Source organism: Quercus lobata, chromosome 1, assembly GCF_001633185.2.
Source record: "Quercus lobata isolate SW786 chromosome 1, ValleyOak3.0 Primary Assembly, whole genome shotgun sequence".
Lineage (NCBI taxonomy): Eukaryota > Viridiplantae > Streptophyta > Magnoliopsida > Fagales > Fagaceae > Quercus > Quercus lobata.
Window position 1 is genome coordinate 38,397,895 of NC_044904.1, and position 60,948 is coordinate 38,458,842.

The 60,948-nt window shown below is 37.5% G+C and overlaps 3 protein-coding genes and 2 long non-coding RNA genes across 5 annotated transcripts; 3 read left to right on the plus strand and 2 right to left on the minus strand.

Moving 5' to 3' along the window:
• Positions 1-8,885: 8,885 nt before the first annotated feature.
• Positions 8,886-10,275, plus strand: LOC115989616 (probable pyridoxal 5'-phosphate synthase subunit PDX1). Its single transcript, XM_031113401.1, has one exon. It carries the CDS (start codon positions 9,018-9,020, stop codon positions 9,951-9,953), a length of 936 nt encoding a protein of 311 aa, XP_030969261.1. The 5' UTR covers positions 8,886-9,017; the 3' UTR covers positions 9,954-10,275.
• Positions 10,276-18,867: 8,592 nt separating this feature from the next.
• On the minus strand, positions 18,868-19,419 carry LOC115953551. Its single transcript, XM_031071283.1, has one exon. It carries the CDS (start codon positions 19,417-19,419, stop codon positions 18,868-18,870), a length of 552 nt encoding a protein of 183 aa, XP_030927143.1.
• A 10,235-nt stretch (positions 19,420-29,654) lies between these two features.
• LOC115953560 lies at positions 29,655-30,065 on the plus strand. The gene has a single exon (XM_031071295.1). The coding sequence runs from the start codon at positions 29,655-29,657 to the stop codon at positions 30,063-30,065; it is 411 nt and encodes a 136-aa protein (XP_030927155.1).
• A 26,901-nt stretch (positions 30,066-56,966) lies between these two features.
• On the plus strand, positions 56,967-58,750 carry LOC115953254. Its single transcript, XR_004083668.1, has 2 exons — positions 56,967-57,166; positions 58,339-58,750. It is a non-coding gene; the product is annotated as an uncharacterized LOC115953254 (long non-coding RNA).
• Positions 58,751-59,229: 479 nt separating this feature from the next.
• On the minus strand, positions 59,230-60,633 carry LOC115989642. The gene is made up of 2 exons (XR_004092024.1): positions 60,437-60,633; positions 59,230-59,673 (listed from the first exon to the last, which is right to left on the minus strand). It is a non-coding gene; the product is annotated as an uncharacterized LOC115989642 (long non-coding RNA).
• Between the last annotated feature and the right edge of the window lie 315 nt (positions 60,634-60,948).

The following is a 60,948-nucleotide window of genomic DNA, read 5'->3' on the forward strand; positions in this document are numbered from 1 at the left end:
AAACACAGACCATTTTATAACATTTTTATAAACGGTTGATATTGTTTTAGCATTTTTCAAATGGTTATTAGTAAGTAAAAATTTGATGTTAGTTGTAAGCCTATATTAGAACTAGTAAGAATTTATCACATCAGCAATTTATAAAAATATTGTAAAATAATTTGTGGTTGTAACAATACCCATACTATAAAAACAAAAACTGGTGAGCCCACTAAAACCATTTAATCAGCACTCATATTTGGCTCAACGTATTTTTAGTCAAATTTAGTCTAAAAATATCACTTTTGTTACTTTAATTAATCTACTATTTCCTTCTTTAAAAAAGTTATTTTACTATTTATAGACAACTATATTAATTCTATACTTTATTACTATTCTATTTAAATCATAGAGAGAGAAAATGAATAAAAACATTTTTATTTTATATATTGAGTAAAGGGCAAGACTTAGATACAGTACTTAGGTACTATTCCTTAGGTTCCCCTCTTAAAATTATGCTATGTGAAATTTTTTTTTTTTCATGGAATGAAAGTGTATTTTTTAGTTAAGTAACCACATGGTTAAATTTGAAGAGGGAAATCAAGAAACAGCACCTACGGTATTGTACCTAAGTTTTGTCATTGAGTAAATAGTGCTCAATAAATGTATTGAGCCTACTCTTCATTATTAAAATTTTTTAAAAATTTATTAAAATCGGGCTTTTGAATGAGGAGTAATGCTATAAATAAAAACTATTTTACAATATTTTTACAAAATGTTAATGTAACCAACCTCCTATTGGTTTTCTTTAAACCCATCATTAATATCACTTTTTTATTTACTAATAATAACTCATCACATCAGTAATTTGTAAAAAAAATTGTAAAATAGTTTGTATCTCTAGCATTGTTTTTAAAAGAGATATACACACATACATATATATAATAAAAACATTTTTTTCTTTAATAAGTTATGGAAAATACTAACAGATGCCTTTAGGGTAATAGTTAACAATTCATTTAAAGAAAGTTTTTATGGAGAAAAAAAATAATATTTTAACAACTTTTTACATTTTTCATAAAAGTGATGTTAAAACTTTTTTAAAATAAATTGTTAACTATTACTTTAAAAACACTCGTTAATATGACTCATAAGGTATAATACGAATCTAGCTCCCCTTCCCTTTTTAAACAGATTTATGACACCTGAAGATAATAAATACAAAGGTCAAGAAAGAACCACGCCAAATCTAATCTCTTTTTAACGGTGCTTATCCAACATGGAAAGTTACCACTGCCATGTAAATTCTTATCCTATGCGTTAGAAATTCTTTATCTCATTAAAATCCAATACTTTCTCAAAAAAATACCACATGCTGCTTCTCTCATTCTCTGCTTCCCTCTATCCCTCAATTTCTCCTAAAAGCTTCAACATATATGGAAAAGGAAAAGAGAACGGTAGAGTCTTGGATAAAATTCAGCATAAAAATACAAAATGTTTAAACCAACTAGATTTAAAAATGAACACAAATAAACAGGAATTCTAAAAAAGTAATGAAAACTAAAATGCAAAATTGAAATGCTAAGCTCGTTTGGTATATGTGTTTAAAAATTGAAAATTGTTGTTTAAAAATATTTGTAGAAATACATGTGGGTGAAAAAGTGTGTGAAAATACGTGTAATGTTGTTTAAAAACTGAAAACTATTATTTGAAAACACGAACCAAACACCAAGTAATAGAAAAAGAATTGGAGGTTCGTTTTCCTTAGGTAAGTTTTGATCTTGTTGCTCGAATTTGAAAAGACAAAGTGGGTGAGAGAGAAAGAAGAAAAGAAGGTGACATGGAGAGGATGAAATAGAATTTATGAAAGAATTGCTTCCTAGCTTCTTCTTCTTCTTCTTTTTTTCTTTTTTTTTTTTCATCTTTGAATTTCTTTTCTTAAACATGTCTTTCATCAGTTTAAAAATGGAAAAATCTCTCATGCGCCAAGCACATGAAGTACCAGCTCGTCTAAAAATGAGAGAATTGGAGGGTTTTTCAATGGGAATGGAGCCAAACCTATATTATATAAATATATAAAGTTAATATTTAAATAAATACCTAGATAATAAGTTATAAAAAAATATTAATAAGTTTAACTTATTAAGGAAATATATAATCAAAATATAAGAATTGTGAGAAAAGTTAAACATATATTAGAAAAATCTCTCATGCGCTTGGTGCATGAGATACCAGCTCGTTTAAAAATGGGAGAATTGGAGGATTTTTCAATAGGAATGGAGCCAGACCTATATTATATAAATATATAATGTTAATATTTAAATAAATACCTAGATAATAAGTTATAAAAAAAATATTAATAAGTTTAACTTATTAAGGAAATATATAATCAAAATATATGAATTGTGAGAAAAGTTAAACATATATTAATAAAGTTTTAAGCTCAAATATTATTGTGGGTCCGAGAGTTCTGCAGTCCGGCCCAAACTCTATCTGGGCCCAGGGCCCGTGCCGAGGAGGTACCTTGCCGAAGACAAATGCTCAGTGGCCGAGGTAGCAAGGGGAACGGCTGAGAACTTACCCTGTCCTCGGCATTCCATAGCTTCAACAGGAAGACCAAAACCTTGGTGTAGGCAATCCCCAAACAGCCCCCTCAAAGGGATGTGAACGGAATGAGGCCCATAGGGAAGCAGGGTGTGAACTCGGACCAGGGAAAGTGCGGCCGACCCCCTTCAGTAAATGCACCTGCCAATACCCAGAGCTGGTTAATGAGAAAAGACGTTTGGGCGGTGCGAACGTCGGTCCATGCAACTAATAGAAAGTTAGACAGGACAGCTGATGGGATGGATACAGAAACAAGCTCCTGCCTGACCTACAAGTGGAGGGTTAGGATCAGCCAAGACGGACTATATAATAAAAAGGAAGGTGCGCCAAGAGGGGGGGTTGGGAAAAATGGCCAGAAACCTGAGCCTCCCAGCCCACCTCCAGGAGAAAGACTCCAGGGGTGTAGGAAAACTTAAACTAGTACGAACACCGTGAAAAACCCACCGCCTATCAACCAAGGCCTAGCCTTCCAAACCCACGCTCTACAAATGATATTGTTAGGGGCCTTTTCACGTGCGAACCCGACACTGTTACGGTCCGCCACGAAACGCGTCCTTACAATTGGCGCCGTCTGTGGGAAGGGCTTGTGTGTTGGTATAGGAAGTGGGTCGATAGAGTTTCTCCGATATGTCTAGCCGTTGGTTACAGAGTTCTAAGTATAAAGTTCTGTTAGGAACTACGTTTCTTGATTAGGGGCTTGGTTGAGGAGCCAACTCCCTTAAAGCCAAGGTCCCCTGTAAAGAGTAAACTAGGTACCTTGCAACGTTAACCGTATGGATAAACTCTAGGGGCTTGGCTGAGGAGCTAACTCCCCTAAAGCCAAGATCCCGCACAAGGAGAAAACTAGGTTTTGGACAGAACCAAGGCATTGCATGGTCCTCGGACCCAAGCCTCAGGAGAAACCAACTACCTGGATGTGGAAAACTAGGTTTTGGACAGAACCAAGGCATTGCATGGTCCTCGGACCCAAGCCTCAGGGGAAACCAACTACCTGGATGTAATGAAAACTAGGTTTTGGACAGAACCAAGGCATTGCATGGTCCTCGGACCCAAGCCTCAGGGGAAACCAACTACCTGGATGTAATGAAAACTAGGTTTTGGACAGAACCAAGGCATTGCATGGTCCTCGGACCCAAGCCTCAGGGGAAACCAACTACCTGGATGTAATGAAAACTAGGTTTTGGACAGAACCAAGGCATTGCATGGTCCTCGGACCCAAGCCTCAGGGGAAACCAACTACCTGGATGTAATGAAAACTAGGTTTTGGACAGAACCAAGGCATTGCATGGTCCTCGGACCCAAGCCTCAGGGGAAACCAACTACCTGGATGTGGAAAACTAGGTTTTGGACAGAACCAAGGCATTGCATGGTCCTCGGACTCAAGCCTATGGGGAAACCAACTACTTGAATGAAGGAAACCAGGCATTAAGCAGGTTTTAGCTATTATGCGTAACGTCAAAAAAGGTGCTTATATCTTCGTGAGACGAAGGTTAGGAGTAAATCTAAGGCCTCTGTGGGCGCAAGTAAATTAGGGTTCGGGGAACATGATGATAACTGTATTACATACATAGCTATCTGTACATAGTAAAATAAATCAGCGCAGAGTTCGTAGGCAAATAGTGCGCATCAACGAGGGCGGTTAACAACGTAATCCGAGGGAACAAGGAAAAACAAAATTTCATATATACATGTTCAAATGCTTGTAAACCGTCAATAAATTAGGAAGTTGGTGAAAGGAAAAGGAACAAGTTAATCGTTCAAATAGAAGTGAATGCAAAAAGCCCAACGAAGGTTTCTACTTCTCTGCTTTTTTGTCGGTAACATTTTTGGAGATAGGAGCGGATTCAGCTTCGGTGCCTGGAAGGATGGTCCCTTCCGGGGAAGGCTGAACAGGAGCAGCACTGGTACCCTGGGGAACCACAGCAAGGGAAGTGGCCTGTGGCGGCTCTGCAAGTGTGGTGGGTTCCTCTGTATTAGGCACCTGAATGCCAACCACGGGCTCAGCAACCTCTTTAGGTACCTCAGAATCTGTGTGCTGGGATATCACTGTCACGTCCTGAAGTTCTCCTTCTTTGGGTGCCTTGCTAGAAGAACAGCTGGCTCCTGCGAGATCAAGAACCCCTTCTCTACCACTGTAATCTTTGGAAGCCAAGGACGGCGGGCACTGATCACGTGCTTCGCGTCCCCGAATGATTTCTGAACCGGAGGGTACCCTAGTATTTTGTGAGCTGCACGAACTTGGCCATCACTGTCATTCACAAAAACTGCCGCTTGTAAAACGGTCTCCAAATCTGCCCGATTGACTAAATGGAAATGCCGTTTATAGGCGTGTTCATCTACAAAAACAACAAACATATACGCATAGTTAGCTATCGAAGGAAGTTAGTTTAGAATGGTTTAAAGGGTTATCCCTCTTCCATTCCTAATACCCCACCTGGTTCTCCTTCTACTACGGGGCATGGATCGCCATCATGCCACTCCCCGGAGACGATAAGAAAATCCTTGCTCAGTCCCTTGTTGGAATCAGGGAGGCACTGGATCAACCGAATCCTGTCATCCCTCGACCTCATGTAGTAGGTCTTTCCTTTCAATTTTTGGAGGTTATAGCACCAGTTTACATCATGGTGGGTCAGTTTTAAACCCATCTTCTCGTTTAAAGCGTCCACACAACCCAAAATTCTAAGAACATTGTCGGCACACTGGGTAGGGGCTAAACGGAAATGCCTGAGGTAACCCCTTGTCACTGGTCCCATGGGGATTCTCATACCTCCCTCTACAAAGGCGAGGACGGGAATTACAACCTCGCCCGTCCCCCTCTTAATGTGCCATTCCCCCATCTTACAGTGTTCCAGCCTTACGTTGGGGGGAATCCTATAATCAACAATGAACTTATTCATCGCCTCTTCAGTATCAACCAACTTCCTCAATCTCAATTTAGCCGCCTTCGCCATTTACTAAAACAAACCTAACCCGCGACGGAAAAGAAAGGGAGTTAACGAGAAATAAATCCAGAAAAGAAAAAAACGTGAGTTAAATAGAGGTAGGGAACTTACATAAAAAGAGAATTACGCTTCGGATGGGCTATATGTGCTTGAGATAGACTTGAATTTGGGCGGAAGTTCGGATGAACCCTGGATACACGCACTAAAACTCTTAAGTATAGAACTGGAGAGACGGATCCATCTCCAAAAAATCTTTTATACTTTCTAAGGTAAACAGCACCCCCTTTTTCCCGCCCAAAGAGGCCAGGAGATCACCACCGTTCGATTCCCATCACACCGTTGAACGTGGGAAGCACCAAGCCGCCCGTATTTAATGAGGCCACGTTTCGCCTTCCAACGGCTCTAGGAACGTGCCTTGGGCAGGTGAAAAACCTCGGGAATCGCTAGATGACAAGGATTGATGGGCATTGGCACATCCATGATGTCATCAAAACCCTCCTATCCATCCGAGGGGACGGATAGCAGGATTTTGAGGGGCTATTGTGGGTCCGAGAGTTCTGCAGTCCGGCCCAAACTCTATCTGGGCCCAGGGCCCGTGCCGAGGAGGTACCTTGCCGAAGACAAATGCTCAGTGGCCGAGGTAGCAAGGGGAACGGCTGAGAACTTACCCTGTCCTCGGCATTCCATAGCTTCAACAGGAAGACCAACACCTTGGTGTAGGCAATCCCCAAACAGCCCCCTCAAAGGGATGTGAACGGAATGAGGCCCATAGGGAAGCAGGGTGTGAACTCGGACCAGGGAAAGTGCGGCCGACCCCCTTCAGTAAATGCACCTGCCAATACCCAGAGCTGGTTAATGAGAAAAGACGTTTGGGCGGTGCGAACGTCGGTCCATGCAACTAATAGAAAGTTAGACAGGACAGCTGATGGGATGGATACAGAAACAAGCTCCTGCCTGACCTACAAGTGGAGGGTTAGGATCAGCCAAGACGGACTATATAATAAAAAGGAAGGTGCGCCAAGAGGGGGGGTTGGGAAAAATGGCCAGAAACCTGAGCCTCCCAGCCCACCTCCAGGAGAAAGACTCCAGGGGTGTAGGAAAACTTAAACTGGTACGAACACCGTGAAAAACCCACCGCCTATCAACCAAGGCCTAGCCTTCCAAACCCACGCTCTACAAATGATATTGTTAGGGGTCTTTTCACGTGCGAACCCGACACTGTTACGGTCCGCCACGAAACGCGTCCTTACAATTATGAAAAGAGGTAAAAATTTTGAAATGAAAATTTTAAAATTTCATAATTACTCTATGTAAATTGCCTGATAATAAAAACTACTATCAGGAGTGGACGTTATAGATTAAAACTCTCTAAAAAAAATATTTTATGTAAATTAAAAGATACAACTATTAAAATAATCGAAAATAAATTATTAAAGATATTGTATTCATTAATTTCTTTTTAAAGATACAACTATTAAAATAACCAAAATTCCAGTCTTACTTCCTACTTGTTGTAATAAGTAAACTAAATTATACGCTCTATTTGTTTTGATAGAAAACCTTATGTGAAGATAGTGTTCCAAGTTTTACAATATTTAATTGCATCAAAAAATATAAGTTAAAAGAAAACTATTTTTGGTCAACAGAAAAAGTATAGCTTATTTTTAGAGATTGTTTTCCATCTCATAGCAATCTAAATAAGGGAAGTTATGAGACTATTTTTTAACTCATTTAAAATTGCTACCAAACATAAGAAAATGAGATAGTTTTATAGAAAATATTTTTTGAAAAATGACTCATATTCTAGAAAGCATTTTTGTCGAAACGATCAGAGCTATATATGCTCATCAAGTGTGACTTCCCATCTCACCCTTTTTGACAATTCGTGCCTGTGTCTTGCTGTAATTGTCAAGTTACCACATCTTCATCTGCAAATATTTTATCGGCTAACTCCCTTCGATTATTTTATATAGATAATTTGGTAGTCACAACGAGAAATTAGGAATATTTTTTCAAAAATATACTCCACTCTATTCCTGTTAGACCGTAATGACAATTCACACATATCAGATATGGAAACTTATAAAATATTTTAGCTATATATTAAATGGTGAATCCAATATGAATTTAATTAATGAGACCCTTTATTATGTGAGAGGAGGAAATAAATATTTATTTTACTATTGAAAATTTGGAATATTCTATTATCATACACCCTTAGTATAATGATCACTCCATAAGTACAAAATTCTTATGAGGGGGGAAAGAAATACACATTTATTTTACTATTGAAAATTTGAAATATTCTATCACCGTATACCTTTAGCATGATGGTCTCTCCACAAGTACAAAATTCTTGTGAGAGGAGGGGGGGCAAAGGTTAGGGTTCAAGTTTTCAAGAGGAAATTTCACACACATATACACTTAAATTAGGCTAAAAACATCAAACTCATTTTTTGTTTGCTTTGTTATGTTTTTTGTTTTTATTTTTTATTTTTAATTTAAGGTATGTTTGTGTACCCTGAAACTTTTGGTACCTTATTTGCATAGTATATATATAAATATATATATATATATAAAAGCTTTTTAAAAAAAAAAAAATTAAATTACTTGGGAAAAAGAGTGAAGGAAAAATTATGTTTTATCATCCTAAACTGTATCATATTTAACACTTTGCCCTTTAAACTATCAAATCACACAATTGACCCTTCAAATCAAAAAATTTGTAACACTTGACCTATTGTTGTCTATTTTGTTGTTAAATCTAAATGAATTTAGTATTAAAAGACTAATTTAACATATCTATTATATGTTTTTGAGATAGGGGCAAATTGATATTTCAATACTTAATTCTATCATTCTTTTTTTTTTTTTTTGAGCATATAATTCCGTTATACTTAACACCAAAACAATTGGTAAAGAACATTGGAAAAGGGTTACAATTTTGAAGGGTTAATCGTGCATTTCAATAGTTTTTAAGATAAAATGTAAAATGAGATATAATTTAGAGTTAAAAAATGTACAAATTTCCCAAAAAAATAAAGACAAAAAGCTTTTTTCCTTCTTCTAAACACACTCAAGCCCAACTACAACCTTTTCAAATGTTTATTTTTTTATTTTTTATTTTATATTTATTTATTTATCATCTTTTTCAAATGCTATAAACAAAAATAAAAAATAAAAAAATATTGTGGACAAAAAATCCACTGATTTACCAAAAACGAAGAAAAAATTATGGTAGTATCAGTGTGCACGGGGGTGCACAAGATGGAAATATTATCTGAGATGGTGACAAAAATCTGGGAACTATATTTGACAGACACGTCTCTAGTTCCATACCATAAATAAATAGTGAAAATCTCAAAATTCGACAACCCCAAAACCCCTAAATAAAACAAAAACAAATCCCTAACCTCTCATATTATATAACCATATACCATCCATTCTCTCCGCACCGCCTACTCTCAAATCTCATTCTCTCTCTCTCTCTTAATGGCTGACACCGGAGTTGTCACCGTGTATGGCAATGGCGCTTTATACGAGACCAGCACAAAGAAATCCCCATTCTCAGTGAAGGTGGGTCTGGCCCAGATGCTCCGCGGCGGCGTCATTATGGACGTGGTGAACGCCGAGCAAGCCCGGATCGCTGAGGAGGCTGGCGCGTGCGCCGTAATGGCGCTTGAGCGCGTGCCGGCTGACATCAGAGCCCAAGGTGGTGTGGCTCGCATGAGCGACCCTCAGCTCATCAAGGAGATCAAACAAGCTGTGACTATTCCAGTCATGGCTAAAGCTCGCATCGGCCACTTTGTGGAGGCCCAAATCCTTGAAGCCATTGGAATCGACTACGTCGACGAGTCCGAGGTTCTAACCGTGGCGGACGAGGACAACCACATCAACAAGCATAACTTTCGTATCCCTTTTGTTTGTGGCTGCCGAAACCTCGGCGAAGCCTTACGTAGGATTCGCGAAGGCGCGGCGATGATTCGGACCAAAGGCGAAGCCGGAACCGGGAATATCATCGAGGCCGTGAGGCACGTGCGCTCCGTTATGGGAGATATCAGGGTGTTGAGGAACATGGATGATGATGAGGTGTTCTCCTTCTCAAAAAAGATCGCTGCTCCTTATGATTTGGTGATGCAGACCAAGCAGCTCGGGAGGCTTCCGGTGGTTCATTTCGCCGCCGGTGGGGTGGCGACGCCGGCTGACGCGGCGCTCATGATGCAGCTCGGTTGTGATGGGGTGTTTGTTGGCTCTGGGGTTTTCAAGAGCGGTGACCCGGCTCGGAGGGCTCGGGCGATTGTGCAGGCTGTGACCCATTACAGTGACCCGGATGTGCTTGCTGATGTGAGCTGTGGGTTGGGTGAGGCCATGGTGGGGATTAATCTTAATGATGATAAGGTTGAGAGGTACGCCAACAGGTCCGAGTGAAAATTGACAAAATGAAATAATGGCTTCTCTGGTTCTGGTGGGCATATTGTAATTTTCATTTAAGAAAAAAAAAAAAAAAATCAAACAGAAAAAAAAAAAAGGAAGAATTATGCTGGATTTTTATTAGTTTTGCTGTGTTTTTGGATTGGAAGACGGTTAGGGGCTTTTATGGATTAGAAATTGTGGGTCTTCCTTTTCGTTCTTTGTTATTAGATAGCAGTTTTACTTTTATTATGTGATTCTGGAAATTTGTTGTATTTGGATTCTGGAATATGAAGTTGTCCTTGGTAGCTGATTTGGAAGAATATATTTATTTCGTCTTTGAATTTATTTTTGGTTGGAATTTTTGAACTTATTTTGTGGATGTCACACCGAATAAGCAAGAAGCAAAGCGCATTTACACATTAGAAATAGGTAAGGAAAATTTTAATTTATTTTAATTTTACTATATGACAGACAGTAGATGATATTTGGCTGGAAGTTGTGTAATGTTTTAGTATTTAGACTGCTTTTGTGTTCTAATAGCTTTAGTTTGGGACTCTGACTTGGATGTTATTGTGAATCAAGGATGTTGTTCCTCTAGTCTAGTGGAATCTTTATATCCCTTTGAATAAATTGTTAATGTTGTTTTTGAGCAGTTCACATGAAAGGTGCCAACATAGATTTAGTGTTATGTAGGCATTTTCAGGCTGTGCCCTAGTTGTCTTTGACTACTTCGGAAGTGGGAGAAGAGTAATCAATCATAGTCTTATCTGTGCCCGTATAAGGGACTATTGTGGTAGGCAGAGATCTCCCTTTTTGTTTACTTTTTGACTATAAGTTCAGGCAATATGAGTATATGAGAAGAATGTTTTTTTTTTTTTAGATAGAATGAGAAAAATCTTTTGGTTTAGGTCATCATGCTTTTACCTTTTTATTATTATTATTTTATTTATTTATATGAATAAATATGATTATATTAAGAAGAAACATAGGATGGTCCCAATCTATCTCCAGATTCAGGAAAGAGAGAGGAGATGAAATGGGCCTATTCCTCTTACAAAGAGCAGCCTAACGGGGCCCAGTTATGAACAAAAGGGTTACATTTCTAGTTTTCTACAAACAAAAGAGAAATTCCAGCAAGATATGGAATTTAGAGTAGACTTCAATTCAGCATAGGAGGCTTGGAAAGGTTTTTTGGGGTGGTGTTGGGAGGAATGAAGCTGATGGCCTTACTTCTCAAAAAAAAAAAAAAGCTGATGGCCTTACTGCCAGTTTGATGGCCAGGTTAAGGTGGAAAGCCATTTCAAGTCCATGATCAGATCAGCATCTTTGAAAGGGTCAGGCTTATAATCATCAAAGATTGAATTCCTGTAATTTGATTGATTTGAAGTTTGTCTCTTGCGATTGCTTCTTGCCAGGTGAAACAAGATGTGAGTGAATCAAGTAAATGGGCTTCTTTGAGAAAGATGTGCAATAGTGAAGTTTAAAAAATATTTGTTTTGAAAGAGTGCGGCTTGGAAATACGTTTTATCAAACGGGCACAGAATCGGCCTGCAGTTTACTTGGTTAAACATACGAATTCTATGTTTCAATTTGAATTAAAATTGATTTAGTCCTTTCATTTTATAATATCTTCCCTCTAGTGTTACTTGGCCCATGGACACAATGGGCTGGGTATAATGGGTTATTAACTAGTTAACGGGCTGGGTTGGGTTGGGCCGAAAGAGAAAACTCTGGCCCATGACCCTGTCCATGGGCCATGCCCATTTTGTCTTTAGCGAGTTAGGTTATTGGGTTGGGTCTAATGGACTACCCATGGGCTTATGTTAGTATATTATTTTATTATTTTTATAAGGAAATTATCATTTTTTTATAAAGAAATAATTAATCTACACACCAAAAAAAAAAAAAAATTAATCTATTTTTTTAAAGGAAAGAATTAAAAAATTTAATACTTAATTACAAATTTTTTTATAGTCAAATCTATTTAATTTTTTGTTTTGGTGATAGAAACCTATTTAATTTTTTTTATTAAGGCTTTAAATAGTTTTTTATTTTTGTTTTTATCTTTAATAAAAATAAAATGTCAAATGGTTAATTCAAATTTGTTAGACTACTAGAAAATATATATTTAGTAAACTAAGTTTAGCACAATTACTTTGAGTATCTTAGTGGTTGAGGGAGTTCTCTTAAGAAATTCCTCTATAATATCTCAAGATCAATCTTTCATACACTTCCTATATATATTTGTTACGAATTATGAGTTATTGGGCTGGGCCAACGGGTTAGGCCAACAGGCTGGGCAACGGGTTGGACTACTAGGCTAGCCTATCGGGTATCCATGGGCATAAAAACTAGCCCACGGCCTAACCTACTGGGCTAGTGGGCTACCCATGAGCCTCAAAAACAACGGGTCGGGCCGCCCATTAGCCCGTGGGTCGTGGGCTATTTGATAACCCTTACCTATTAAGTTAAAGAGGGAAAATAATATCGAAATAAGGATATCCGCTTAAAGATAGTAATAATCCCTACTGATAAACAGATGAGGGAGAGTTGCTTGAGATAACTTAGTCTTGTTCAAAGGAGAGCGATTGATGCATAGCAAAGAAAGAGTGAGGCGAACCAAGTTAAATGAATGAAAAAAAAAAAGTAAAGGAATACCAAAAATAATATTAGTAGAGGAAATAAAAAATGGCATTTGAAGTAAGGAAGTAATAAAGAGTATGATTTTAAGAAGGGACAGAGCTAGGATTTGGAGTTAGGGGGGGCAACTTTGCTGCTGTCCTTTGGCTCTATTTCTGCATAGCCGTTGAGTGTTTTTTTTTTTGGTCTTTAATGGGTAAAATTGGTTTATTGGGCTTAATTTTTGTTTAACTCTGTTATTGGTAATTTTTATTATTAAGATAATTTTTTTGGGCTTGTATATTTTGTTATAGATTTTATATGTATAAACTTTTTATGGCCTTTAAAGGAGGAAAAATATCAGAGCTACAAATTTTTTTTTACAAATTACTGATATAATGAATGATTGGTGATAAGTAAAAAAGTGATGAAAATGGCGGGCCTTGATGCGAACTAGGAATAGTTTGTACCTCAAAAATTTGTAAAAATGTTGTAGAAAAGTTAGGGTATGTTTGGTAACTGTTTTTTTTTTCCCTTATTTTTTGTTTTTAAAAATAGTTTTCTATTTTTGAAACTAAAAAACTTGTTTGACAATAAAAAATGGACAGAAAATAAAAACTATTCTCAAAACTTAATTTATGAAAGAAACTGAAAACATGCAAAATGTTGTTTTCAGTTTCCAATTTTCAAAAATCAATGAAAATACACATTTAATTTAATGAATTTGTCTTATTTAATTGGTTAGCATTAGAGTTTAAATCCTAATAACAACATATTTTTTTTATTATTTTTTTATTTTTTTCTTCAAAAAACTAATTTTTTAATTTCAACTAACCAAACATGTTTTTTATTTCAAAAATACAAGAAAATTGTTTTTTCTTTATATTTCCAAAAACAAGTTTTTGAAAATAGAAAACAAAAATTGTTACCAAACATAACCTTAGTAGTTGTAACGTTACTCTTAAAAGAATCAATCATATTGTTTAGGGGACAAAGTGTAATTTTATAGAACAAAATTGTTAAAAGTAGTATATATACACACACACACACACACATATACAAACACACTAGTAATTAAATTAAAAAAAAAAAAATGGGGTGGGGGGGATTGCCCCCAAAGCCCAAGTGTGCCTCCATCCCTAACTTTAAGAGTAAAATATAATTATGGAAAAGAAGATATGTGACAGATCAAAACTAATCAGTTGAGAATCGATAGGCCATAGCCAACTCCAAAATTTTGAAACTAGTATTTTGTTATTGTTGTTGTTGTTGGTGTAGTTTGCTCACTCTCGTATATGATAATTTCTTTTGGGGTTTGTATGTGAGCTTTGGTTAATATGGAAAGCACAAAGAAAAGTTTAGAGCATGTTTGGATGCAGTGAGTTTTGAGTGATATGATCCTGTTTTCATCATTCATGATCCAAAACTGATGGGCCCACAGAAGAGCAGTTGTTTGGATGATATCACTCATCATCCATGACTCAATTTTGGTGATTCTGTGACTCAAAAAAATGAGTGATCAAGAGGGAAAGTGAAAACACATTTCACCTGTTTCAATAACTCATTTTCCGTTACTCAGTGGCAAGTTTGTAATATTGCTGAGATTGTGGCCCCTTTGTGGGACCCATGTCAGGGACATGTCTACATCAAGCCCCCAGCACCAACGACTTTCTCTTTCTCTCTTTCCCCTTTCTCCTTCTCCCAGCAACAAACCAATATTTCTTCAAAAACCCAGCAACTGTGAAGAATGAAACCCAGCAACCAAAGACTACACTCCACCAGATTTGCAAAGTTCTCTGTATCTCCTTGGCAAGATCAAAATTTTTTGAAGGTGAAGAAGTTGAAGAAGCTGCCGATGACTTCACCCGCCACTAGTCCACTGCTCCCTAAATTTTATTTTACAAAACCTTAAAAAACAAAAACCAAAAAAACCAACCCCACAATAGACCAAGAACCCAGATTCCAAAAACCCATATGCACACAACCCAGATTGGATATCTTTCTAACCCACATGTACAAAATTATGAAAATCAAAACAGTAACTTACAGAGGTCAGTGGGTTCGGGAAAAAGAAGCGGTAGAGCTTGTTGAAGACGTGAAGCGCAGTGACAAAGCCGATGAAGTAGAGGCTCATGACGAGCACGACGGTTGGCGAGATCTTTAGGAAGGAGGATGAACGAATTCTGTGTTGGATTTTGGTGGTATCTCCAGAGGTTTTGGGTGGCGTCTCCGACGGCTGGGCTGAGTCCTAGCCGGTTTGGAGGTTTAGGTATTTGTGGGTTTTGAAATGAACATCTGTTGGTACTGAAGGGGAAGAAAATGAAATGAAGAGAGTGAGGGTGAGGCGGGTAGGCTAACCGAATTTATGACAGGTGCTCAGGCATGGGTCCCCAAAAAGTAAAAAAAATTGAGTGAAGGGAAACTGAAAATATGTGCCAAACAAGTGGGTGTAAGAAATTGGAGTATTTTAAGTGATGAGTGACGAAAATTGAGTAATGGATGATGAGTGACCATTTTTTTAAACCAAACAAACCCTTAGCTTTCTGATGAAAATCAAGGGGTAGTAGTCAATATCAGCCCATAGTTTAAAGTATTTTATTTCTAGTTCTGGCCGGTTGAATGATTGTCAGTCCTGGTGTATATATCTAACACACCAGGCGATTTTTTCTCTTTTCATCTAGGATAAGAGAAGAGAAACGAGTACTTAACTAATGTCCTATAGTTAAAAAACCTATATTAAGAGCATTGCCATTAAGTACCAAAGGATGCACATCATGTGATTTGGAGGAACGGGCTAACCACATGCTTGGCTTTTATACTCGTAAAGTCAGGATTTTGGAGTTTGGATTGCTATTTAACGAATTAGACATTGACCTTATTGTCATGTTTATTTTCATGCTGTTCAACCTTGCTTTAACAAGTCCAAAAGGTTTAGCGGTAGATGAAGTGATTTTTTTCATCCTTATATCATCATGTACATATAAGACTATAGGTTGGCCTATTACTAATTTTTTGTTTTATTAATATTTTGAAAATCTCACAGTTAAATAGCTTATTACATTTTATTAACATGTATATCAAGTTTTGTATCAATTATATATTATTTATTATTTGATAATTTAATAATATAAAAAACTTTTTTTTTTTTTTGCTGAAAAAGAAAAACTTTAAATTTAAACTTTTTATAGATAAAATAATTATTGATCTATGATGATTTTGATATTTTACTTGCATGGATGGTAGGAGACTAGGATTTTTTTTTTTTTTTTTAATCACCAAATAAAAAATTGTGAAGAAATTCGACAAAAGCTATATTAATTGTAATTTGAACATAATGCTTTGTAAATGATTATTCATTTCATTGATGGGTTAAGGAGAAGGGAAGCAATATTTAGATAAAAGTAAGAAAAAATTATATAAAAACGTTGGAATCTTATACCATATTTTAGATTAGATACTACGTATTTGGTTTTGTCAATTATATTCCCAAAATTTTCAATTTGAAATTTCCGTCCATCTTCGTTATTAATTTCATAGAAGGCACGAATGTGGAAAAACAAATCTTTGTTTATTTGTGTTAGACAGAGACACATTAGGGAAAACAAATTTATGGACACATTTTTTTTTTTTTTGCAGTAAATTTTGCCACAAATCCTAATTTGGCTAACTATGAACAGTGGAGAAAAAGATAATGGTTTTATATGAAAGTGATAGGTAATCATTCCCAGTCTACCACATCAAAATTGTAGCACAAAAACTGTGGTCTTAGAAGGACTCGCGATGACATGATTGCATGCATATCTATGGGGTGTCCTGATAGTAGCTACTTAAAAGGGGGGGAAATCTATGAATAGTAGAGAAAAATGTAATGAGTTTATGTGAAAGTGATAGATAACTATTCATAATCTGCAACATTAAAATTGTAGCATAAAAATTGTGGTCTTAAAAGAACTCACGATGAAATGGTTGCATGCATATCTATGGGGTGTCTCGACGGTAGCTACCTAAAGGAGAAAAAAAAAAAAAGAGATAAAAGAGAGAGAGAAAGTCATTTGCGTTATACCTTAAAAGAACTAGTCATAATTAATTCTTTTTGTAGTTATTAATAAAGCCTAAATCTACTTAGTATATGTCCGATATGGGACTCAACACACACCCATACAACACAAATTTAAACAAGGGCTAATTACAACTTACCCACTTGTAGTTTTGATCATCCAATATATATGCGAACTAGCTTTCAAATTTTAGACTAAATCATGAAGTTGCTTTACAGGCTTGTCATGAATTCCAAGTTGGGACCATGTGACAACTTCCAATAACTCTTCCAAAGTTTCATACGGAACATACACTGATACCCACCTAATCATATGCATAAAAATCAGTAATTCAATTGTCTACAATTTCAGAGTCTGAGAGAAAACGAAAGAGAGACCTAGAAGAGCAATAAAATGGTCAGAATAGCAAGCCATCTCAGCTTTCCTCTGATGCATGTCTGATACTAGCTTGACCTCCCTAACTGTTCCCTAGTTATTTGCTCAACAAAGAACAAACCAATATAAATCATCAAAGAAGAACTTGTGGACTAAAAATATAGAATATACATACAAATCATCATTTGTTTTAAATGTTTAAACTATTATGAAATCCATGAATCTAAACTTCACTTAAAATATCATCCATGTTTCAAAGATGTGAAAAATGCTAAATCCTAATTTTAGCTCTCATCCCCTTAAAATATCATTCACATCAAGCATGCAATTCTTAAAATTTTTGACATCTTTGCTACAGTGGAGTGTCATCTTTGACACCCTATTGTAGCAAGTAGCTAGAGTTTTTTATTATTTTTTTTTCTTTTTCTCTCTCTCACTCTCTCTTGTACTGTGCGCCTGTGCCTCTCTCCACTACTTTCTCACTCTCACTTGATTAAAATAAATAATATTTTAATGAAGTGGTAAAAAAATAAAACCTTTGATGTTGGGTGTATTATAAAGTGAAGTATTAAAATAAATAAAGTAATATTTTGAGATGTTAAATGTTATATTTTTTGACATGTTTGATGAGAATGCTCTAAGCTAACCTGGCCAAGTAAATCATCATGGAAATTCCTTTAGAAAAAGTCCCCAAATTGTGACTCATCATTTTATTTATTTATTTATTTTAATGGAACATCATTATCGTGCTTGGTCATGAGACTAGCTTCTTCTTTTCTATTTTTGGTTTGGAGAGATCCAAATTTTAGTGTTGCAAGGTTTTTTTTATTTATTTTATTTTTATAAATTTTAATACCTGGAAAAGCCTTGAAGTTAGGGGTATCATCATGACAAATTCCAATGTTAATGGAGAACCTCTAAGCCCACTTACCACAGTTACCCCTAAATGAACCATTGGCCCAGCGTTAGCTAAGCCAGGGTTCCCCTTAATCATATTCTTGAATTTTTTTTTTTTTTTTGAGCCTGGAAGAATAGGATATGAAATCCATTTCAGTAGGAACAAGTTCCAAATTCCTTTTAAAATGGGTTAGCCCATTGGATAACTACAGCACTCTGTATGCCAGACATTTTACTCCAAACGTACCAGCATGTTTAAGCCCAAAGAAAAATGGGAGCAGGTTAGAGCAGTGGAAAAGCCCATTCAACCTCATATTTTCCCGTCCTTATTTTGAACTCTGGTCACATCACACCCTTTCCACACCGTAACAAACTAACAATCCCTGATACATATATGGTACGGTGGATCCTCGGATAGACACCGTCTGCCGACATAGTTAAAGGATAAACCGTTCGATTCTTTTTTTTTTTGATCCCGAACTCTTGAAGCACGCACAAACTTGTAAGGGTATATAGTTCATAGAAGCACAATACTTGAGGCCTATATAGCTCATTGGAATTTAGAAAATGCTAATTCTTTAATCTATAAAACAAATAGATTTATGGGAGAGTTTGGGGAATCAATGTTTATTAGGGAAAAAAAAAAAAAAAACATCAATCCTCCTTATCAGCCTCTAGCTCCTCAATTAGTCTTGGTGGGCCTTCAATCGCTGCATTTGGATTTGGCTGCTTTTGCATTGGGTGCATCATGCCCCTGACAAATTGGTATGCTGATGTCAAAATCTCCAAAGAAATTGCCTTTGCAAATTGGATTTTTTCTTGGTGTGCACTGGCAAATTTACTCAATTGACTGTATATAAAATCCACAATTTGATCAAGTATAGCTTGGTGCTTAATTAGGAATGGACGAAGATGGCTCATATACAAATCTTTTGCTCCATGGGCAGATGGAAGCTGTAGCCAGACAAGAAATGCAAACTTCACATGGTAGTAGAGTGGAAACCAAGAAGATCAGCTACAATATCTGGTGTTGTACCAGTCCAACTCTTCAACTCTCCACCTCTCTTAGCCTGTTGAGCCAGTTCATGGGCTATCTTGTTTCCATTCCTACTTATGTGCCTAACTTCTGCCATCCTAAAATTGGACATTTCAAGGATTATACCAGAAATGATGTTGCCAGCCAAACCTTTACAATCTTTGTCTTTTACTGCTTGGACTGTTTGCATAGAATCCCCTTCCAAAATGACATTCTCCAAGCCCAACTCCACAGCTAGGATAGCATCCTTTTCCATAGCCAATGCTTCTGTTTCTTCCACTGCAAATTTCCCGGAAAGAGGCATACTAACAGCTGCAACAATCTGACTCTCCCAGTCCCAAATGACAATGCCAATTCCAGAATGACCATTCACAGCTGGGATTGCTCCATCCACATTTATAAGGAAAGAACCTTCTGGTGGAGGCCTCCAAGCTCTAGGCTGCTTCTCTTTCCTTGTTGCAAAGGAATTATTTGCAGTCTTAAAATCTTCCACCATACTAGTTGCTGTCCCCCACACCTAATCTGCTGTAGTTGTGCTAGCTTCAAAGATCAATTGGTTTCTATGGTACGAGATTGTCCAGGCTACACCAAAAAAGATTTCCAGGTCACGTTGGGTTCCCTGGCTTATTATTGTGAGAGCCAGATCAGAAATATCACTCTTGCTCTCCAAAATATTTCCTAGGCCATCACTCCACTTTGACCAAACTGCCTTTGCTAACTCACACTTTAGAATGACATGCTCTACAGCTTCTTCTTCCTTCTTGCATATGGGGCATAGGACATCAACTTGGATTCCTCTTCTGTTTAAGTTCACCATGGTGGGTATAGCATTCATCGAAAATACGTATTTTTTCTGGAATATTCAGTTGCCATATTCTTTTCCATAGAGGGGCACGTACATCTCCCCTTGAAGTCTCACCTTGAATGTCTGAATCCAGCAGTTTCTTGGCCACATAATAAGCACTCTTCACAGAAAAAATTCCTTTTTTATTACCTACCCAAATTATGGAGTGCTCCGGAAGATGATGGCATAAGGGAATGTTAAGAATGGTAGTCACCTCAAAGGGTAAGAAGATCTCAACCAGCCTATCCCTTCTCCACATTTTTGTGTCTTCATCTATAAGGGATGATACCATTGGAAAAGCCCCAAAGTCTTTTGGAGGAGAAATGATCTTATAAGTCGTAGGAGTTGGCAACCATTTATCATCCCAAATGTGAATTAGTTTACCATTCCCCACTCTCCACCTAGTGCCTTGCTTGAGAACCTCCAAGCTTTTGTGGATACTTCTCCAAGCATAAGATGGGTTGCTTCCAATACTCGCCCTAAGAACATCGCCGTTTGGAAAGTATTTTGCTTTATACAAGCGGGCCATTAATGATGATGGTTCTTCTAGCATCCGCCACCCCTGCTTTGCAAGCATAGCCAAGTTAAAAGCTTGGAGATCTCTGAAACCCATGCCTCCTTCCCTCTTTGCTCTGCACATTTTTGACCAACTAACCCAAGCAATCTTGGATTCTTGATACTTTTGTCCCCACCAAAATTTCCTCATCATTCCTTCCATTTCATCACAAAGACTCTTAGGAAGCAAAAAACACCCCATTGCATATGTTGGCATAGCCTGAGCCACCGCTTTTATAAGAATTTCCCTACCTCCAATGGATAATAGTTTCTCCTTCCATCCCATCAGCTTCTTCCCAACCCTCTCTTCAATTTCGTTAAAAACTTGTTTCTTGGATTTGCCAATCATGGAAGGCAACCCCAAGTATTTCTTTGGTTGGGTATCTTGCATTGATCCAAGAATATCCTTCACTTCTTCTCTTTTCTCCTTCTTAGTGTTTCGGCTAAAAAACACAGATGATTTATCCGTGTTAATCTTTTGTCCTGAGGCTTCTTCATACTTTTGAAGGATACTTAGTACTTCCCTGCTTTCTTGCCCATTTGCTTTGCAATATATGATGCTATCATCGGCAAAAAGGAGATGTGTAACAGTAGGGCAATTTCTGCAAATTGAGATTCCAGAGAGTCTATTATTTCTAGTTGCTTCCAAAATTATACCTGTAAAACCCTCTGAACAAAGAAGGAATAAATATGGAGATATTGGGTCTCCTTGGCGTAGGCCCCTTGTGGGGATGATACAGCTATGAGCAACCCCATTAATAAGTACAGAGTAAGACACGGTAGTTATGCAATTCATAATCAAGCTAATCCATTTTTCATTAAAGCCCATTCTCTCCATGATTTTCTTTAAAAAACACCATTCTACCCTGTCATAGGCCTTACTCATATCAAGTTTAATGGCCATATAGCTTTCTTTTCCTTCCTTCTTTTTTAAGTAATGCATAATTTCAAAAGCAACTAGAACATTATCTGTTATTAGGCGGCTAGGGACAAATGCACTTTGATTTTCTGAAATGATGGTGGACAGGATTGGTTTCAATCTATTCGCTAGGACTTTGGATATAATTTTGTAAGACACATTGCACAGACTGATAGGCCAGAATTTAGTCATTTTGGTTAGGCTATTTGTTTTTGGTATGAGAGCAATATTTGTTTGGTTTAGGGGTGCTACTAAAGCATTTGAGCTTAGGACATTCAAAACAGTATTAATAATATCATTGCCAATAACATCCCAATATTTTTGGTAAAAAATTGCAGACATACCGTCAGGGCCCGGGGCTTTTGTTGGGTGCATAGAGTGGACAGCTTGAACAACCTCTTCCCTTTGGAATTCCTTTGTGAGCTACTCATTCATTTCTGGGGTAACACTTCTTGGAATCAAATTGGACACTTCCTCACTTCCGGATGGGCAGGAGGTTGAGAACAACTCATTAAAGTACTCTGTTGCTATGCTTACTATGCCTTCCACATCTTCACACCATTTCACATCCTTGTTTCATAAACCTCTAATCTCATTTATGGTGGAAATATTGGGTGTTTCTATCGCCCTGTTGGTACCATTGAACTCTTGATCTTTGGTGCCATCTCATTTCTTCCTCTTCCAGAAGCTCATTAATTTCTTTCCGGAGTTCATTTATTTCTGCTCCTCTGCTGCCCTCTCTGTCCTCTTGAACAAGAGCTTGGAGCGATTTCCTTTTTTCTTGGATTTTCCTAGGAAAGTAACCAAAATAAGTTCGGTTCCATCTGGTTAACTCAGCTGTACACTCCTTTAGACCTTCAACCCGCCCAATCGTTGATTGTATACCTGAGAAGTTTGTCCACGCTTCTTGAATAACTTCCTTACACTTCTCATATTTAGTCCATGCCTTTTCAAAGTGGAATATTCTCCCCCTTTGAGTTAGTGGATGTTTCTGGTCTGTCAATAGAATAGCACAGTGATCAGAGGTTGGTTCTACAATATGGAAAACTCTAGCATTTTGGTAATACTCTGCCCACTCTATTGTAGCAAGCACTCTATCCAGCCTTAATTGAATTCTTCCTTCATTTGGTCTTTGATTGCACCAGGTAAACTTCGGTCCTTCATACCCCATATCTTGGAACCCACAAAAATCTATTGCCTCTCTGAAACCTTCCATTTCCTGTTGGGCTCTATTCGGGCCTCCCGATTTCTCTGTTGCCGACACAATTTCATTGAAATCTCCCAGGCACATCCATGTCATCTGATACTGAGATTTGAGAAACTGGAGAAGACTCCAAGATTCCTTTCTCAAACTTGTTTCCGAGTTTCCGTAAAAACCCGTCATTCTCCATTTAAATCCCGCCTTAGGATCTATTACAATTGCATCAATATGGTGTCTTGAAAAGCTTTTAATTTCAACATCTAAATCCCCTGACCCATAGAAGGGCCACTCCCCCACTTTTACCTTCACTTGGGATTATTAGACCATTTGGCAGACCAATTCTTTCCTTTACCTTCACCATTTTTTTAGCACCTACCTTGTCTCCATTAAGAAGATTATATTGGGATTATATTGCTGCACAAGGTTATGTAGTGCTCGAACTGTCCGGGAGTTCCCAATTCCCCGACAGTTCCAACTTAAGCAATTCATAATAAGATTCAGGGGTACAAACAAAGAAGCAAGCAAACCAGATAAAAAGAAAATAGACCCAAATTCTAAACCCCAATTATCAAAATATGGAAAACTAAATCAAATAAACTACTCACTTCTGGGTTCCTTAGATTCTCAACTGAGGTGCTGTTATTTAACAACAACAACTAATATCGGTTTGGAAAAGCCCACCTTTGGCCGAATCACACCTGATCAAGAGGAGCCCTCACTTGCCAGGAAATCTTCCCACAAAATGAACTTCTGGCGGCTTCAAAACAGTACCAGAACAAGACCCACGAAGGGGTGAATTTGGATCTCACCCAAAAAATCTCCACAGATGCTAAAAAAGGCTGAGAATAGCCACTTGGAATCCAACCAGTACTAGAACTAGACCCACAAAGGGGTATTGATGGGCTGACAGTGGAGTCGGAACTCACCCACAAGACTCGAGCTCTTGCTAGCGATCTGGCCAAGACTTGCTCCAAGAGGGAAAACTGGAACTTCAACAGTCCAGAGAGAAAAGAGAGATAGAACTCTCTAGAGAAAAGTTGGAGCCCCAGGGTCTAGAGAGAGAAACTCCTACTTGGGAGAGTATTATAAACCGTTCGATTCTATGCATGGACGGAGGTTGTCTTTGAATTACCTCTTGGGTCCGCCAAATTTTTTATTTTTTATTTTTATTTTTATAAATATTAGTATATATAGAGGTACTAATTTTAGAAATTTTATTCTATAAAATTAAATTTTGCCCCATAATAATATCATTAATTTTTTTAAGAGTAATGTTATAACCACAAAATTTTCTACACATTTTTACAAACTATGAGGTAACAAATTATTATTGGTTTATATACGTGCTTACCATTTATATCATTTTTTTTTTTACTTTCTAATAACTACTCACAATATAAGCAATTTATAAAAAAGTTTGTAATTATGACATTTTGCTATTTTTAAAGGGTATAAACAAATCAATAGATCTAAAATCTAAAACAAAATATACAAGCCCCCAAAAATTAGGCCAACAAAATTTAGCAATGGTAAAGCTAAAAATAATTAAACTCAATCAACTAATTTTACCCAAAACAAACAACCTGACCCTTTAAAAAAATTTAAATAAAATAATTTCATTAGACGCATGCATCAAAGACACACCAAAAAAAAAAAAAAAACCTCGGCTAGGCCGCCACACAACCAACATCAATGCTACCCCCCTTAACTCTAAATCCTGACTCCATCCCTGATTCTATGAGTTAAATAAACTAAAATAGATGTGAAAAAAGGAGCATAGAATAGAGGCTATTAATATATAAGTGTAGTACAAATTATGTGTTACAATGAACTCAACATAAGTATATATAATAAGCTAAACCCTAAACTAACCTTACACTAACTATGGTTAATAAGCTTATAGTACAAGTATATAATTTGGCTTGTACAAAAAGTAAAATTGGGCTTAAGTCTGTACTATTAAGCTAATATTTCTCTAACACTAAATTTTCATATTTCTTTTCCTTATAGTTGGGATAAAATGTGAATGTGTTTGGTTCAGTTTATTTTCATTTTAAAAAAGAATGTACAATTTTTCATCATGTTTTTTAAGATGCAGTTACACTTTCACACAATCAACAAAATAAGTTTGAAAATAATCTGAACCAAATAAGTTAATACTTTTGCACATTGAACAAAATAAGTTGATGCCGATAAACTAATATAGAAATAATCGTTGTTTAACACGAGGAAGGCTTCCAAATAGAAATAGTCGTTGTTTAGAGATAATTGTTGGTTGCAAATCAAAGATCATAATAAATTGTTAGGTTTTTCCATATAACACTCACTTAGTAATGCATATTGAATCATTTTTCTTGTTTAATTTGAGGTTGGTTCTGCATCACGTAGTTGTCACATCTTTCAGTTAGACTTTTGGGCCACAATTCTTCTGCTGCTTTTACAAGCTTCAGATGGATATTCGAGGCTAACTCAAAATTCTTTTGAGCTTTTAAATTTTGTGTTTATACAACAAAACTTTGCTCAATTTTGGTTCCTATGTCGAGTCCAAACTTAGCCTTTTGAGATATCTTGAGTGACCAAGTGACGACGGGATTGGGACTTTGTCGTTTCTTGAAACTCTTATTAAATGTGCAAGTGGCATGAGTGACCATGTATATCTACCTAACTGAGTAAGTATTGTATGAGATCTATGTCTCAATGCTATCTCAATGACATGTGGGTCCCACGTGTGATATTCACATATCATTGAGACATAGGTCTCATAATACCGTTTCATACAAGAATTTTTCCTTACCTAAATAATGGTTTGCCGATTTTATTTAGATTCTAGAATGACGCATGTTATGACTAGGGGTGTGCCCGGTCAGATTAGGTGGGTAAAGGCCAATTTTTATATCCAATCTGCTACTGACCTACCGAAGTCTAAATCCATCGGATTGGTTACAAATTTTGGCTGTTTCAACTCGACGGGTTAGGCGGGTTGACATTGTTCTTTTGATAAACTACGAAGTATATATACTTACATACAAGGATAACCAACATTGGTGCCTATACTAACCATATTACCAAACTATAAGAAGTTAAGAACCACTAAGAGTATTACACGTGCACAATAGTAAAACTAACTCTATTATTAGAAACTAAATGACCTTTAACTTTTCAATCTAATGATACATGTTGTTTTGTATTTGATTGCATCTTCAGTGGATTGATTTGAGTTTGTAGGTATAACTGGCTTTACATGTAATAGCATAACATTTTTTTATAATAAATAAAATGGATCAAAAGACAAAACATTTTGTAGATTTACAAGAATATATGGAGCCCAAATCAAAAAGACAAACAACATACTCAATAAAAATATAGATACAAAAATTAAACAATACAAGACCAAAAAAAAATAAAAAAATAAAAAAATTACCTTGGTGGTTGTCTAGGAGAGTACGCAGCTAATGGAAGGTGAAGAATTGAAGGGATTAAAAGAGAGAGAGAGAGAGAGAGAGAGAGAGAGGGTTTAATTTTGGCTAAAGATGAAGGCTAAATACAAAATGTACGTAGTATATGGCTGAAGTCAATTTATGGTTTCAATGTTGACTTTTTATATTTTGTTTAAGGAATTGTTATTGATTAACTGTAAAAATTGATTAGGTGAATTGATTAACTTTAAATACAAAATATACGGTTAAATTTTTTTAACTAATATATATTTTTCTATTTATTTATAATTTAAAAGGCGGGTCGGGTTGTAGCAGGTTGGCAATGTTTCAATCCGTTACCCAACCCAATCCGCTATTTTGGGGGGTCTAACCCACCCAACCCAAACCGTCTAACTTAATAACCCACATGGGGCGGGCGAGTCAACTGCAGGTCAGGCGGGTTGGTGGGACAAGTAGATATTCTACACAACCCTAGTTATGACATAAATGCCATCTAGCTAAAATAACGGTTTGATTATTTAGAAGGATAAAGTTTCACTCCAAACATAGTTAGTAACACAATGTATATGGAACAAAAATTTAGAGGAAAGAAAATACAATTATATGATGCATGGTACGTATAATTCGTTTATGTTTTAAAATTTTGCAACAAAAATATGGAAATATTTTTCATATAATTTTTTGAAGATAAATACAATAATTCAACAAATTACAATTATATGAAAATTCCTCAACAATTTAACTTGAAATAATTCACTTAATAAAGAAAATTATTTTCATAATTTTATAGAAATTTCTCAATAATTTAACAATTTACAAGCACATGCAAATATATTGTATAAATAAATCCAATAGATTCAATAAAATAAAATAATATTAAATGACATGCAAATATATCATATATGATAAGGGATGTATCTATAGTATATTAGGTAAAAGAGATTCATAGGGAAAAAAAAAATGGTAGAGAACGGCGAGGCAAAGCCTTAGAAACAAGAGAATGGTAGGGCATTAGGCCATTAAGGGTGCGGATGTAATTGACAAAGAATAATAGAGTACAAGCCTACTAGGGTGCAGCCGTGTTTTGACATTTAAGAATAGTAGGGTGCAGTGAAACAATGCAAAGTGGATATGTTTTTGACTGTTTTGAAGTAGGACAAAGTTTAACGACAAAATTAGTTATAGTTTAAGACTACAATTTTACTCAATAATTTTTTATGGAAGTGAATTTTGAGAATTTCACTATTGAATTACATCTTCTTCTTATATCCTCCATGGTTGTAAAATTTCTAAAAAATTAAAGATCAATAGTTATGCCATCAATAAATTATTTAAATTGCTAATTTTTGTTATGGGGATGCAAGCCTAAATATATATTGGGCCTTGGGCCTTGTCCGAGAAAGCACAATGGTCCGAGAACAGGTCAATAGCAAGAGAGATGTAATACTTCGAACTTCATGAGCAAACTATGATCGTAATGGTGGGAGATGTTGTCCGAGGAGGAATATACCCTCGAATAAATGCAACGAGGGTTGAGATGTGCCTCTTGTCATCCAGGGTGACGTTCCGGGAGGTTCTACTGATAAAGACATGCTCTACAAACGTACTAGAAGAATGGGAGCTAAGAAATATCTAAGAAAAAGCTACTGCCACCGCATTGAATGCTTTGCAGCTAACTTTTTGGCCGCATTTATGTGGAGAAGACCCTTGAACAGTGTTGCCTTGGCTACCCCAACTCATAGAGGGTCAGAAGGGGTGTCCAATGGGACAAGCACTCAAGCATATAAGAACAAATGGAGGGCCAAGATTATTCAAAGAGAGGTATATAATGTAAGAAACCCTTGAGGAAGTGGAGATGGAGAAATAAAAGGAGAAACACGATAGCAATCAGGAAAGAAACTTGTAATCAAACTTAAGAGAAATATATAAGAATTGATCTCCTCGAACTGTGTTGAGGACGATTTTCTTTAGTTAAATCAATCCATCTTTTGTTCTTATCATTGGAGCCCACTTTATTTGTCATCAAACTCATTTTAGCCCAGTTCTCCAATCCACTCTCTACAAATTCATTGTTTTGGGCTTGTTGGGCCTGAGTTCATCCATTATTTGGGTTAAGAACCAAATCCGGTCCTTACAATTGGCGCCGTCTGTGGGAAGTTCTGGTGTTATAGTGAGTCTAACGTGCAACTATGGTAGGTTCAAGTCCAAACCAGGCATAATCTATGGGGTCCCAGCGCGAAGACCACTTTGTCAATCTCGAACGAAGAAGGGATCGTGAGGTTAGCATGCATACCACCCACACTAGCAAGAGCTAGTCTTGAAATACGAGCCACCTTTCTCATGGGGAAGATACTAGGGCCCTGCAGTTAGAAATTGATTATCTGAAGAGAAAGTTATGCCACAAATAGCGAAAGCGAACTCCCTCCAATTCTGACTCCTTTATTGACAATGAAGAGGATCGTAGTTACAGACGCAGGTCAAGGACTTCACCTAGTGAGTCTTTCTCGTATGATAAGGACATCCATTATAAGCATTGAGACAGAAATTCATCTTCCAAATGCTCGGGGAATGATGCAATGAGTAGAACATTGAACCAAATTTCCAGATCACCCTTCACTCACAAAATCGAGGGGAGGAGACTTCCTCAGCGGTTCACTTAGCCAACGTTCACCATATACAATGGTCAAATAGACCCTGTAAAGCACGTAAGCCACTTCAACCAAAGAATGGATGTGCACTCTAAGAATGAGGCCTTAATGTGCAAGGTGTTTCCTTCCAGTTTGGGACCTATGGCAATGAGGGGGTTTGATGGCCTAGGTGCAAGTTCCGTTGGTTCCTTTAAGGAACTCACTCAGGCCTTCGAGTCCTGCTTCATCACATGCAGTAGTGTTTCTCGGCCCTTAGACTCCCTACTGTTTATGGCCATGCGAGAAGGAGAGACCCTGAAAAAATACTCAGACAGATACTAGGAGATGTTCAACGAGATAGATGACGACTTTAACGACGTGGCCATCAAGACCTTCAAGGTCAGCCTACCTGCCGAGCACAGCTTAAGAAAATATCTGATCGGGAAACCTGCTACCAGCGTACACTAGCTTATGAATCGGATAGATAAGTATAAGCAGGTCGAGGAGGACCAACAACAAGGCAAGGGGAAAGGTAAGGTTATCCCTCAGGAAATGAAGGATTTCAGGTCTAACCGCTACAATAATAACAGACCCCGAAGGGATTTTGCTAGGCAATTTGGGCCTACGGCTTCTCAAATGGTTAGTACGGTGTTCCGAGAACCAGTACACCAGGTCTTGGAGAAGATCAAGAATGAGTCATACTTCAAATGACCGAACAAAATGGGAGGAGACCCCATGAGGCTCAACTAAAGCCTTCATTGCCAGTACCATCAGGAATAAGGACATACCACCGAGGACTGTAGAACCCTGTGGGCTGATACGGAAGGCTACAATAGTTTCTGTATTGGCCCAACGGGCAAGGAGACCAAGCAAGGCCGAGGGCTCAGAGGAACACTTTTTTAAGGCCCCTTTTGGGCACAATTAATGTTATCTTTGCGGCCTCGGGGAGAACCAACTCTCACCCCTCCAAGGTGATGTCTGTAGCTCGACTACCCGCCGAGGACTCAAAACTTGAGCTGAAGAGGACCAGAGTAAAGAACCAGTTAGCGATGAGTTTCTCTTAGGAGGACAAGGTAGAAACCATATAGCCACATGATGATGCCTTGGTGGTCACCCTTAGGATAGGGGGATATAATGTTAAGAGAGTGATGGTGGATCAAGGTAGTGGGGCTGAGATTATGTACCCCAATTTGTACAACGGGCTAGGCTTGAAACCTGAAGACTTGACGGCATATGATTCGCCTCTGGTAAGCTTTGACGGGAAAGTTGTTATTCCTAAAGGCCAGATTCGACTGCCCATACAAGCAGGATCGGAGGTGGTGGAGGTGAATTTTATTGTAGTGGATGCCTACTCCCCTTACACGGCCATTGTAGCAAGGTCCTGGCTTCACGCCCTAGGGGCCGTTTCCTCCACCCTGCATTTGAAAGTAAAATATCCATCTGGGGACCGGATTGAGGAGCTGGTTGGGAGCCAATTCGTGGCGAGGCAGTGCCTGATCGCTGCAATAACACATCAACCAAGAGTGGAACCCTCGACCTCTGCTAAGAGGAGCTTATAGCAGTCAAAGACTCTGGTGTTACTTGTGGAGGGGACATCCGAAGGGGCGAAATGTGAGGACCTAGAAAATATTACTATAGGCGATGATCCGGAGAAGTCTCTCTAGGTCGGGGCTCGGCTACCTCCTCATGAGAAGGAAGAGCTGATAGTGTTTCTCAGAAAGGACCTTGACGTGTTTGCATGGAGTGCTTATGAGGCTCCTAGGGTGGATCCGAACTTCATCTATCATCATTTGAACGTCAATCCATCTATCACCCCAAAAAGCAACCACCTCGGCGCTCATCTAAGGACCACTCCGATGCTATCAAAGACGAGGTGATGAAACTTAAGCAGAATGGGGCTATTAAGGAGATGTTTTACCTCGAGTGGTTGGCCAATATAGTGGTGGTGAAAAAGAAGAATGGGAAATGGCGAGTGTGTGTGGACTTCACCAATTTAAACAAGGCCTATCCAAAAGACCTTTTCCCTATGCCTCGGATAGACCAGCTGGTAGATGCAACTATAGGCTATCCTCGAATGACCTTTTTGGATACTTTTCAAGGGTACCATCAAATAGCTCTGGCCTTGGGTGATCAGGAGAAGACTGCTCTTGTCACCCCAACTAGGAATTACCACTACATGGTGGTGCTTTTTGGTTTGAAGAATGCAGGATCCACCTATCAGCGGATGATGACTAGGATATTTGAGTCGCGATTGGGCAAGAACATTGAAATGTATATAGATGACATGGTGGTAAAGAGTAAGGTGGTATCTGAGCATGTGGGAGACCTCGAGGATATTTTTGAAATACTGAGGAAACACAAGCTACGCCTCAACACTTCCAAATGCTTTTTTCGAGTGGGATCGAGCAAGTTTATAGGTTATATGGTCACCCACCGTGGAATTGAGGTCAATCCTGATCAGGTAAAGGCAATCAATAGTCTATAGCCACCTCGGAATCCCAAAGAGGTCCAAAAGCTGACTGGGATGATTGCTGCCCTAAACCGATTTATCTCTTGATCGGCAGACAGATGCAGACCCTTCTTCCAATCGTTGAATAAGTGGAAGGGGTTCGAGTGGACCGAGGAGTGTGCCTCAGCCTTTCAGCAGCTTAAGGAGTACCTTCTCGACCACCTGTCATGTCCAGACCTAAGGTGGAAAAAGTCTTGTTTGCTTATATCGTTGTGGCATCTTATGCCATAAGCTTGGTGCTGATCCGAGTTGATAATGGTGTGCAGATGCCAGTTTACTACGTGAGCAAGTCATTACATGAGGCAGAAATTCGTTACCTACCAGTAGAAAATACTATTTTAGCAGTGGTACATGCTACACGCAAACTCTCCTGCTACTTCCAATCCCACACAGTCGTTGTTTTAACCCAACTTCCACTTCAATTACTACTTCGCAGTGCTGACTTCACAAGGAGGATTTCCAAATGGGGTACAATCCTAGGGGCTTTTGACATCAAGTACATGCCTCGTACCTCTGTCAAATGTCAGATCCTCGCGGATTTGGTGGCCGAGTTCACTAAGTCCCCAGCAGAAGAAAAGGGGAAAAAGTCGGGTTTTGATGGAAAATTAGTTGGCATGGTCTCCTCGCGGGAGCATTTATCCTGGAGGGTATACGTTAATGGCACCACAAATCAAAGGGGCTTCAGACTGGGACTAGTTTTGGTATCTCCTGAGAAGGTCACTATTGAGAAATCCTTGAGACTGAGCTTCTCAGCCATAAACAACGAGGTTGAGTATAAGGCTCTATTGGCAGGGATGGCCATGGTGCAGAAAATGGGTGGAAAGGTAGTAGAAATGTTCTCGAATTCAAGATTAATCGTAGGCCAAGTTCAGGGGGAGTTGGAGGCCAGGGACGTGAAAATGCAAGAATATTTGAATCAAGTTAGGCACTTGCAGTCAGGGTTTAGTCTTTCAGCTTGTTACATATCTCTAGGAATGGAAACACATATGCTGACTCTCTAACCACTCTTGCAACCTCCTCAGCACAGGGTTTACCTCGGGCCATCTTTGTTAAAAACTTATACAAGCCCCCTGAGGGGAAGGGAGAAATGGTCCAGGTCCATCAAATCAGGGTGGGACCTAGCTGGATGGACTGTATAGTGCTATTCCTTAAGGAAGATATCTTGCCCGAGGATAAGTTAAAAGTTGACAAGGTGCGAAGGAAGGCTCCTTGGTTTTGGTTGTCCGATGATCAAAAATTGTACAAATGCTCTTTCTCTGGGCCGTACTTGTTATGCATTCACCCCAAGGCATCGGAGCTACTTTTGGAGGAGTTGCATGAAGGGATTTGTGGAAACCACATAAGAGGCAGATCCTTATCTCATAGAGCCCTTACACAGGGATACTGGTGGCCGAACATGCAGAAGGAAGCACAAGAATATGTGAAGAAGTGTGACCAGTGCCAAAAATTTTCCCCAAACATCCATCAATCAGGAGGGGTTCTTAATCCTCTGTCCAACCCTTGGCCTTTTGCTCAGTAAGGCTTAGATATTGTTGGACCCTTTCCTAAGGTAGTAAGGAACAAAAGATATTTACTAGTGCATGAATTACTTCACCAAGTAGGTTGAAACTGAACCATTGGCAAATATCAGAGACGTGGATGCCAAAAGATTTGTTTGGAAGAACATTGTCACTCGGTTTGGGATCCCTCATACACTCATCCTGACAATGGACTTCAGTTTGATAGCAAAGCCTTCAGGAGGTATTGTTGTGACTTGGGAATTACAAATAGGTATTCCACCCCGGTTTACCCATAGGGGAGTGGACAGGCCGAGACTGTAAATAAGGTCATAATGGGTGGACTCAAGAAGAGGTTGGATGATGCAAAGGGGAAATGGGTGGAAGAACTCCCACACGTCCTCTAGACGTATCAGACCACACCTCGCAGATCAACAAGAGAGACACCCTTTTCAATGACTTATGGAGCCGAGACTGTTATTCCGCTAGAGACTGGATTCCCAACACTGAGAACAAGTTTTTTCACTCCGAGCATCAATGAAGGGTTATTGGAGAAGAGCTTGGACTTAATTGAAGAACGAAGAGAAAATGTCATGGTCCAATTGGCCTATTACTAGCACAAGCTCAAGTAAGAGTATGATGCCAACGTGAAGCTGAGGCCATTGGCATTAGAAAACTTAATGTTGAGAAAGGTTTTGGGTACTGCAAAGAACCCGACATAGGGAAAGTTGGGACCTAACTAGGAAGGGCCATATCATATCACGTCTGTGGCTGGAATAGGTGAATATTACCTTGAAGATTTAGAGGAAAAGGTCGTACCATGCCCCTGGAATGTAAACAACCTGAGAATATATTATTATTAATAAAAGCTTTGTTTAACACATTTAGGTTTGTGATATTGTGCGTCATGTGTTTTATTATTTATTTAAGTATCGAACAAAACCTTGGTCATGCCTGGTCCCTCGAACCACATACCTTGGGTAAATTGATACTTAAGTTATTTCACTAAATATTAAACATAACCTCGATCATACCTGGTTTCTCGGACCACATACTTTGGGTAAATTAATACTTCAGTTCATTTCAATAAGTATTAAACAGAACTTCAGTCATGCTTGGTCTCTCGGACCACATACTTTGGATAAATTAATACTTCAGTTCATTTCAATAAGTATTAAACAGAACTTTAGTCATGCCTGGTCTCTCAAATCACATACTTTAGGTAATTTAATACTTCAGTTCATTTTACTAAGTATTAAATAGAACCTCAGTCATGCCTGGTCTCTCAGACCATATACTTTGGGTAAATTAATACTTCAGTTCATTTCAATAAGTATTAAACAAAACCTCAGTCATGTCTTGTCTCTCGAACCACATACTTTGGGTAAATTAATACTTTAGTTCATTTTCATTAAGTATTAAACAGAACCTCAATCATATCTGGCCTCTCGGACCACATACTTTAGGTAAATTAATACTTCAGTTCATTTCAATATGTATTAAACAGAACCTCAGTCATGCCTGGTCTTTCGGACCACATACTTTGGGTAAATTAATACTTCAGTTCATTTCACTAAGTGTTAAGCAGAACCTTAGTCATGTCTGGTCTCTCGGACCACATGCTTTTAGTAGATTAGCACTTCCTATTTATTTTTCTAAGCGTTGGACAGGTCCCAGGTTAAACTTAGCTTCTCGGATCACTTGCCTTGGTCAAGTTAAGGTTCTTGAATATTTGCTTAGGTGTTGGGAAGAATAAGGGTTGTTTGCCCTTCTTACTTTCTGTGCTAACTATATTGTTCATCTCCCTGAGGTCTAGTTCCCACTACAAATTGGAAACCATCTTACTTATTGTTTTTACTTGTTCAATTTATCTGAACTAACAGCAATGCATTACTAGTAGCCCTTATTAAGGAAAGAGTAGCAGCAGTCTAGCACTGTTTGCAACATCATTAATCTTAGATCTTATCAAAGGGCAGAATAATGACTACACCCACCAGAGAATAAATATCACAAGAAAGAAAAATAAAGATGCATAAAGTGAAAAATAAAGTCTTTTTATTAACTGAAAAGAAAAGTACACCATACACGATGGCAGAATGCCACTACAAAAAAAAAAAAAAGAATATATATATATATATATATACAAGGAAAGCTACAAGAGAAAAAAGAAAGAAAAAACAAAATCCTAATACTAAGCCTTGGCCTTCGGAGGAGGAGGGTCTTCTTTCTTGCTTGATTGATGGGCAAGAGCATCTATGGCCTTAGGATCAGCCTCCCTAGATCTAGCCTCGGCTTCTTTAGCTTTGATTGCAATGTCCTTGGCCTAAGCGGCATCCTTGGCTTTGGCAGCATCTTTAGCCTCTAAGGGGGGCTTGACTTCATTACCTTTGCCTTTATCCTTGGCCACCTCGGCTCCTTGGCCTTGATCACCAGCTTGGTTGGATCCTTTGGAGGCCTCAAAGGGGGGAAGAATGTCCTAAACAGTCGGGACTCTGGGCAAGGGTAAAGGGAGATGGGAGGGCAGCTGGGGCCTCACGAATGTTAGGTTAGAAGTATACCTTCCCAGGCTGCCTCCAATTTGAGGTGGCACGGACCCCTGCAAGGCTCAGAGCCTCTTTCTTCTACCCCGAGATTGTAAGATGCTTGCCTCGAGGCCTCAGCAACTTCCTTGGCTGCCCGGGCAGTTGCTCTGGCCTTCTCCAGCTCGACTTTGAGGTCCAGGACTAGCTTCCTATGTGTAGCCAGCTCTATGTCAGTGAGATAGAGCTTTTTGCATTGGTCTTCAGCCTGGTCCTAGGCACTCTTCAGCCCAGCCTAAGCACTCCTCCTAGCTCACTCCTCGGCAGTTAGCTGAGAGTTCAACTCCTAGTTTTCTTGCTTCAAGGCTCCTAGGAACTTATCAGCCTCAGCGCGGGAGTGGGCCTCAGCCCTAGCCTCGTTATGAGCATCCCTAACCCACTTATCGGCCACAAAAACCTGCTAGGTAACCTGCACAAAGACAACAAAGGAATCCCATGTAAAAAAAAAAAAAAAGAAAAACAAAAAGAAGAAGATTGAAACGGGGCAACTTAGCATTTATCTAAAGGATTTGACAGTGAACTTACCATGGTAAGATCCCTCTTCAAGGACATGAAGAGATCCGACTGCCTCATACGCCTGAAAGCCTCCATGTCTTTGGGGAGGAGAAAAGATTGCTCTAGGGCTTCAGCAATGTAGGCCGAATGCCCTCTCTGGAACTCTCAAACTAAAGCATCCCATGGGATGGCAGCACCATCCAACTCCAGCCAAGGAGCCCAAGTGCGCTACTGTCGGCGCACCTCGGCCCTAGTGGGGTCCTCCCTGCTTTCCACGGAGGAGGCCCATTTATCTTTAGCAATTTTCTGCTGCTTAGCCCCCTTTTAAGGGGCCACTTCGCCTCCTCCAATTCCTGCGCCTTCCTTTTCTTCTTCAGATTGGGGAGAGGGATCAAGTCGACTGAGGTTGTGGGAGGAAGAGGGAGAGAGGGGAGATTGTCAGCAACCTGAGACTTAGGAATCTCTTTGGATGATGACCCTTTGTTCCTCCTGGCCATAAAGTCCCTCAAGCCTTTTCTTTGGTTCAAGGCCATCTCCTCTTCTTCGTCCTTCAAGCTGTTGTCTGGTGCACGACTACAAGTCCGAAGAGACGTACACCAGAAACTCTGTCAAGCTTGTCTTCAAAGTCTGGAACTTTGACCACCTGCTCTCCCGACTTCTCTTCCTTGTCCTTGAGATAGAATTGATCTATCTCGGCCTCAAGTGACAAGTGGGATGAGGCCGTTTCTTCTCTCAGGAGAGCTACCTTGCGGGGAAAACGCTAGAGGGGTGGTTCGATCGAAGAAAGGTCTTCTCGGGCTAAGAAGCTGGGCGCCGAAACATCTATTTGGGCTAGTCTGGGGTCACTGGCTCTTATTACTTGACCTGAGTCTTGAAACTGATTTGACAAGGGTCATAGTCAAGTATCAGGTGGGCGGCTCGTAGTTGTCGGTCTTCACTCACAAAAATCTCAGACCTCAGCACCTTGTTGAGACCCGCAACATTGACAAGGCTGAGTTTGGGAGCAACATGCCTTTTATCTGCAAGAACATCCGAGGAGCAAAATTGTGGTCAGTATAATGAAATCACCATCAAAGTAAAACGAAATGCAAACAAAAAGCATGGCAAAACTAAAGGGACTAAATATCATGCCGAGGGATCTAACCCTAGGGTACTCCACCTGGCTCTCCCTCCCAAGTTAGGTAGTGAAGATCGTCGTGTCATTCCCCAGAGGCGATTAAGTAGTCGTCCTTCATGTCCTTGTTGGACTTGGGAAGACACAATATAAGCCTAACAACTGGGGACCGGGACTTAAGGTAATATCCCGCGTCAGCCAGTGAATGGCATTTGTACAGGTGAATGACGAAGTGCCATGTGAGCTTCAAGCCCATCTGCTCATTAAGAGCGTTTATGCTACCCAGGACTCTAAATAGGTTGGGAGTGCACTGGTGAGGACACAACCTATGGTTGATTAGATAGTCTCTGGTCACCCTACTCATGAGAAGAGTCATTCCTCCTATGAAAATGATCATTGGAATGACAACTTCCTCCTCTTTCCTATCTATGACTATCTTATCTAGGCACAATACTACAGGGCTACTCCCTGCGGAATGTGGTACTTAGCCCTGAAACCCTCCATACCGGCATCAGAGTCTATGAGGTATTTAAATCTACCCATCTAGGCAAGCTAAAGGGAAAACAGGTGAAGTTTTTAAGGAAAAGGAACAAAAAATGGAAGGCCGAGGAGACCAGTCGAGGAGAAAGAACCTAGAAAAATGAAAACTTACGGAAAAGAGAACAAGTGATACTGAGGGAAGTCTTTGAAAGCTTAAGAGTTTGAGAGTATTGGAGAGTTTGAGAGTTCTTGAGAGTTTGAAGATTTTGTAAAGTGAAAAAAAAAAAAATGTGCCCTTCAGGCGTCTTATATAAGAGACGAAATTGAGTGGGAGTTATCCTGCTCAAAATTCTAGGGGAAATGTCAGCTATAGGATCTACTTCTCACCATAGGATACGGGGAATAAAGTGCCGCTTGGAGTATTTAATGAGGTATCGTAGGCAACGAAGCGTCAGGAACAGTTATAGGACACGCGAAACGACGCTCTCACGTGTAGAAATTAGGGGAACGTGTGAGATTTGTTTTTTCAACATCAAAACCCCACTTTTCTCGTTGGATAGGAAGGGAAAACCGGAGTTTTGAGGGGCTATTTTGGGGACGCAGGCCCAAATATATAATGGCCTTGGGCCTTGTCTGAGGAGGCACAATGGTCCGAAAATAGGTCAATAGCAAGAGAGACGTAATACTTCGAACTTCATGAGCAAACTATGACCGTAATGGCTGGGAGATGTTGTCCAAGGAGGAATATCCCTTAGAATAAATGCAACAAGGGTCGAGATGTGCCTCTTGTCATCCAGGGTGACGTTCCAAGAGGTTCTATTGATAAAGACATGCTCTACGAACATACTGGAAGAATAGGAACTAGGAAATATCTATGGAAAAGCTACTGCCACTGCATTGAATGCTCTGTAGCTAAATTTCCGGCCACATTTATGTGTAGAAGACTCCTAAATAGTGTTGTCTTGACTACCCCAACTCATAAAGGGCTAAAAGGGGTGTCCGATGGGACAAAAAATCAAGTAGTAGCCTGGATGATCAACAAATAGAGGGCCAAGATCATTCAAAGAGAGGTATATAATGTAAGAAACTCCTGAGGAAGTAGAGATGGAGAAATAAAAGGAGAAACACAATAGCAATCAGGAAAGAAACTTGTAATCAAACTTACGAGAAATATATAAGAACTGATCTCCTCAGACTATTCCGAGGATGATTTTCTTTAGTTAAATCAATCCATCATTTTGTTCTTGTCATTGGAGCCCACTTTATTTGTCATCAAACTCATTTTAGCCCAGTTCTCCAACCCACTCTCTACAAATTCATTATTTTAGGCTTGTTGGGTCTAAGTCCATCCATCATTTGGGCTAAGAACCAAATCCAGTCCTTACATTTGTAATTTAAAATTATGCATAAAATATAAGTTTATAGATTTTATAGTATATAATATCCGATTGACATAAAATTTGACATGTGTATTAAGAGTGTAAAGAACATGCAATTCAATGGTTAGATTTTCAAAATATGTAGTAATGTTTATTTTATTGAGTAAGGTTGTAGACTTAGACTATAACCAATTTTGTAACTAAACTTTATCCTTTGAAGTATATCTTCTCTGTTTTATTGTTGTGTTTGATTGATGGCAAGATATTTCTTTAGAATTTTTTTTGAACGCGGTTGTTTCTTAAACAATTATAACTTCTTCCATCCCAAATTATGAATGTTAGTCTTAAGTGTTTATTTGGAAATAATTTATTTAGCTTTTTGTTGAAAGTGTACTAAAATATATTTGTATCATGAAAAAAATTTGAAAAATAAAAAAATATGAAAAAAAAAGTGAAGTTTTAAAAAACTATACATAAAAACTAAAAGTTAAAAGCTAAAGTGGACACTAAACATGCTCTTAGTTCCAAAAAGTTGCATACATATCTGTACCATTAAAAACCAAACGAAAAGCTTGAGTTTTCTTAAATCTTTTGCATTTACTAAAAACTAACTAGGGCTGTTGTTAAATATTAGAAGAAGAAGTATAGAATAGAAACACAAGGATGATATCCATGAAGGAAATCCAAAAGGGCTATATCTTTAATATATAAGAATGTAATACAAAACATGTGTTATAATGAAACATAATATGAGTATATATAAGAGACTAAACTCTAGACTTCTAGTACAAATAGGAGACTTGCTTTGCACACAAAATAAGATGGGTTTGAGCCTATACTACAGGCTAATATGTTTGATATATCTTTAATAGCTCCAAATATATTTAAAGTTTTTTTTTTCTTCAACCTCAAATGATAAAACTATTCATAAGTATTATTTAAACTATTCATGAGTATTATTTAAACAAGTCACGTAACTCATTATAAAAAATAATGCAACTAAAATTGCATGTGAATATCTCTTCAATTGTCACATAATAAATTAGATCAAAATAGCTCTAAACATGTTTTTTGCTATTTAGAATGGCACGGGATGTTGGAAGACTAGTGAACATGATATGATAGTTGCATAAGAAAAACTAAAAACGTTAAGCTTTTGTTTTACAAAATGATTTGCCTTTATTGGTTTGGAATATTATTATTATCTTTTAGAGAGATAATAAAAGAGGGGGAAGGTGGGGTTTTGGAGTAGCATGTTAATTGTAATTATTGTATTATGGAAGTAGGTAACACTTTTTCATAAATAAATAAATAAAAAGTAGCTAATACTTTTCCTGAAAAAAATAATATTATTTTTATTTTATAAACAAAATTACTACTCTAAAAAATTCAATATGTGATTTGCATGTAATATTCCTCCTACGTGTGAGTGGAACGCCATGTTGCCTCATTTCTTAACGGAGGAGATCCTGCAGGATTTGTAAATCTTTAAAACTGGTTTTTTACTACAGTAAATGAAAGCTTTCTATATGTGATCTTTCGCCTACCACTGTGAGAAACAAACTTTTCATTATTAAATGGACCTACCATTAATTGGCACGGGCCGACTTCTACTCTTATTTTACTTTAAAACATTTTGTTTGCTAATTAACGTGTTCAAATCTTACGTGTGATTGCACCCAAAAAAAAATCTTATGTGTGAAACCATTTTAAGTTGAAAGTGAATGGTTTCTTTAGAACTGACCTAGGTGCATGAAAATAACCCGTGGGTTATGCGTGTTCATTTCAACTGCTGTTTCTGTCACCCTTTTAATCATTTATGTAGTTATAACGGAAAAGTAGAATTTAAAAGCTAGATGTTATAGGCATACCAAAAAGTACTAACTTTAAAGAATTATAAAAGTCTTGGCATTTATTGGTTATTACATTTTAAACTCATGCGAACTTTATGAATATTTTATGTTTGGGTTAACAAATTTTTAATATCAGAAACAACTTGTACCAGATGGATATTCAATTAGTTGTACCTTTGGTACACGTTGAGATAGACCTACCCTAACTATGCCTCACTCGCATCATATGTTCACCAAAAACGGACTTATTAGCCACTTTAATTAATTGTGCGTTTTTTTCTCAAAAAAATAAAAATAAAATAATTGTGTGTTTATTTTTATGGGAATTAATTGTTGTTTTGAATTTACATGATGGGAAAAACGAGTCGGTTGGAATCCAACCTTTGGCTCAGTCACTTTGACCCCAAATGAATAGTTAGTAATTTAATTTATTTGGGAGAGAAGGCTGATTACAATCACTTTCAATTAGGGCTGTCCAACCCACCCGGCCACCCGCCCAACCCGCCTAACCCGCCCGAGTTCGACCCGCCGCCACCCGATCCGACGTCTCCGGCGGTCTGACGCGGGTCCGAAATCTCTAACCCGATCCCACGCGGGTCGGTTGCCGGTTTTACATTTCAAAACCCGTGACACCCGACCCGAACCGAAACAATCATCCTCTCCGGCGAATATTACGAATTTTGGACCAAATCCAACGAGATCCTTCGAGATCCGGTGACGTTCTGGTGTTCCTCAGCTCCGATCCGGCCATCCTTGGTCTTCCTTCGCTCAGATCCGGTGTTATTTGCTCAGATTCACTCAAATCTGGCAAGATCTACTCTAATCTTTAGCTCCGATTTGCTCAAATCCGGTGGTATTGGGTTAGATCTGACTTAGATCTACACAAATCCGGCTATTCCTAGTTAGATTGGGCTCCGATTTACTCAAATCCGGCGATAATCCTTTAGATCCGGTCGGCTTCAACTCAGATTGACGAAGAGAGATCTTCTCCTCCGCTCGCCGTCGCTCATCATCAAACTCGACCGACCCGACCATTCGCTCCCTTGAGCCCGACCGACTCGACCCGTGGTGGTCGGCGGTCGGTTGCGGGTCTGTTTTTGTTCCACCCGACCTGAGCGGGTCGAGTCCGGGTTGAGGCCAAAACCGACCCAGACCGACCCGTGGACAGCCCTACTTCCAATATCAAGTTGCTTAAACAAAGGCTGATTATGTAATGTATTATAAACCTATTTAAAAAACTCTATATATTACTTTCATATTTGTGTGTCCTAGTAAGTATTACTGTTTTCTTAAAAAAAAAAAAAAAAAAAAAGTCGAATTGGTGTACATTGTAATACCTTTATAATTGATTCAAAGTTTTTCTTTTGAGTAAATTATATTGACTTCCTTTAAATTTAGCAAAACAAACTTAAATCTATTCCTATTTTTCAAAATGACACTTATGACTGAGGTTATTATTTTTAATTTTTCTATGATATAACCAATCTCATTAATAAACATTATTTTGAAATTATTCTGGATGAAATTTTAATTTAAAAAATAGTCATTTTGACTCAATTTGTAATAGACATAAATAATCACAAGAGTTTGTGTATCATATAAATCAAAACCTTGAAGTATACAGTGTCTTTTATAAAAATAAAAGCAGTTATCTGACATTTCTCCAAACCTTTTAGATAAGTTCTGTAAATTAATAGACTTAGAGCATTCTCGTCAGCTCTCTCATAAAAAATGTCATTTTGACACACTAAAAACCTACTTTATCATTTTAGCACATACCATTTATCAGATGTTCTATATATTAAAATAATATTTACTACACATTAAAATAATGGAGAGAGACATCTGATAGGAAGAGAGAGAAAAAACAAATTAAATAAGCCAAATAGTGTTTTGGCATGGCTGTCCGTACCGTCTCATATTTGAGACGGTACTGTAGCTATGTCTCAAATTTTTTGAGATTTGGAAGAGCTGATGAGGGATAGTTTTTGTTGTTTGGTGTGCCAAATGCCAAATATTTGGCATTTGGCACACCTAATGAGAGTGCTCTTACGAGTGTAAAACAAAGCCGCACCAATTCTTTTACTATCGGTTCAAAACAGTTGAGTGTTGGGTTTATTTTCTATGATTTTCTTTCGCACTCTTTCTTAAGTTCAGAATTCATTCTGCTTCAAACAATATTTTTCAAAAACTGATTGATGTCTTGGTCTGATGATAAAGAGCATCATCAGGAGCGGACGTCATAAGTTTTTCTCTCTAAAAAAAAAAAAAAAAATCCTTTTAAAAATAAACAAAAAATAAAAAATCATTGTTTAATATTTAATAATGAAGAGATCAAAATTTCAGTGACCAAAATTTATCTAATTGTATAAGTATCGTCAATATATCCTGTAAAGTTGTGATTTCTAACTAGCCTTTGTTAGTTTTAATTCCGTGCCAAATTTGATTGTAATTTCTTCAATCATTTCCCTATATTTATGTGGGTTTATTTGTAAGGGATGAGTGTGAGAGATTAGTAAAAAATCAAGCGTCAAAGAAGAATCAGTGCAATTCGCGACTAGCTAGCGAGAAGCTCGCGAGAAAGCAACTCGCTGAAAGGCCACGTGTGAAGCACAAGAATAGAAGCTAAAGAGTCATGCCAGCCTGTCATTTCACGAGTACTTTGTGAGAAAGGCCATCTCGCAAGATACCAGCGAAACATTCTATTTGGCAAAAAGTTAAGTTGCTTCACCAAATTCTTTACCCACACTATATATACCCTCATTATCCACGAATTGTAAGAAGTGCTTTTCAAATAGAAAACCCTAGGAAATAAACTGGGGAGTTAGAGATTGTTATACCCATAATCCTCTACACATTTCCTCCTAGTTTTCCTCTACTCTTACCTCTCCATCTCTACATCCTTGAGAGGTTCTTAGCTCAAACACTTACCACACCCAATCTAAGTGTTAAGTGAAGTTTTGGTGCTGTTGGGAAATATTGGAAGGAGTCATTTAGTGGCGGATGCAATCGGGTTGAATTGCAAGATCCGGAAAGTTAGAGAAAACAAGACTCCCAGAAGTCCATTGGTAGCAAGAGCTTGGAGGGGTCAAGTACATGGGGTAGACTAAGCTTGGAGGGTCTTTTGTTATTCGTGTACTCCAACTTTATTCTCTAGTGGATCGATTTTGACTTGGAGGGTCGCGAAGAGGTTTTTCGCCGAATTCTTCGGTTTCCTCTTTGATAACACATCTTGGTGTTATCTTGTGTTTTCATATCTCTTTCCTACTCTTTAAGCTTTCATTTTACTATTCATTGTGGTTGGATTTGGTTTAGAGTAGTGTTATTGGCATATTGCGCTTATTTACTCTTATTTCGCTGTGAGAAACCAGGAAAATTTTAGGGTGCTCTCAAAAAAGAGATTTTGGTACTTTTTTAGGGCACCTCTCTTTTTGGGTAAGTGGTGTGGAGTCGCCACTTATTTTTTATACAAAAAAAAAAAGAAAAGAAATTAAATACAACTTTACATGACTAAATTGTTCCATTCTCATTGATTGAGTAAAAAAGTACAAATTTGATAAATCAAATATTACATAATTTTGGGTCCTAGTTACAATCTACCAAAGATACATGACTTTTTGTCCTAGTTACAATCTATCCAAATAAATAAATAAATAAATAAAGATAAAGCCTAGGTCTACCTACCCAAAGACACTAAATTCGGATGCTAGGTTACGGAATGTGAAGGTGTTATGCACCCATTCTGCCCAAACAGAGTCTGGTCTTCTAGACTCTCATGACCAATGTACCCCTTCTATGCATGACATGAATGATATGTTGCACACATGAAAAACTAAATCACATAAGTCTATTTATGAATGCATCCTCTTCTTTGTTAAAAAATTCATATCTATGTTGTGATAATAAAAAATTGATTTGGTTTAGAAAAATTAGATCTATTTTTGTACATGTAAAAAAAATAGTTTTGGCATAGAAAAGTCAGATATGTGTTTATTAAATAAAACAAAGTCTTTTGGTTTTTTTTTTTAAAAAAAAAATATCAAATCTGTTTTTAAGAACTAGAAAAATTGGTTTTTGGTTTGTATTAAAAAAAAAAAATCAAATCTGTTTTATAACCAAAAAAAAAAAAAGATTTGTATATAAGAATAATCAAATCTATTTTTCTTTTATGAAAAAATAAAATAGATTTTTTAGAAGATGACTATATTCATGAAATAAACCTACACTGTATGCATCAAACAAAACAAACAAAACTACTCATGACTCTTTTTTCATTTCAAAATCTGCTATGTTAAAAAAAATTCAGACTTGTATCTAAGGAAGATACAAATCTGTCTTTGTTTTGAAAAAAATTCAAATTTGCATCTAATGAAGATGCAAATCAGTTTTTTTTTTTTTTTTAATATTTAAAAAGATATGATAACAAGCAGATTTTTGAAATAAAAAATAGATCTTAACAATAAAAACATCATAAACACATTCTAATAAAGAAAATATCAACAACATATGAGATGAGCATTGCAAAATCAAAACTAAACACATATTTATTCATGCATCATAAAATTAAAAGAGATAGAAGAAGAAGAAGAAGTAAAGAAAAGCTACCTCTTGCATGGACATACTCTTTTTCTTGAGAGAATATTTTAGGGTTCAAAGAAATTTATGCAATTGTCTTTGAAACCTAAAAATCCTTGCTTACAAAAAGAAATTCTTAAGACTAAAGCCTCCAGAACCTCTTTAACGTAAGAGAGAGAATATCAGAAAGGGGAGTTAGCAAGAGAGGAAATCTGAGAGCGTGAAAAAGTGCGCTAAATTTTGAGATCCAATCTCTATTTATAGAGGCTGGGAGACTTGAAAAAATAACTTAAATGATCAGAAAATGAACCGAGACACATCCTTATTGCTAAAAAATTGAAAAGGATGTGTTTTAACGTCACTCAAATGCCGTCGGGCCAAAACCCTAATGTGTGCCATTTGGCACTTTGAAAGTGCCGAATGGCACTTTTGGGTGCCAATCCCGCTTTCGAGTTCGAGTGCGTTTTGAACTCATTTTTTAGGTTTTCTTGAGCTAGGACTTGCACTTAGACACGCTTTTAATCTGTATTCTAAAATTTAAACTCTTTTCTAGATAATTCAGATCTTTTCAGCAACAATTATCTTGTAGATAAATACTCTAAAATAGATCTTGATAAAGTCTAGATTATCTACAATTTTATTGTTATCCAATTACCCCTTTATTCCTATGCATGCAATCCTGTTTTTGACACTAACTATCAACTAATCACAAAATTATTTAATTAATTTTAATTGTTTAACCAATCAGAATTAATTTAAGTTAATCATGCATGGTTGACTCTACCTAAACACAATGCATGCTGACCGTGCAAACTTGTTCATGCAATATCTTTCGATCCGATGGTCCAATTTGGAAACCTGGCATACCGTTGCGACCGTTAGAACCTTAAGATCATTTTTATGATATGCAATGAATGAATTAATGCATGTAATGCAATCATGAATTTTGGGTATATGATTGGTCACTCCAATCATCTTCCTTGATTAAATCATGGGTGCAAAATCGAGTGTCTACATCCGCACTCTAATAAGTTTGGGTAAAAGCAATCTAGCCGTAATTTTTATTTTGGGGTCTAAACAAGCTCTAGTGTTTCACACTAATTTGAGCTTTCATATCCCTTTTATTTATTTTTATCTTTTTCATTTTGTCCCAAGGTGGAGCTTTGGTTTCTTTCTTGAGTCTACTTTGTAAGAGCATCAACATTAGTTGTGCTAAAAAAATGTCATTTTCACATACCAAAAAGTTACTTTATCTATTTTAACATATTATTTTACAATACATCTTTCATCAGATGTTCTATTTTAATATCACAAAACATTAAAATATTATAAATAACACTTCTACATAATTTTTTTTTAAAAAAAGCAAATAAATTATAAAGCCAACACCACCATACACAGGCATAACCTACCACCACTAATAGGTACAACCAGCCACCACCACTCATAACCCATCAACTACCAACACTACAAACCCACCACCACCCAATACTACTTAACACCCCCCCCCCCCAATGAACACAAAAATCCCAAAAAAAAAAATTGAAGAGATGAATATAAAATCAACTAACCGAAATTAACCCAAAACCACCAAAACAAACGCCGACCCACTAGAAAATCTAACGACCCACAAAACCCAGCAACCCACAACCCACCAAATGACTCACAAAACCCATCACTACCACCAATAAAGCCAATATACATGGCCCAGTAATCAAAAACCAATGCCAACCTACCTATATCATTGCCATCAGAGAGAAATGAGAAAGAATTGAGAACGAAGAGAATCAATGAGAACAAAGCCACCATCACGATGAATGGCTTTAGGTGAAGCAGAAACCATGGCAAGATCAGCTGTGGGCAGAGATTGGTGGCTTATAAGAGAGGAAGAGAGTGAGAGAGAGAGAGAGAGGCTGATATAGGGAGAGGGAAGAGAGAAGGGCTGAGAGAAAGAGAGGCAGACAAAGAGAAAGATAAGCGAGAGGAGAGTGAAAAAGAATAAAAAACTAATTTATTTTAGCATAGGTGTCCATACCATTTCAGATTTGGAACGGTATTGTTCATTCATGCTAAGTGTTTTAGCATTTAGAACAATTGATAGGAAATAAACCTTTAACAGTATATATATACACACATACAACTAACAATGTTAGTTATAGAAAAATTTTTGATAAAATGATTTAACCGAACAAAGTTGTTAGTGTTTAAAGTATATGACAAACTATAGCAATAATGGGTTTTGAAGTTGTAACTTTTGTTTTAACCAAATTAATAAAGAACTTTAATATGTGAGAACTGAGAAGGGCTACAGATAACCGAATAAAGTGTTTTCTAAAGAATGATATTATTATTATTGTTGTTGTTGTTGTTGTTGTGCAGTGGCCCAATAAGCCCAAAACAATAAATTTGTTAGAGAGTGGGCTTGTTAATGAACGTTCATTAAGTTAAAGTATAGATCACAGTAGGCTAGTTGATATAAGAATGAATAAGAGAAGCAGTTTAAAAAGAAAAGTACTCCTCGGTCAGGTCCGAGGATGGTATGTTCCTATATATTTCTCTTAAACTTATACAAATATTCAAGTTCTTGATTACACGGTAATTTCTTTTCTGGTTTTCTGATGATCCCTCCTGTAATGGAATCCTCCTCATTTTATACCCCATTTCCTTCTTTCATCTTAGCCATCTACGTGTAGATCAGATTACTAATCTCTTTGATACTTGTCCCATCAGGTATCACCTTTACATTAATGCAGCCAGTTGGTTAGGTGTAAAGCATTCAATACGGTGGTAGCAGCTTTCTTTCCAGATATTTCTCAATTCTATGTTGACTCACTTCTCTCTGAAACTTATCCTCCCAAGCACGGTTGCCCATTGTCCAATACTTGATGAGTGGTCGGATTTTAGGCTGCCGCTTTGTTGGGCAAGGAAGGGTGGCTCCTCGGACAATATAACTTGTTTATTATGACCAAACCTCTTCCGCAGCCCAATAACTTACTTACCTTCACTAAAACTTATTTGTCCTCGAGTTCTTTGACGTCCTCGAGTGCGGCCCACAATATCCTTATCTGGGCTTTTCATTCCTACAATAATAATAATAATAATAATTATTATTATTATTATTATTATTATTATTATCTTTTTCTTAAAATGAATATGTCATTTTGAAAAAAAAAAAAGTATGGATATTTTAATATTTAATGCACTCATTTTGAAAAAAAAGTATGGATATTTAAAATTTTAATGCACTAAAGAATTTTAGTGTGTTAAAATAAACAAACAGAGAAAGAACAAGAATTATTCTCAATAGAATATAAATTTTTGTGTATTTCTATAATTTTCTATACGGTAATTACAAGACTATATAAGATGTGGCTTCTAGTCAACTTTATTGGTAAAGTCTATTGTTGTTGAATAAGATATTTGGGTAGAAATTTGAGTTTGAACTTCGCTTACACTAAAAACTAATTTGTGTATTTTTTTTATAAGAAGACGGTAACCTTTATTAAGACGAAGATAACAACATTACATCATGAGTAAAAAAGCAGACTCAACCATATAAGTAGTTTCCTCTATCCAAGTTACATAACCAACAACATATTTAGCATATTGTGCTAATAAATGAGCAGGACGATTACCTTGTCTAAGAACAAGTGTTACCTGTGCCCTCCGAAAGTCTTGTAGTTTCTGTCTAATCCCCTCAATTAAAGAACTTATTGCCAATGGAGGTTCACTACACCCAGTTATTGCATCACAGACAATCTTGGAGTCACACTCAAAAATAACATCCCAAACACCCACATTCCAGGAAAATAAAATGCCCTCCTTTAATGCCTTTGTCTCGGAAAAAATTGCCAAATAGACTATTTGTGGGAAAAAATTAGACGCGTGGCATGTGTTCAAAGTTATTTAGTAAGTTAGACTGTTTTTGAAAGTCGAGTTTGGCAAACTCGACTTTGGGCTGAAAAACGAACACTATAGTGGCGTTTTTTTAGTGGCTATAGCAGCGTTTATAGAAAAGGCCACTATATGGAACCTATAGTGGCGTTTTTGACAAACGCCACTAAAAAAAACGCCACTATTGCATCTGTATTCCAGCCCAAAGTTGAGTTTGCCAAACTCGACTTTCAAAAACAGTCTAACCAACTAAATAAGTTTGAACGCGTGCTGTCCGGCTAAAATTTTTCAGAATTTTCACTGTTTGGCAAATTTTGCCCTTTGTCTCAGCCTCTAGCGGTCCCAAATGTACCATAAGTGCCTTACTAAGAGCTGCTTTGACTTGTCCACCATGGTCTCGAATGATTGCTCCTACTTCGATTGAACTGGTACTTTCAAAAATAGCAACATCACTTTTAATTTTGTACCACAAATCATCTAGGGCCTCTCATCTTACCTCTTCCTTAAGACCAGTTTGGGACACCTTCAGATTTGCAGTCTAGAACTAATTGGTGTATTAGTCTAATAATAAGTCATATATTAAAAATAAAAATAAAAATAAAATATAGTACTAACTTGTTACCAAACAAGTTCCACGCGTGATGGCAATTAACCAATAAAAAATTACATGCGATAATTTCTTTCCTTTTTCCTTTTGCTTGGAATTCATTTTGGAAAAAAAAACAAAAAAAAATTTTGCTCATAAAATTAGAAAAAAATTGGTGCAAATTATGCAAGGGATTTTTTTTTTTTTTTTAAGATAGTTTTAACCTATGAAGTTTGCTCTTTATGATAGCTTTTTATCATTAGATCAAGATATCAATCGGTTTTTGATATTGGTAGAGATTGAACCCCAGATTTCTTATTCAATTATCAAATATTTTATCAATTGAGTTAACTAAAACTCAATAATTTGTTTGTTTGTTTTTATTTTTTATTATTCCACTTGATGTTAGAGTCAATGAGCTATAAAAGGGAGTTCCCAGGTGAAGCTCTAAAATCAAGATATTATTCTCCTTTTATTCTTTTTTTATACATAACGAATTAGAATATTATACTTCTTACGGTCTTTCTTTTATTTGCTTATCCGACTTCTACGGCCATTTTTTTTGGGTTAGAATCTTCTATCAGTCCTATGGACTAAATATGTTATACCCACGTGGCAATCACAAAATGTCACTTTGGCTATTATTCGGTGGAACGCAAATTCTTTGGCTATTATTATATTCGGGTCACTTTGATTATCTATAGATTCTACAGCCCATCTGTAAACAAAGACACCGTAGGGAGAGTTGCTATGGGATTTATTTAAAAAAAAAAAAAAAAAAAAATTGTTGAGTAATTTACATATTACACAATATATGTAAAAAGTTACAGATAATTAAGCCAATCCCTTGTAAGCCGACTAATCCACGTAATCATGAAGATTTATTGTGCTAGTATTTGTTTTTATTTTTGTATTTTGTAATTTTTTTTTTTTTTATTTTGGAGAGATTGTTATTGGTTTTTAGTTAGAACAAAGAACTTAGAATGTATTTGTGTGACCAGTTTAGAACAATAATTACGAAAAATGTTATATCTACACAATATATTCTAATTGTGGGGCCCAAATGATTTATGGGCCAGGTGCATCTACCCGGGGAGAATCCAAAGGCCCAAGCCGAGGAAGGCTATGGCCCAAGCTCGACAAAATAGCCTATGGATACCGTCGAGGACAGCTCAGTCCTCGGCAGACCCAAAGTCCCCCCTGAAAGAGGGGTAAAAACGGTATAGGACTGAAACTTGGAAGAAAGATCTAAAATATCCGGGGAAAGTTGCCCTTACTGCCATTCAATGCTCTGAACCTGACAGAGCCGCATTCTTTGGCTTTTACAACCACCTCCAACGACTTTGAATATGGGCTGATGGGACAAGTATCAATCTTGGAAAGGTTGACCCTATACGTGGACGAAGGACAATGAACGCAGACAAATATAAAAGGAAAAATAAGTAACCTAAAGAGGGGGTTGGGAAAAATGGCCAAAAACCAGAGCCTCCCAGCCCACCTCCAGGAGAAAGACTCCAGGGGTGAAGGAAAATTTAAACTTGTACGAACACCATGAAAAACCCACCGCCTGTCGATCAAGGCCTAGCCTTCCAAACCCACACTCTACAAATGATATTGTTAGAGCCTTTTCACGTGCGAACCCAACACCGTTACGGTCTGCCACGAATCGTGTCCTTACAATTGGCGCCGTCTGTGGGAAAGGCTTGTGTGTTGGCATAGGCGGTAAGTCGAAATAGTTTCTTTTTTATTCCTAACAATTGGTTATAGAGTTTCAGCGCAAAGTTCCGTTAGGGGCTATGCTTCTTGATTAGGGGCTACGTTTGTCGGCATTAATCGCGCGAATAATTCTAGGGGCTTGGCCGAGGAGCTAACTCCCGTAAAACCAAGTTCCAGTGCCAAAGAAAACTAGGTTTTGGACAGAACCAAGGCATTGCATAGTCCACGGACTCAAGCCTATGGGGAAACCAACTACTTGGATGAGGAAAACTAGGTTTTGGACAGAACCAAGGCATTGCATAGTCCACGGACTCAAGCCTATGGGGAAACCAACTGCCTGGATGAGGAAAACTAGACTTTGGACAGAACCAAGGCATTGCATAGTCCACGGACTCAAGCCTATGGGGAAACCAACTGCCTGGATGAGGAAAACTAGGCTTTGGACAGAACCAAGGTATTGCATAGTCCACGGACTCAAGCCTATGGGGAAACCAACTGCCTGGATGAGGAAAACTAGGTTTTGGACAGAACCAAGGCATTGCATAGTCCTCGGACTCAAGCCTATGGGGAAACCAACTACTTGGATGAGGAAAACTAGGTTTTGGACAGAATCAAGGCATTGCATAGTCCTCGGACTCAAGCCTATGGGGAAACCAACTACCTGGATGAGGAACCAACTATTTAAAAAAAAAAAAAACTATGGCACATAAACCTCAAAATCCATCCGAAAAGAATTCCGCGTTAACAGATGGGTTAATACCTTGATTGCGCGGATTCCTCGGTCTACCCTCTGATCCCCAGTATCAAAGGGGTTGATGCGACACGGCGCAACATATTACCCAAAAGCACAACCAAAGTCCCTCGCTACTCGGCTACCCTCTCGGACGAATTACTTAGAGTTTATCGTTCTCGGACATCGCTCTAGCATGCATCGCGCAGCACTCAGCGGTTATCCCGGTTAGTTCCAAGAGTTTAATTTATTGATGATTAACCCTGTTATGCTTGATAATATTTGTAAGTTTAAACTAGTAGGAATCTGTGTTAAGGCATTTTTCTGCCTGGGATATCATTAAGGGCAAGCTTATATTTAATATTCATGCATAAAGTAGTTGTTACGGAGAAGAAAGATATGTATAGAGAAATAGACACATATTTTATTAAAACAAAGGAACAGTACAGTGTACAATGAAAAACTGAAACAAAGCCTACATTGAAACTAACTACGTAAGTAACGAAAAATACAAGAGAGTGAAGATAAAGCCGAGGAGGTAGCACAGAGGAGAAGTTGGCTACTGCCTCGAGACCTTATTCCTCCTCAATGCTTTTGCACGCCCATAACTCAGGTAGCAAAAGAACCCAACTTGGGGCCTGCACCGGTGAAGAAAAGGTGCAGGGAACCTGACCTCAGGCTAACACCATCTACAGAAAAGGTGCAGGGAGCCGGAAGTTGGGGAGCCCCCGCAAAAATTTGCCTGCTACAAGGCAGACGGCGCTGATGGCAGAAATTCCTTCTTCTGACATACCAAAAATCTGGCATGACCAGAACCTGCTTTGGATTTTGACTAAAAGAAGGAGGAGTACCATCTTCCTCCTGTCAAGACGGAGGACTGGCTTGAATCTGTGCCATCCTTGTCCATACCATATCACCTTGAGGATTCGGTGCCTCTGAAGCATGCGGAGACCTTTTATCCCCATCCACACCTCAAACATCTTGCTTTGAGGCAGTGGCACTAGAAAGAGAGATCGCGGATATGGAAGAAATATGGTTTTGAAGGGAACAGGAGAGTTTATGTGCAAGTGAAGTGATCCCCTATCCCATTTATACCCAGAAGTAAACCGGTGGCATTTAATTCACGCAGCGTCCCAAGGAACGCTACAGACAAAACGTCTCTAGCTCGATTTCCAACGTCGTCTGCAACCTTGAGGTTAAAGGAGTCTCGAGAAGGCGCACCTCGAACACTGGGACGCCAAAAAGTACCGCGTGATCAAAGACTATGGAAATACCTCTTAATTTGCGGGCCCAGTAAATTCGCGGCTCAGGCCCGTTCAGCATAGTAGCCCAGGGACAGAACCAAGGCCTTGCATGGTCCTCGGACCCAAGCCTATGGGAAAACCAAGTACAAAAAATTATAATTATTACAAGTTTTGGACAGAACCAAGGCCTTGCATGGTCCTCGTACGGTCCACGGACTCAAGCCAATGGGGAAACCAAATACTTGGATAAGAAAAAGGTTTGAATTTCGTAAGATGGGTTACTTAATAAAAATGTCAGGTCACTTCATTCACGACTTAAACACCATAAAAGGTTAAGACCAATAAAGTTGTAAGAAAGGTGGTGGAACGCCCCCGCATTTAGTTGTATAAGAAGGCTGTTCATTTGGTGGGTGATATATCTTCAAATGGTTATTCCTCACACGGCATCAAACCTTCGTCTTACTCCTCGGCTAATATGGGGTAAGTATTACTTTTCACTGGTCGGCCTTATTGTGCCAAGCATTTCTATTAAAGTTATGGCGACATCTTTTTATTATCAAGTATTTTGGTCTTAGTCGCCATTGATTTAGATGCTATATTATTGTGCCGAGCAGCGTTTGTAAATTTAAAAAAAAAAAAAAAGGCATAGAGACAAAACATGCGAAATAAAATAACAACAATTTTTATTAATACGAAAAATTATTACAACGTACAAAGAGGGGTTCAAACGAGCCTATACAAAATGTGAACTGTCTAAGCAACAATTACATCCGTAGTACAGATAAGTAAACTGTCAGGCGTCTTTTAAACTCGTCTTCAAAGTCTCTCCAATCTCTGCCTCAATACTGCTCATATTACGATAAGAACCTTCTTTGGGAAAAAATGAAGGAGAAGGAAATAGTAAGGAAGAAATCAATGAAGAAGATGGAGGAGATGAATGAAGAAAATGGAGGACATGAGTAAAGAAGGAGGAGAAGAAGAGAGAAGAGATGAAAAGAAAGAAAAAGGAGTAAAAGAGGGAGAAGTGAAAGCACCAGGATGGATCTGGTGCTGGGAAGACTAAGAAAGGGAGACGGAGGGTAGCACCAGTGAAGGAAGAGAGGAAGAAGTAGAGACACTTAGTCCCTGCCTCGATCCTGACTCCCAACACACTGGAGCCATACTAGGTATGCTCATAGGAGAGCGGTTGGTACTGATGATGGGTGTTCTCGACTCAGTCACGCCGAAAGTTTGACGTGACAAGTCCCTGCTTCGGATTTTGACTGAAAGAAGGGTGAGGTTGATTTTGAGTCTTCGCCACCCCTGTCCCGATCGAGCCATAATGAGTTTTATTGGAACATGGCGTTTATGGGAGGGGTTTGGCTCCTGCATCACTCGTTGTTATGGTAAAGTGTATCACGATTTAGTTTATAAACCAGTGGGTAAAATGAACCCTAGGGGAGGCCAAGTATTTCAAATCTCAGAAGGATGAAAAGGGATTCTTTACAAAAACAATAACCTCCTCCCTTCCTTCTTATACAGAGGGTGGAGCGGGAGACATTTAATAGGTTCAGATCTCCAAAGGAATCTGCCAACACAAACATGCCGGTTCCGTTTCTCCACCCCATCAAAACAAACTGCCGAATTAAAGTAATCTCGTAAATAGTGGTCATTAAAAGCGCGTCTTGGATACCCAAACGATAAGAACGCATCAAGCGCGATATCAAAAAACTGTCTCATAGACCGGTGCATTTCTTGGACAGATGAAGAGCCGCCAGCATTATTAATAGGCCAAATTGATTGGGCCGTGGGAAGAGGTTCGACATCACCAAAACCTCCCTTTCCAACCAAGAGGTTGGACAGCCGGGTTTTAAGGGGCTATTGTGGGGCCCAAATGATTTATGGGCCAGGTGCATCTACCCGGGGAGAATCCAAAGGCCCAAGCCGAGGAAGGCTATGGCCCAAGCTCGACAAAATAGCTTATGGATACCACCGAGGACAGCTCAGTCCTCGGCAGACCCAAAGTCCCCCCTGAAAGAGGGGTAAAAACGGTATAGGACTGAAACTTGAAAGAAAGATCTAAAATATCCGGGGAAAGTTGCCCTTACTGCCATTCAATGCTCTGAACTTGACAGAGCCGCATTCTTTGGCTTTTACAACCACCCCCAACGACTTTGAATATAGGCTGATGGGACAAGTATCAATCTTGGAAAGGTTGACCCTATACGTGGACGAAGGACAATGAACGCAGGCAAATATAAAAGGAAAAATAAGTAACCTAAAGAGGGGGTTGGGAAAAATGGCCAAAAACCAGAGCCTCCCAGCCCACCTCCAGGAGAAAGACTCCAGAGGTGAAGGAAAACTTAAACTTGTACGAACACCATGAAAAACCCACCACCTGTCGATCAAGGTCTAGCCTTCCAAACCCACGCTCTACAAATGATATTGTTAGGGCCTTTTCACGTGCGAACCCGACACCGTTACGGTCCGCCACGAATCGTGTCCTTACACAAATTATACTAGGCATTTATTATGATTGTATTTGTATATGGAATTATATATTTCACTATTTAAAGAAAATATAATATATCAAGATTCTAATGGAGAGTTTAAATAAAAAAATAAATTTTAAATTCAATTAAAAATATATATTAGAATAATAATGTGTAAAATTGTGAGGCTTCAAAAGCTTACGTAGCATAATATAATGAGGTCAACAAAAAATTAGACATCTTCGATTTTATACAGATTAAAGATTATACATAATGAGTTTTGTATAGATTACCTCTTCTTTGTGTTAGGTTGCCCTCACAGTTTTAAAATAAAATGTCTCATACCGATTAGAGTTCAAGGTTTCCATATAAGGTGTAGCAACTCCTTTATCCTAATGATGTGAAGCTTAGTCAGGAGTAGGTTATTCTCACCTTACCCTACATAAAGAGGTCTTTTAGACTTTTGGGTCTCTATACTTTTTTGATACATCGATAGTTGAGAATGAGAAGATTTGAATTTTTTATGGCTCCATTGAAAGTTACAGAGAATGAAAGATGTGTTAGTTGAGTTACAAAACTTATTGTCCCCACACTTTTTAAATGTTGATAAAGCATCATTACAAAAATAGGATAGCAATTTGCTCGCCTCAATGATAATAAACTTTCAAGGATTTGTTTCTCAAAAAATTAAATAAATAAAAAAAAAGTTCCAAGGATTTTTTTGTTGTTGAAGAATTCCATTATTTTCAAACTCAAGACTCAAGAGAAGTTTACCTAAAAAATATAATGGTATTTTTTGCTAGAATTATGGGAATTCAAAATTTCACATTCTATCCCAAAAAAAAAAAAAATTTAATTATTTAAACTTGAAGATACTTAAAAGTTAAAAAGGATTTAGAATATAAATCCATTCTTCTCTCAAAAAAGAAAAAAAAAATGAAGAATATAAATCGAATCAAATTTAAAGTTGTTAATACATATTCTCAAAACATACTTAGTAAAATTCTAAAAGAACGTCTATATATAATATAATTGGTAAATTTCCTTACATATGGGAAAAGGTTTGATATAACACTAAATTTAGAAAGGATTCGCATCCAGTCAATTGGGAAATTATTAGGTAGTCCAGGACTACAAGATCAGCAAGCTGACCTTGTAGTCCCAACTAATAGAAAGAAGACACATCATGAAAATGAATGACATCAGCTTAGCTGCCACGTCATTCTAACACATCCACAGATTTTAACATCGTTAGTCCTGTCCGTTAACTCATTTGCAAATTTCAAAATTTCATTTGGGAATTGGGCGGGTCGTGAGAGATTTCAGAAGGTAAGCTTTCAAAATTCATTATTTGAAAATTCTCTTTTTTTTTCCTCTCTCTGATGGTCCATCTCCATGTTCATCATCATCACTATTTGCTACTGCTTTCTTCCACCACAATATTGGCAACACTTCTTCTCTATTTCTACTTCATCTGTTCCTACCCAGGCCTATGGATATCTCATGGCTAGATGACAACTCTTTTAGTTTTCTTACTTGGTAAATTCGAACACTTTTAGTTCTTTTTTTTTTTTTTTTTTTTTTTTCTTTTTTCTTAGCTCAATATTATCTGGGTAGAATTCCTGTTGCCTTACTTTTCTTTTATATTAAATGGGTCAAGCCCTAATGGTGTTCCTTTATTGGCACTTTGTTGGAATCTTAGGTTCTGTAATACATGACCATGGGTTTCAGATTAGATTTATAGTTTAACTTTATAGATTGTTAAATATGAGTAATAGTTTTGTTTTTGTTTCCTATTAAAAAAAAAAAGTTTTAGTTTTTGTTGGGTTTGATTTGATCAAATAACTTTTGAGAGTGGCTGGGATCAAAAGTGCTTGATTTAGGCAAAGCGTCAATGTCCCAATTTTTATTATTATTATTTTTTGGTGGCATAGAAAGTGTTTGCTGAAATGCTTCATAGAGTTCTGGTTTGTTTGAACTTGCTGTGGGTTTATATCCATGTCTATGTGGTTCTGCTGTTTTTATTTTTGTGAAATCCGGTGTTGAAGCCGTCTCTAAGCATAACAAATTTGCTATGCAACAACTTCATTATTTTGTATCTTTTCTTTTTCAGTTAGTCAACCCATGACTTCAAAGTTTGATAGTGGAGTTAAAGTGTCATATAAGTGTGCCATGGGCTTCAGCTGCTAAACTTGTAATAACTCTTTGACAGTTTTGATTACTTTGTTCATGTATGATAGAAACTTAGGTGGACTTATTCTAAATTCATGTGCAAGTTTTTGGTAATTTCATTGTTACTTTTGCCTACTATGGATGCACATCCATCTCTTAGGGGATTTTGGAAGTCATGTCCAAGTATAGTTCATTGTCACTCTTTATGAACATCATAATTGACATTTTATAAAATTAGTAGTATTATGCTTATTTTCAGGTCTATATGCAAACAATTAGAGGTTCACAATTCTAGAATCAATTACAACAAGAAGCACATGCACGATTAATGCATAAGCATCTTGATGCAGGAACACAACCAAAATAATTCTTAGGATTTATTTTTTAATTTTGTTCTTTATTTTCCTCTTTATATTCTTGCATCACATATCTTGTTTAATTCCATTAGTGTTGATATGACATGATGTCACACAATATTTTTAGCAACCATGCACAGTTCTTTTTAATTGACGATTGTGATTGTGAATGTTTACTTGCAGATAGGATTAGCATTGAAGCCCAAATTAGAACAATTGAAGTTGCCCTACGAATGACTATGGGAGAAAAAGTATAGTTGCATGAGTTGGAGATTTTTTTTTTATTATAGAATATGGAGGTTTATTTATCAAATACAATGATGAGGTCAATTTGAATGTAAATGGGGGAGGATGGGGAGAATTGTTCTTTCCCCTGAAGTTTAACTTTGCAAACTCTCTTGTTAGTTTTATGAGTTTTTTAATTTTTTGAGCTCTTCTTTATATCATCATAATAGAGGGAAAAGATTGTATCATGTATGAGCTTTGTTTTTTTTTTTAGCTCTTTTTTATCATGGTAGAGGGAAAGGAGATGTTGATTGTAAGTGACTATAATAGAAAGGAAGTGCAAAAATGTTGGTGAACCTCTTTAACGTTAGTTTTGCATGTTATGTTTCTATTTTATTCTACATCTTTGAATCAAGTTCTTCATAGTATGGAAAAATTATTTTGTACATCCAATGTATTACAAATTCTTGCATAAATATTTAGGTTTCATGTGTAGAACTCACATGTGAAGTGTTTGATTGATCAAAAAATGAACAGTATTTGTAAAAAATAGATCTCAGTAATTTTATTTTTTGTAGCTATCTATAGTAGGTTGTATTAGCAATGATGGGACCAAACTTGCACTCCAATGGCATTGGCATTTTTGAGTGGCTGTGATTGCAGTTTATATGGGTATTGATTAACTAAACTTTTAAAAAATATAAAACCAGCCCATATGAAACTGATAGCCACTGCTTGTGATAACTTTACTGGTTTTTGCTTGGTTAAAGAATTCATAAATCCTGAATTTGCTTTGAGCAATCTAACATAATATCAAATACATTCTATTTGAGATGAATAATTCAGACATCCTGTAAACATCAACTTGACATAGAGATAGAGGACTAATTGATACAACATCAACTTGATAATATCCAAGAACAAATAATAAACTAGTAACTCAATCTGACAAATCTACCTATTGGCTAAATTCTAATTCCAATAGACTACTAACAGCTCCCTTGGATAAAGGAACACTCGTTATTATCCACGTTGCTTGAAATTTGCTTCTTATGTTGCTGCTGCAAGATATTCATACTATTTAGCTAGCCTAGAGTCCCCTTGTTGAATGGTGATGCTTGTTTGAATCATAACAGAAGCCAGCCACTTTGTCCAACAACTTCGCTTAAATTGGTCAGGAATGGATTGCCATTACTAGAGTAAAGTAGATTGAGAAGCTGCATGTCTGTAGACTCCGCATCCATGTTGAAGCAACCAACATCAAGTTTAACCATAAAAATTATCCATAGGCCGCTATCAAAATCACAAAACAAAGAGAAGTTGCACTTCACAACGTTATATAACCAGGGTGGCATTATGGCATCTTGCAAATTAATCCATTGTGTTCCTCATAGCATTAGAAAGTATAAATAAAGTCTCTAGGAAAATCTATAGCATAAAACGCAATCATAATCAAAATAACAAAAGAAAAGTGAAATATTGTAATTTTTTTACATGATATAGGACAAATATTTTCATAAACTTATTTCAGTTTGAGAAATAAACTATTCAATACACCAGATTTAACACCTAAAAAAAAAAAAAAGCAGAACTACATAAACATGGATATAAAGCCATAACAAGTTCAGAAAAACCAAAACTCTATGAGGCATTTCAACAAACACTTTCTATGCCACCAAAAAATAATAATAATAAAAATTGGGACATTGCCGCTTTGCCTAAATCAAGCACTTTTGATCCCAACCACCCTCAAAAGTTATCTCATCAAATCAAATCCAACAAAAACTAAAACTTTTTTTTTATTATTTTTTTTATAGGAAACAAAAACAAAACTATTACTCATATTTAACAATCGATAAAGTTAAACTATAAATCAAATCTAAAACCCATGTCCATGCATTACAGAACCTAAGATTCCAACAAAGTGCCACTAAAGGAACACCATAAGGCTTGACCCATTTAATATAAAAGAAAAGTAAGGCAATAGGAACTTGACCCAGATAATATTGAGCTAAGAAGGGAAGAAAAAAAAAAAACTAAAAGAGTTCGAATTTACCAAGGAAAAAAATTAAAAGAGTTATCTAGCCATGAGATATCCGTAGGCCTGGGCAAGAACAAATGAAGTAGAAATAGAGAAGAAGTGTTGCCAACGTTGTGGTGGAAGAAAACAATAGCAAATAGTGATGATGATGAACATGGAGATGGACCATCAGAGAGAGAAAAAAAATGAGAATTTTCAAAATAATGAATTTTGAAAGCTTTACCTTCTGAAATCTCTTACTAACCCGCCCAATTCCCAAATGAAATTTTGAAATTTGCAAATGAGTTAACGGACAAGACTAACGATGTTAAAATCTGTGGGTGTGTTAGAATGATGTGGCAGTTAAACTGATGTCATTCATTTTTTTATGACGTGTCTTCTCTCTATTGGCTGGGACTACAAGGTCAGTATGCTGACCTTGTAGTCCCGGACTACCTAATAATTTCCCCAGTCAATTGTGCCAATTTGAACATATGATGATGTTACTTTAGAATTCTAGTGAATTCCATTTCCAATGATGGAATCGG

What these genes read in the sequence shown, in the direction of transcription:
- LOC115989616 (XM_031113401.1), top strand. Translation starts at nt 9,018, where the DNA reads ATGGCTGACACCGGAGTTGTCACCGTGTATGGCAATGGCGCTTTATAC.
- LOC115953551 (XM_031071283.1), bottom strand. Translation starts at nt 19,419, where the DNA reads ATGGTGGAAGATTTTAAGACTGCAAATAATTCCTTTGCAACAAGGAAA.
- LOC115953560 (XM_031071295.1), top strand. Translation starts at nt 29,655, where the DNA reads ATGGTGGATCAAGGTAGTGGGGCTGAGATTATGTACCCCAATTTGTAC.